General features: G+C 36.0%; 1 protein-coding gene across 3 annotated transcripts; it reads left to right on the top strand.

The window, feature by feature from the left end:
* Nucleotides 1-27,250: 27,250 nt before the first annotated feature.
* On the top strand, nt 27,251-60,259 carry AGL9 (agamous-like MADS-box protein AGL9 homolog). Of its 3 annotated transcripts, none has more exons than XM_088868550.1 (9): nt 27,378-27,435; nt 38,111-38,209; nt 49,171-49,249; nt 57,025-57,086; nt 57,214-57,313; nt 58,377-58,418; nt 58,503-58,544; nt 59,376-59,497; nt 59,794-60,259. In XM_088868550.1, the coding sequence occupies exons 3-9, from the start codon at nt 49,172-49,174 to the stop codon at nt 59,885-59,887; spliced, it is 540 nt and encodes a 179-aa protein (XP_088724676.1). In that variant the 5' UTR covers nt 27,378-27,435; nt 38,111-38,209; nt 49,171; the 3' UTR covers nt 59,888-60,259. The 3 variants fall into 3 exon arrangements, with proteins under 3 accessions (NP_001292763.1, XP_088724676.1, XP_088724677.1); XM_088868551.1 differs by lacking the exon at nt 38,111-38,209 and adding an exon at nt 28,165-28,240; NM_001305834.1 differs by lacking the exon at nt 38,111-38,209 and having other exon boundaries at nt 27,251-27,435; nt 59,794-59,887.
* The last annotated feature ends 10,690 nt before the right edge of the window (nt 60,260-70,949 follow it).

The raw sequence follows: 70,949 nt of genomic DNA, 5'->3' as shown, positions 1-70,949 counted from the left end.
AAATAGAGCATTTTGAGATAGATTTCTAAGGTATGTCTTAATTCTAAAATTTAAGGCGTCAACCTTATCTATAAACTTTTTCCTTTTAGTTATATTCTTTCCTTTCTCCTTCTTATCATGGTGTTACTAATTTTGTTTCCTCTTTTAGGTGCAACGCACATGCAATTTTAGGTGTAAATTTCGAAAAAATTTATACATCACCATTTTGATGTACAAATGGGGAAGTCATCCTTCATATGATAATTGATTGGCTTTTGGAATGTGATCTTTGTCGTGACTCGTCCTAATAGTGTCGAATTGCATAGGACAATTTTGTCATGTCATATATTTTTAGGGTTGGTTGGTGGATAGGGTTAGTGCGTGTGTACCTTTTAATTTCTAGCCTGTTTTGAATGACCAAAATGGTCCGTGTTCCTTGTATTTTAGTGTTCCTTGTATTTTAGTCTTTCTTGTAGTACGGTGATTTTTCTTTTTAGTAATTTATCTATGAAATAAATTATTGTTGTAAATATTAGACATAATTTTTATTAATCATCATCAAAACCTTATTTTAATTATTTGCTGTTGGTGAAACAAATCATGTTATGCGATTTTTTTCTATCAAGGGCAATGTTCGTAAAATTGAATCGGAACGGTTAACCGAACGTAGGGCTATTAGCGATTAGAATCAGAACCGGACTAACCCTTGCGATTAACCGGTCTAACCGGTCAAGTAGAAATTTTTTTTTAAATGGATCAAAAACCCCCAAAAAAATAAAAATAAAAATAAAAACATAAATAGATAAATAAATAAAGGTAGAAAAACTTAGATTAAATGTATAATATCTTATTGCATACATTTATTTTACAAAAAAAAAATTGAAACAATTTTTTATAAATTAATATTTGAATACTATGGTCTTGTACATGATCTCAAGCAAGCCATATCAATCTTTTTGTTTCCCATAATGAAGTCTGATAATAAGCTTACAACACCCTACCATAAATTTATTACCCGGTATAAATATGCACTCTAGATATTCAGGTATTGTAACTCGGCAGAAACATTACATTAGTCTATGGTTATTGCTAAAAAATATAAGCACACATATATGTTTAGGCACTCCAGTTTCAAGTTTTACACCACTTTAAGATACTGCTAATCACAATTAGAAACAATAGTAAAGAAATTGATCCACCAATTTTTACATGTCCATCTAGAATTTCATTTGTAAAAGACAAGATGCCACAAGGTAGAGAGGCCGATACTTATAGGTTTTGTCATATAAATCAAAACAACATATTTCTATCAAAATAAATAGTTTTATCAAAAAATATTATTTTATTAAGAAAAATAAAAAAATGCTTCCCATATTTATCAAAAATAAAAATTTTATAAAGTAAAATAATTTTTTTGAAAATCGATTTCTCAAAAGTTCCTAAAATTAAGCAATATTTCAAGCAAGAAACGACCCTCAATATTTGGATAATCGAACAAAGCAACATACAAACACTATAAAGGCTTCGATCACCCTTTCAAACACACCAAAAATAATAAAAACAATTCAGTATTTTTTATGTAATTGAAAAAATCGTGGAAAGTTCAGATCTATGAAATTGAGCAAGAAAATAGTTCATATAAAAAATTTACTCAATAATAAATAAGCATACCTAATTTATGTGATAGATGAAGCCTTGATGATAAAAATACACAAATCGATTTGATTAAAAAAATGAACAAACAATCGATCCAAAATTTGTGTTTTTAGATCAAACACAGGTTCTTTGAGCAGCAAATTTTTGGGCCAAAATCAATCCCCAATATTTTGTTTTTTGAACAAATTGAAAGACGTATATGATAGATTATTCAATTAGGATTAAAAACCCTCAAATTTCAGCAAAAACCATTGGTTATTGAAGATGGTATTGATAAAATGACGGAAATTTCAAAAGGCATGAAAATCGTCATTTCAATCCACAAAATTTCTTGATTTTTCAATCTTGGATTCGAATTTTCTTGTTTTACAAACAATAAATAATGTTTTACAGCCATAAAGCATGAAAAATGCTAAAAAATGGTAGAAAAAGAATAAAAAAAGCTGGAAAAAATCAACTTGTGAATTTTTGCATCAAATAACAACTTCAATTGAAAATAACGGGTGTTATTTTAACTATACCGTTATTTGTTTATAAAACCCATTATATCAACTAATCGATCCAATTAGTTGAAAACTGACCGGTTTGATTAAAACACGGCCGGTTCAACCCTAATTGCCCGGTTTTGGGCCTAAAAATTTATGGGGTTCTACTCTAGGCTAGGAGATCACCAAAATTGCCCCTAATCGGACTCAAAACCCTAACGGTTCCGAGCTAACCGGCCGGTTTTTCTAATAATGATGAAGGGTCATACCCAAGACCATAAGTCTCCAGTATCTTTTCTCATTACTGTCAACCATATCTTTTTGGGCCTTCTCCTTACTCTTTTAGAGCCTTCCACTTGAACTAAATTGCACCTCTTAACCAGTATAATTTTGGGTCAATGCTTCACATGAACCGCCCCTCTAAATCTATTTTCCCTCATCTTATCGCCTATTGAAGCCACACTTAAGTCCCCTCAAATGTATTTATTCTCATATCAGTTACACTCATCCTATGAGTATGTTGTTTCTTGATCACTCAATATTTTATCCCATAAAGCAAAGCTGGTCTCACAACTGCCCTATAGAACTTCCCCTTTAGCTTCAATAGTATGCGGCAATCAAATAAAATTTTAGATGCACACGTCCACTTTGCCCAATCAGTATTAATCCTATGTGCGACATATTTGTTGTTCTTTTAAACTAACAAAAACCTTTAGCTTTTTGGTGGTTAAGACTCGCATTCCTTGTAATAAACTTCTTGCACAAATTCTCTCTAAGAGGAAAGCTTTCAGCAAATAATTTGGAATATCCTTTTGACTCTGTTAGCCCTTGAGGATTTAGGTATGGTTTCATGGTTGATATTTTTTAGACCCTGCATAAACCCAAAGGATTTAGGTTTGGTTTTAGAGTTATAAGAGAAAATTTTAAAATAAATATAATGGATCTTGCTTTTTTCGAAGTGTTGAATGCTTCCAACTGAAAGAGAATTATGGGATCAGTCCAAGCAAGCATATTTCTGGGATACAACCAGTACAACTATAAAGTGTGTAAAATGTCATTAGAACTTTGAGTTCCACTATCGAAGATCTTTTAAAATCACAACTTTCTTTGAATTTTGTAGTCATACTAGTAAGGGTTTCAATCAACTTTGATTTAACACTAATTTCAAATAAAATAAATTTATGGTTATGAAAAAGTTAGAGGTTGGAAACGAAATGTATAGAATGAGACCATCTATGTTTTATACAAGGAGTTCACAAGCATCATTTGTAATTAAATTTGAAATTGGGTGGTGAGGATGTGTAATTGTTTGGTACAAAAGTCCAAAATAAAATATCTTGAATGTTGTGACACTTTCATCTATTAGATTTCACATCCAATGGCTAAAAATAATTGTGACCTTCTTGTAACAAAAATAAATGGTTTCATAATATTTAGTCCCAATTAGAAATTAAACAAATTTACAATTATAAAGAAAAGAGGTTGGGAATCTAATCTTTTCTACATAAATCTTGAGAGAAAACCGAGAGAGCAGTCAAAATCATGAACCCACCTTGATTATGAATGCTCTATACTTTATATGGAAAGTTTAATAAATAATGGAAATATACAATGAGACAATTTATTTTTGGTACAAAGAGGTCACAATCATAGTTGAGCATTAAATTTAAAATTGGGTAATTGAGGATGTGTTATTGTTCAAGCAAAATGTCTAAAGTAAAATTTTTCGAATATTGTGATACATTTTATATATTGGATTTCACATCCAATGACTAAAAACGATTGTGACCATCTCGTACAAAAAATAAATAGTCTCATAGTATATAATCTCATAAATAATAACAAAATGGTTGACACCTATTAAGCAACTAAAAAATTAATATGGAGTAACAAACTCCTCGAAGACGCGGTTAGCATGCGGCCAACCCGTATATTGTAGAAATGCGGCTTGGCAATAAATACAATTTTCAAATATAATTTAATCGTAATTTTAAAATAATATAAAAATTTTAACATTGAGACCATGAATATAAAAAAAAAAAAAATTAAAAACTAAAAATAATAATTATATTAAAAAAATATTTAACCTGTTAGTTACAATTGTTTTTAAGATGGACCACCTATTTACATCCATCGTTAAAATGGATACTTTATACCCTTATACCGCATATTATAGAAATGCGGTCCAGCTCCCATAAAACAACTTTCCTTCGCATTATAAGAACGAAGAAGAAAAAGTCACATCTCATGCGGCACTCAACAATAAGGAAGAAAGGCGTCATGCCAAAATCTGCTACCAACCAAAATGATGGACACGTGGGAGGGCCAAAAGGATGGTGGACCTAATGAGCAGCGGTTGAAAGACCTCGCCACTCGAAAAAAATGACCACGACGGTGCTATGAGTGATGGACCTCCATGGTGATGGAAGGAAATTTTATGTACTAGCTAGGTAAAATAATGGTTATTTTTGGGCTCTTAAGTTTGATAATTTTACCATGATGTCTATTTTTTCAATTTCATCTACTCAATGTTTGAAACGTCAAAGAACTTATTTTTTTGAATTTTTTGATATTTGTGAGGCAATATAATGTTCAATGTATCGCACTGTCCCATTTATAGGGTGGTCCAATAACCACAACATCAAACCGCACAATATTTTTTTACCCAATGTTGCCCACACGGCGGTCCAATGTTATAACTATTGGACAGCTTTTTTCCATAGTTTTTTGTATTTAAGTGGTCTAAGCTTTCGAACATTGGACCACTTATGAAGTACTTTGCTCGAAATCTCGTAGCATTAAAATATAAAAAACTATGAAAAAGGGTAGTTCGATGTTTGTAATATGGGGCTGGCCTATAAAGATGGATGGGCTAAAAAACGTAAGGTGATCTAGTGTCGCAGTTATTGAATCCTCCTACAAAGAGGGTGGTTCGATATTTTAGACCTCCAGGTTGCCCCACAAATGCCAGAAAAAAATAAAAAACTGAAAGAATAAGTATTTCAATTTTTATATGGGAGCAAAATTAGAAAAAAAAAAATCATGGGAGTAGGACCTAATAGTGAGATTACCGAACTTATGGGCCAAATGGTAAATCCAATAATTTTATTCAGCTCACAATGGACAATAGTGTTGGATATAGTGATTATCCAAAATCACCCACATAAGACATGTGGGATTGAGATAGATATTGATAAGTTTTTTAAAAAATTATAGAAATCCAAAAAGATTAAGACTTGAAGATATATATGTTCGTTCTTGAGATATATGTAACACATCTAAGAAGTTTTTCATTTGGTGTGGAATCCTAACATTATATATATGGGATGAAGTGCATAAAATTTGTGTGCCCTATTTGGATCATCATATGGGAAAAGTGAGAGAGAGGCAGGGGCCTCCTGTGCATGAGAGGTAAGGTCTACCCTTCAGAGAGAAGAGAGCTTCCTATAGAGAGAAACTCTACATTATGCCTCCTCTAGTTTAAGAGGCTGGTTTCTTGTGGAGAAGTGGTTCTCATGAATATTTTGGATAAGTTCACTTTTAGTGAGAGAAAGATTTTGACCCTCTCAAGGGTCTCTTCTTGGACAACCGTTTAGCTGTGGAATAGAGATGGGTCACTTTCTAGATATTGATTTAGCTGTGGAATAGAGATGAGCAATCGGCGGGTCACTTTTTAGACATTGATTTAGCTGTGGAATAGAGATGAGCGATCAGTGAGTAGTGCTGATCGAGAGAGCAGGTCTAAAAGGATTTATAGGTTTTGTCGAAGGTTAGAGAGATAGCTCTATGTCCCAAAATCTGTAATATAACTTTCATCGGTATAGTGAATTTCAATTTGTCGTACCCGTGGATATAGCCTTCTTGGAATGAACCACGTAAATCTCTATGTTCTTATGATGTGTATGTTCCATGCTCTCTCTTATTTTATATCTCACTGAATAAGTACATGGTGAGATCCAACTTTTGAAATTCTTATTTCCGTATTTAAGAGTGTTCTTAAATCCTAACAAATAGTCACTCGGGTTGAACCTAATGTTTACTCGTGTCGAACTTAGATGTAGAAACAAGAGCCCTTAATGATAGGATCCCATTCATATTGGGTACTTAATCAGGTAAACAACAAAACAATGAGCATGAGAAATAAAACATAAAAAATACGTGTCTTAAGAGTACAAAGTTTCACGTGGTTCGCCCAAGGGGCTACATCCACGATCATTGATAAATTGAAATCCACTTTGACGAGAGTTTCATTAAGTATTTGGGAAACAAAAGGTATCTTATTAACCAAACATAACACCTAGTTGAGCAACCTTTAAAACCATTGCTCCTACTAACATCGCATGTTTGTTTTTCCTCTCTTTACTTTTGAAAACTACTTTTGAAAACTATTACCGAATATATCAGATAGTGATGTGAGGGAGAAACTAATTTTCTCTTTATAAAAAGAATACCACCTAAAATCTACATAAAAACCACTGCCCTATAAAAAATAAGTGTTTCTTTTTCACTACTCCTTTTCCTTTGTACAGGAGGACCTTGTTCTCTTTTTGTTTTTTTTTTAGCAAAGGAGGCCCTTGCCCTCTCTAGAGGGAATTCTATATGGGACCAAACATCTTTTATTTCATATATATATATATATATATATATATATATATATATATATATATATATATATATATATATATATATATATATATATATATATATATATATATATATATATATATATATATAGTTAGGAATGCATATCAAATAATAATAAACTTCCTATAAATGTCATATATATTCAAATACTTAGCGATATATTTAAGAGTCCTAATCTTACTGGATTATTATTTTCATTACTCAATATTAATCCTGCTTGTACTAGGATCTCTATTGGATGGCAACCATCTCTGAATAAACCTCTTGTCACCATCTCTAAATAAACTCCCTTATAAGAAATAAATTTTTTAATTGAATTCAGATAAAGAAAATGACAAAACTAGGAAAATAAAATAATTAAATAAAAATAAGTGAAGTGTGAGTTGCAATCAGGAACATTTGTCACACCTGCCTTCATGTTTTGCCATGCACGTATGTGCATCAAATAGGAAGATATCCCAAACATGCCGAAAAGTCCAAAGGGAAGTTTGAAATTTATCAAATTTTAATAATTTAACACTTTTGATTTAATTTCAATATCATAAAAGTACATCTTCTTGAGTTAGAATAGTAGGAAACGGGTAATATATTTAAAAAAAAAAAAAAAAAGTTATATAAGGTTGTAACTTTAAACTGTAGAAAAGGGCACGCTTCAAAAATCCATAAAAAAAAAAAAAAAAAGGTTATTTTGACTATGAAATACCCTTTAATCGATCACCTTAACCTCGAGATGTACGAATGTAGGGGGAAAAAAAAGAAAGATTTACTGAAAATGGTACATCTCGTCATATATAATCTAGACCATCCATTCTTAATATTTTCATGTGGTTATAATATGCTCAATCTATACCATTTTTTGAGTTTTAAATTTTCTGAGTTAGTTTTTCAGGTCATCTTTGAAATTTCTGACATTTCTGAAATCAAAATTATATCCTTCGATGAACTTTGGAGGTGCGCATTAAATGGATTGTATAACCACACTATATTAAATACTCCATATCTTATGGGAATTTTGACAAATTTTCCAAACCAATCACTTTGAAATACAAATTACACACATATACAACAATCACCCAAGAAAGGTCTTGCATGATAGGTTTGAACCGCGCGCTTGCAAACCATCCTCAACCACCGAAATTAAGAGAAAAAGCATTTGATAGTTTGAGAATTTAATTTTATTTGATTTTAGGTTGATTATCATGGGAAATCTTTGAAAGAAAAAGTACACTATACAACTATTTATGATTGGTATAAGAAGGTAACAATCACGTAGATGGTTGAAATGGATCGGGTTAATATAACCTTGGCTCCCCAGTTTCTCTTTTGATGATCTTTATATATTAGAAAGCAATAGTGTTATAATAAAATCTAATTTTATAGGGGTGGGAAATGGACCGGCTTAACGCATCGACCCAATTAGATCTAGGACCACCCAGAAAATGGACCCAATGAGTCCATCTAGGTCCAATTAACCTTAACCAAATTCAAGTTCATTCCTGCTTTGATCCTATCTGGTCAGGTCGGTTATAAATTATCTATAATGAATTTTTACGTTCAGGTCGGTTATAAATTATCTATAATGAATTTTTACGTTTGGTCATATACAACATTGATCTAGAATAACACTGGTTAGGGGTGGTGATTTTGTTCAAGTGGAAGACTCTTCAAGGGTAAGGAGAAGGCCCCAAAGGATATAAATGGAAGTAGTGAGAAAAGTTATATCAGGTCTAATATAATGTATGACTTTTGACAAAAGAGAATGACGTAGCACGATTTATATAACCAACTCCAAATAGTTGGGATAAGTGTTGGATGATGATGATAATAGTATAAACTATAGGAAAAGTATAGAATGATACTATTTATTTTTGATACAAGGTGATCACAATAATCATATGACCATTGGATGTGAAATTGAGTGGCTGCAATTATTTCATTGATCAAGTTCAAACTTAAAAAAAAAAATTATCGAACTTTGTAACACATCCAAACTATCAAATTTCACATCAAATGGTTGTAAGGAATTGCGACCACTTTGCATCAAAAATAAATGGTCTCATTGTATACAATCGCTAAAATATATTTTTATTTGTTTTCTTATATTCTTAAACCTAGAGTTAGACAAGTTCAATCAAGGTTGGGATTGACATGGAATCCGACCCGTTTACAGCCCTACGTTTCTAGTAAACCTTGAATTTCAATCTCTACCCTATCAAAATTTGGTGCTCGATGGGTAGGTTCTTGCCAAGTGCATTTGCGCAGGTCTTCAAAGTGACGTAGGACCTTAAGCTGCAATCGTGGTTTTATTTGAGGATTTGATATTGAGAGATGTGGGAGATTGTGGAAAATTTTGATAAGAGAAGTACACATAGAGGCTATCTAGTATAAGCACATCACAAACAATCATGTCGGTCAAATTTCAATTTGAGTGGTTGTAAGATTCTCATTGACTAGATTCAAAATTCAACAAAAAAAACTCTTGAACTTTGTGACACACCCCAAACCATCTAATTTAACATCTAACGAAGATAAGTAATTGTAGCCTCCTTGCAACAAAAATAATTGATCTCATAGTGTACAATCCCATTTTGATATTGTGAAAAGTACTTGGTGTCCAAAGTACATTACTTAAATGTCACTTTATATCACCACGAAGTGAACTTGGTCTTCACATTTTCAAGAAGTTGCTAACCTTAGTTATAATTGGGAAAAACAAAATGACAAAATGGGGTGGTTGAAAATGTGTAATTATTTGGGCACAAAATCTGTTGTGATGCTCTTTCATCTATTTGATTTCTAGTTAAAAGTAATTGCGACCTCCTTGCATCCAAAAAAATGGTCTCATAGTATACAATACCAAAACTAATTATATCTTTTGCATGGTTCATTATAAGATACAATTTAAATGTTTCTGAATGATTTAATTTTATCTTTTCAATGATTTGTAATTTGTTATTACATATTGTTGGTTTCCTATAGGTTTAATTAGAATTAGGGGTATGATCTAAGCAAAACTAATCTTTTTTTTTTAAGATATAAAAATAAGTAAAAATTTTAAAATGTACTAAAAAATGATGGCCAACTTTATTTAGTCAGACCAACTGATAAAAAAACAGTCGATTAGACAACCAAAACTAATCATATATTAAGTTTGACTACTTTTTCTTATCGGACCTGATTTGCTTGGAGAGGAAGGGTACAACCAATTGGACTGGCGTGATAGCACTAGCTGAAGGATGAAGACCTCATAATCTTGTATGTCTATTTTCATTTTCCTATTGATGCTTCTTTTGTGATGGAACACTGAATCCGTCCAATAGGTGATGGTAAGTAAAGCAACATAATGCGTATATGAGAAATAATTTGGAAGAGAGCGAGGCCATTTTATTCTTTGCATTTGACAATTTGTAACTTGGAATTTGTCTCCTCGGATTCTTTTGCCCTCCATCGTCCTTTGGCCCCGTTGTCCAATCATATCAAATGCGGGGGGATAAATGGAAAGTGGCGAGCAAAGGCTTCAAAAAGTGGACGAAGGACAACATTCAAAAAGGGCTATCTCAAAAGTAAAAAACCCAAGAAAAAAAAAAAAAAAAGAGTAGAGGCAACCTTCCTTATTTCCAGTGCTAAATTAGTATGATACTGTTAAAAACAAAAATGAATAATGTTTTACTCGCAGCGGCTCGTATAGAGCAGTTGTGATTTCTCGTGTTTTTTGAGTGAGAAATCGATCGTACCGGACATGCTACGTTCATTGCGATACCACAATAGACATAGGATGTCCGGTGTGGTCAATTTATCCATGCCGTCGGAAAAATTCAGAAGGCGCCGAGCCTATGGGCAAAAACATTGTTCATTTTCACTTATAGGCATTGCGGAGTGGCCTTTTTTTTCCTATATATATATATATATATATATATATATATATATATATATATATATATATATATATGTGTGTGTGTGTGCATGCTCTCTAAAATCAAATAAGGGTCTTGGCATTACTTTCCATTTGCTGAGATTGAAGAAAGACCTAGATCCCGTACACCATCGGTGGAGGAGATCTGGTGTGAGGTGTGCAAAGTCTATTAGAAGTAATGTTTTGGCACATATACTTGTTTTATGTTCCTAAATTTCAATTGAGGTAGTTTTTTATTATGTAATAAAGAATTTTGAAAGCGAAAGCAAGTGAAAATGCATCTATCATATTTCCTTTCATTTATTTGTTGTAGCATTTGGAGACATAAGTAAATGTTTTAGCTAGTATAATAAAAGAAAATTATAAAACTGTATAGACCGTACTAGTTCACATCGTTCACTTTTAAATTTTTCTTTCGAAAATTTAGAGCTCCCTAAGAATTTTTAGTGAGAAAAAACTCCTAAAAAGAGAAAATCCCCCCAAAAAAAAAAAATACTCCCTCATGCATTGACCCCAAGCAAGCTTGGCCAACCTAACCTACATAGACGAGGTTGCTCGTTTCCCAAAAGCGTCTTAGGCAAAACTGTTGTAGGGTATGCCTCCCCTAAGCTTGGAACTTTGGTATAGAGAGGGTCCGGCTATTTACCCTTTCATGGAGAAAATTTATCCCAGAGCTTAAAACCCCAGCATAGAGAGGGTGTGGCCATTCGCCCTCTTGAGAAAAAATAAACCCTTTCGTAATCTCATAATATTTCCACCGTAGTCGTCGTCGTGAGCATGGGTCTCGACGGGTATCCAACAAGCCAGTGGTCTAATAGGTTTTGGGCAACTCGCCCCCGTAGAGTTTGAATCCTTTCAAATCCGAGGTAAGGGTTCCCACCCTGTGATTATGGCTTCCATTAATAAAAGCTGTTTCTTTGGTTGCATGTTTCTGGTGTGAATTTTATTTTCTTGCCTATCCATATTTAGACTAAATTTCTCCTAGGCAAAAAGCCAACACACCCGCATACACACACAATCAGACACAAACAGGCACCATAACATAACCCCTTTTTTAAAATGCGTATGTATTTTTAATGCTGAAAAATATCCATTTTGATTTAAAAATTCATGATCCAAAATAAAAATATATAATACATTCTAAATTTCCTGATCTAAAAATTATTTAAAACATAAATAAACATATTTAGAAGATAATTGGGTTAGGAATATGCAAATTACTAAAGCACTCCAATCATGCTAGTTTCCATGTTCCTCAGACTATCATCTTAGACCAATCCAATAGAACCATGAAATAGGAGCTTATGATTCATCCATACAAGTTTGGCTAATACATAGCGAAAATAGAAGACTAGTGTGTGGGTTACATGTTCCTCCGAAGGACAATTCATATCCCAAATGAACATATGCACATTATCACAATTGTACAAGAGGTCCTTTCTTTTAGCATATGTACATGAACTACCCTCACTGGTCATTTAGCACATGTACATGCACTGCCCTCACTTGTCGTTTCCCATAAATTTTGCTATCATACGCATATGTCGTGTGGTGGTAATATTGAGGATTTAGCTCTTGCCCTGGCAAGTCACAAACCATACATAGGAGATCGGCTACGTCTTGGCTAAAACCACCCTGGACATCTCTTCGACCTACACAACGACCTTTTTGCCTAGGCTAAATGGTTGTGCCTTATACCATGCGCTTCTCTCCTAACCTTGTAGACCCTCTAGGGTTGTGCTTTATGCCCTTGACTAAAAGGTTTTGGACTCCATTCCAAAGCTTAAATCATTAAACTCACGTGAGTCAACAAGTATTATATGAAAGAAATACCTATATAATCTTTTGCCGGGGAAATACAATTTTTTTAAAAAAATAATAATAATAATAACCCCTTATAATTTTGGCAAAAAGATCATTCACAGATAGTCTTCTTACAAACAATAGAAATTCCAAAAATATAAATAACACATCAATAAAATAAATCTCAACTACTTGATGTCATTCATACAACCTAATAATGTACTCGAGAATATAAAATAAAAGAACAAACAATTAAAAGAAAAGATGTCGGAGATTACCTCAATCGGGCTTTTTACATCCCATATCGAGTCACCACATCTAATGGTGCCGGATCAGCGATCTAGCTTCAATCTCGAACCGGGAAAGCTAATTTCAATCAAACTAGGTAACCACCTTTAAATCTCTACAAACGCTAACTCCAAAATAATTAGGCTCTATGTTGGGGCATGCCCCCTAAGGTCTTTTTCGGAAAAAGAGTCTCCATGTTGGGGCGTGCCCCTTAGGGTCTTTTTAGGAGAGAAAGTAGAGAGAGAGAGGCATAACCCCAAGGGAAGAGAGATAAAGATGGGAGAGAGAGGTGTGTAGAGATGTGGGGGAGAGCACCCCTATTTATAGTGAATTTTAAGTCTAGGATTTCTTTAGGGTTTCCCATAATTTGTCTCTTTCTTAAGATTGAATATGGACCGTTGATCAAGGTGACTTGTGGGGTGAGAGATCTGAGCCATCCATTCTATAGATGGGCCATCAATATTATAGAAGGTGCATGAACTATTATCCCCATTTTCTTAAACTATTTTCCCATCAAAATATTTAAATAAATTAAATCCATCAAAGATATAGTGCATACCATAAATTGTATATTCCATCTCATATTTTTCATAAGAATATTTCAATAATATCAAGTCAAGATATTCTTTCAATAATCAAGATGAGATATGGTCAATATTTTCTAATCAATATTTGACCGTATGCTACAAGATATAGTTACCATAGTTAATAGACTTGAAGACAAAGCAACAAGAGAAGGTATCCAAGGGTGGGGCGTGCCACCCATGTATGGTATGTGGGGGCCCACCTAATACCCACATGGTGGGCCCATGTGCACTATGTGCCCCTATATATTTTTTTAATAAATATTTTAAAATTAAACAAAATGAATTTTAAAACATTATAACTTTGTAAATTAATAACTTCATTTTTTATAAGTTCAAAAATAAGAAATAAAATATCAAATGACTTATAAAAAATTGAAATAATAAATCTAAAATAATTTAATAATAAAATAAACACAATTAAATTAATAAGATGGAAAGTGGATCCATATGTTTAGGAATTCAATCAACAATCACGGGGTACTCCACCTTCAACTGTGGACTACAGACCACACTTGTTATCGAGCCGACCCAGTGTTTCCCATGACCCACAGTCTAAGTAGGGGCTCATTAGCGGGTCACCAAAGTCTGGTCGATAAGCCAAAGAGTCTCAATTCCCGTCTGTGGATTACAGGTCATCCCCTAGAGACAAGTCAAGGTCACTACGACCTAATGCGACCACAACTCTATGGCGTATAGGGGTGTCTCTCGCACATGCATATGCTTCACCCAAAGTTGGATATCTAGCTTTCACAAACGATCTATCTATATACATACCGTGTGATAGAACATGGATGAGGTTTTGACCCCCGTCTCTGTAAGCCTACCATCACACACAAGGGTCACACAATCCCTCGGCTCACTCATCTAGGCATAGCTCCGACCTCATCAAGGGCTAGCCCAAAAACCCTTCTCGGTTTATTTTTATGCCCAGGTACCTTGGGTTTCCAACCGACTGGTCTAGATCGTCAAGCACAGTCCGATATCCATAAATATCATTTGTTTAGTATGGTCTTCGAGGGACCATACTCCCATTGAGTTTATGTTCTACTATAATAAATATTTTTCATTACACACTCATAAGGCCTTTAAAGGCCACATAAACCCAACATTATAAAATATGCTCTCTAGTCCCACATAGATCACACTCCCGCTAGATTACAACATCATTATAATCATAATTTTTACATGTTCTTATAGCCTTTCAAAGCCAAAAAAAAAAACCAAGACACCTCTCACCTATTTACCGGTAGAACGGGAGGGGGGGAAACTAAGAGACAGCTATCAAAAAGGCCAATATTTCCAATCTAGGCCTCTTCCCGACATTATATATCACAACAGTTTAGCGTACATCTTGCGCTACTATTTTTATCCAAAAAGCAAATAAGGCTGCAACCGTGTCCCCCATTTAAAATCATCCAAATATGGTCAAGTGTTTGCTTCCTTTGTGAAAATATTGGTCAATGTATATTGGCATGACACTTAGATTTTGAAATACGAGAAACTCATATAATTTAAATCTGGTTACATGCGATACTTTGAAAAACATCATATGTTGTATTGGTTGTAAACCGTTTTAAAAAGGGAAATATTTTCTGATTTTTTCAAAAAATCTTCGATGTTTTGAAATTCGATAAGAACTCCTCATTTTTTCAAAAGATCTTCAAAAAATCATGTTTTTCTAATGGAACTGATATAAATCCATATTTTATCTTTTTTCAAAAAAATGTTTTAAAAAAACCTCTACCCTATAACTTTATTTTTTTATTAACTTAATATTATTGAATTTTAACAGTGGGAGTAAATTAAAAAATTTAATTTAACAAAACAATTCCATACAAAATTTCACCAATAAGTTCCTTTTAAAAAAGTATACGAATAAATCCAAGTAATATATTCTAAAAAAACATAAAAAACGATATCAAAACAATCATATGTATCAAAATAATAAGTACAGTTAGAAGAAGAGTAGCCAATAAAAAATCTTTTTTTTTTTAAACCTAAAGCGTCCTTATAAAGAGCAAAAGAAATATTCAATGATACTAAAGATTTAGGCATATAGGAGTGAGATTTGAATTTGTTTAAGCATTTTGTTGCTTTCTTTATACATAGAGACGTTTGGTTTCATATTTTTATTTTTTATTTTTTTAATTTCATTAGTGTATACAACATATTATTTTGGATGGACCACTATTTTGCATATTTGTTTATTTGTTTTCGAAACAATCATATGTATCAAAATAATAAGTATAATTAGAAGAAGAGTAACCTAATAAAAGATATTATTTTTTATTTAAACCTAGAGTATCCTTATAAGGAGCAAGAGAAAAATTCATTGAGACTAAAGATTTAGGCATTTAGGAATTCAGTGAGATTTGAATTTGCTTAAGCATTTTGTTGCTTTCTTTATACATAGAGAAGTCTGATTTCATATTTTTATTTTTATTTTTGAAGTTCATTAATATATACAATATAGTATTTCAGATGGACCACTATTTTACATATTTGGGTATTTGTTTTTAGTTTTAGTTAACTGCAATTCTATATTGAATTTTTTTTTTTTTTTTTCTTTGAACAATAATATATACATTAGTTTACAATTCTTATTATTTACTGATGTAGTTCTCATATTTAATATTATTGTTATTGTTTTATGCTCCTAATAAATATATGATATGTTTGTGTTACAACAGTAGAATAAGCATTGTGGATAGATTTCTTGGAAGTTTAGACAATAAATTGTCAAGTATTACTTTATGGGTGAGGTTTCTATGAGGTTACAACCTTAAACCATCCAATTAAGGCACATCTCTAAATTTTATCATTAATTTTGGTACACAAAATTCTTAGGATTATTTGAAAATCTATTTTCATATCTCATAGAATTTTAAACTCCAACAATAGTTAAAATCAAGTACATCTATAAACATATGAAAACCTTGAAAATGGACGTTCTAGATAAAGTATTACAAGATGTACTATTTCTGAGGCTAAAAATATATTTTTTATTTTTTACATCTCGATGTCAAGATGATCCATTAGAAAGTTTTTCAGCATTAAAACAACATTTTTCGATAGATTTCTGTGGTGCATTCTTATTTCTACCTTTTAAGGTTGCGACCTTATATAAATTTTTTCCTTACTAATGACACTAGGTAATGCTATAAAATTATGTTTCAATGGATTTAATGTATCTATAAAACAGTTGCAAATTATTATCCAATATAATGTCATATTTACATATCTGATTTTTTTACTCCATTTTTTTATTCAAATTCAAAATATTCATGATTTTATAACTTACCTTATTGATTAGTGATCTATATTTTTTATCCAATTTTTTCCACTAATTTTTTGAAACAAAACCAATTTATTATTAATATTTTAGTTTGTCGATATATTATTATTTCCCGACATCTATTATTTCCCGACATCTGGTCGACTAAGGCAACAGGATTTTAGAAAGGACCGGCCCTTTTCTAATGTTTTTATTTATCTTAATAGAAGCAACTTGTACCCTAAAAGGGCTGGTTGGTCCATGTGGCATCAGCCAAGACGTTGAATGTGTTTGCCTGCTAATGGTACAATGTGGACCCACCACAATGAATGTGAAAGTACGAAAATGCCCCCAAACTCTAAGAATTAGCGATACCTGATTTATGTTTTGGATTTTCTTCAAATATACCATTTATCTTTTGGACGTATTCACTTTCATTCTCATCCATTAGATATCACATTGGATGGCATGGGTTGACTTATAAAATTCTTTCTTTTTTTTTGAACTTTGTATCTATTTAATAACACTCTTACAACCACCCATTTTAAAATTTAAAAGACAAGAATAATTGTGACCTCAAAACTAAGTTGAAAATACATTTTTGGTGCTGCTAATATTAGCGATGATATAAAAATCTATTGTTACCCCTAATTATAAGATTTAAAACTTCAAAAATGATGACAATCAAGCAGATCTATAAACACTTGAAAATAGACGGTCAAGATAATGTGTTAGAAGATGAACTATTTTTAGGACTAAAAATCCCTCTTTTTTTTCATGTCTATGAATCTTAGAGTCGAGATGATCAATTTGAGAGGTTTTCAGCATAAGAACAAACGTCTCTAGTGGGTTTTTTAGGTGCACCTTACTCATCCAATATAAGGTTGACACCTTATATAAACATTTTCCTAATATAAATGACCAGAGAAGCCACAAGTTAGAATGGCCAAAATGATGTTTTTTTTTCTTTTGGTAGATTAGTGGGAAATACGGGCCCCTACCTGTTTTTAGAATAATTAGAGGTTTTCAAATGCGTTAGTGGCAATGGAAACCTCTAGTGGTGCTGCCACCACAACCTCAATATTCCCCACAAATTTCGGGCATGACCTCTTTCCAAAATTTCATCGAAAAGGGGGAACTCGGTCCGAAACTTTCCCAAGATTTCGGCCTGCAACAAAGTTTAAACATAATGGAACCAAGGTGAAGCGGGGTCACATAAAATGAAATAAGAATATTTTTGCAGGCGATGGTTCGCACTAGAGATTTGGAGCGGTCGAATCTCTATTGGACGGTTAAGATTGTATGGCTCGTACGTGAATTCTAGCTTCTATGCTTTTAACGTCGGATGAAGTTTCTATAAGCCCTAGGCTCTATGAAAACCAAATAAAGCCTCACTTTAAATCCTCGTGTAGAAAGCATTTTCAGTCATGGAAATCTCTATGATTGCTCTAAAATCAATTATTAACATTGACAATAAAATTTGAAACTCAAAAAGTTGTACAGATCTTGTGGATCTTTGAACACTTATTTTTATGACAAAATAGACAGTCTAAATAATTAGTTAAAATATACACTATTTTTTAGAGTTTGAAATCTTAATTTTTTTCACAACCATAATGTTCAAGTCGAGATGATCAATGTAAAGGGTTTCCAATACTTGAATTCCAATTATCGATGAGTCATTAGGTGAGGCTTTACTTATTTTCAAAGGGCTGCAACCCTGTCAACCCATTTTCCTTATCCTTAACGGAAGAGGGAAAGTTAAGAGAACAAAAAATAAATCAAGTGTCTAAAAAGGTCATTTAGGTGTAGGTAGTACTCAATGAACCAGAGTGGTTTTTGTCTCTCTAGTATTGAACTAGAGTCATATATTTAGGACCATATCCTTTGTCTATTCTTTTTTGGGAAAATTAGTGGGGATAATAAGCCCCTACCCGTTTTCTTTTTATCAATGAACAGAAGAAAAAAGTTATATCACATAGGAGAACATGTACAAGAAATCAACCAGGCATTTCAAGAGGGACATTGGCATTATCCCACGAAATAAAGGGAGTGACAAAATCAAGGGGACGGGCCCACCAAATTATGGCTTGTGTCATGAATGCTGCTTGCTTAGCAAGGCAATCAGCAGCCCAATTCGTCTCCCATAATACATGCAATATCTGCCACTGGTGATCTGCAAAGGAGGAGAGCTTTTCCCTACAGTTGGACATGAGGATGTGAAGCCTCCATGAGGGAGAGCTGTAGTAGGTGAGTGAGTCAACTAGTAACTTGGAGTCACTTTCAATTATAAGAGGGAAACAATCTATCTCATGCGTCAAGGAGATGCTTCGATCCAAGGCATGGAACTCAGCGACATTATTAGAACTAGTGCCAAGAGGGACAACAAAGGCCATTACGAAGTCACCTGTGTCATTTCTGATGATCCCCCCATATCCAGCAGTGCATGGGATGCAAAAGGACGAGCCATCGATGTTGAGTTTAAAATACCCTGTGGGTGGGAGAAACCATGCAATTGGGATTGGGGTGGACGGGGGGGGGGCATTTAAGCTTGAGGTCTGTGGAAATATGAAGCTTACAGGGGTGGAAAGCCCAACCCTTCCCTTCTCCTAACTTACTCACAAAGTGAATGATGCGCCTAGAGGATCTTCTCCCCTCATAAATACGTGCATTATGCTCGATCAACAAGTGTTAGACAGTGGTGGAGAAGATGGAAATCCAAATGTTCTTCATGCCATTGGATTTGAATTAGAACTTTAGCCACTTTGCCATCATCATGATTACAAATTGCTCGAGTGGTATGCATTTGCCAAATCTCCAAAGTATGGATCTCCAAAGGACCTACAAAAGCACACATTGCATAATTATATAATCAGTTGACTCTTCCTCTTGGAGGCAGAAGGGGCAGCCAAAGACCAAAGGGCGGCCCCTAGACGAGAGAAGGCTCGTGGTGGGTAATCGAGAGTGCATGGCAAGCCAAGTAAACCACTTTGCTCTAGGATGGAGGTGGTTTTCCAAAGAGCTCTGAAAGCTTATTATATTGACGCACTTTTTTTGATGTGGTCCCAAGCGCCACTCACAGAGAACTTGCCATTGGCTGAGTGCATCCATACCAATTGGTTCAGAGAGGGGTAAATAGGAAATATATATGAATAAATCTCCTCACATGCACATATGAGTAGAGTAGAGGTAGGAATCGAAAGAGTCCATTTTTGTGGTGTCCCCTCAATGAATCTGAGACCTTGGATTTTGTCATGTTCCCAAAGGTCTCATGAGCATTAGCACCATATAGCTCTCATAAAGATGACTTTGAAAGCCATGGGTTAGCCTAGAAGTCCACCAGCTTGCTATCACCAAATATCTATCTTACATTGCCTTACAGTCTACTCAAGCCCTTTAATATACCCCTCCAGGAGTAGCTCTAAGGGTGAGTAGTCCGGACCGACAAGTGGCGAAAGTACCTATGTTTGAAGAATTAGGAGAAGAGAGAGGAGGGATTGGAGATGATTCTCCATGCTATCTTCATCATGCCCTCCATATTAAAGTCATGAAGGCTACGAATCCCAATACCTCCTTCATTTGTTTTTTAACATATGGTATCCCAGTTCACCAAGTGCAAACCCCTATCCTCTGAAGTCCCTGCCCACAAAAAGTTGTGTTGCATAGTGCACATACGACTGGGGAGACAGAAGGAGATCAATCAGTAAATGGAAGAAGCATTGAGTATTGATCTTAAGAGTTGTAGTTGTCTTGCAAAGGATAAAGATAATGCCTGCCATGAGCCAATCCAAGCAATGGTCTTCCCAATAAGATTATGACAGTGTAAATGCTTCAAGGGGCCATGAAAGAGGGGAAGTCCTAGACATCTGGCCGAAAGGTCCCCTAAACCAAACTGAAGTTTTTGAAGCACTTGTGCTCTCAGATTGCTACTAACCCCAAAGAACATGACTTTGCTCTTTTGGTAATTAATTTTTTGACCTGTCACCCCACAAAAATCATCAATGATGTTCCTAATTGTCCTTGCCACTGAGGTCGAAGCCTCGTTGAAGATAAGGGTGTCATCGGCATAAAGGAGATGACTGACCCCATAGTTGCATCTGATGGAAAAGGAGGGGGAGTGATCTGTTAGCAGTAGTGGCATCGATCATTCTATTAAGATAGTCTGTGACAAGGAGGAAGAGATATGGGGATAGATGGTCACCTTGTCTAAGGCGCCTCTTACTCTTGAAATAGCCCACAAGGGATCCATTATGCAAAATAAAGAAAGATGGGGTAGTAAGGCAATGCTGAACCCAAGCTATAAAAATGTCTGAAAATCCCATTGCATGTAGTCTATTGGCTATGAACCGCCATGAGACCTTGTCAGAGGCACTGTTGAGGTCCAACTAAAGACACATCTTCGGTTTGGCTGAATTCTTATGGCACAATGAGATCAGTTCATTGGTCATGAGGACATTATCAATGATTAGCCTCCCTTTGAGAAATGCAGCCTGACAAGGATGGATTAGTGCATCAAGTATCCTCTTGATCCTATTCGCCATTATCTTGCTAATGATTTTGTACGAAACATTACAAAAGCCAATTGGTCAGAAATCCTCCATAATAGTGGGGCAGGAGACTTTGGGAATCAGGCATATGAAGGTAGAATTAACGGCCTTGAAAAATTTTCCTTCACCAAAGAATTCCTTAAGAGCACTTAAGAAATCACTCTTGATAGCATCTCAGCTGAACTTATAAAACTCCACCCCGAATCCATCTGGTCCCAGTGCACTTTCTGATTTCATATCCGATATGCACTTTTGAATTTCCTCCAGGGAAATATCATTTGTTAACACATCACATTCTTCCTTTATAATGTACTTGTCTGGAAGGAAATCTGCAGCCGTGGGACCTATTAGAGCGGCTTCTTGTGTCTCAGGTACTAAAAGCTCCTCAAAATATGCAATGATGTGGCTTTCAATGGCTTTAGGGTCTGAACTTTGGTTGCCGGTGGAATCTTTGAGGAAGAGGATTTTATCATGCCACCTTCTGATTATGGTAGACATATGGAAAATTTTGGTGCTAGAGTTCCCCTCTATATTTTCTATCTCCACATACTCTCCTCATGTGCTAGATATTGTTTCAATTGGGATGTAAGCTAAGCTTCTTTAAGGTAAGGGAAACGTCATCAAGATTTTCACTTAACATATCATGCAGGGTCGAGAGCCTATCTCTGGTATCTCTTATCTTGGTGTCAACTAGTCCAAATGTCCATTTATGCCATCTACTTCTATCCCCACACAATCTTTTGAGTTTGGATGCAAATATGTATATAGGGGTGCCCCCAAGCTTTAACTGCCAAGATTGTTGAATGAGGTCCATAAAGTCTGAGACTACCTGCCACATGGTGAAGTATCAGAAAGGTTTAGGGCCAGGTGATGGTATGGGGATAAGGGAGACAAGTAATGGGGAGTGGTCTGAGGTGCCTTTGGTAAGAGTTAAACCTTGACCTCAGGCATTGCCAACATTCACTATGTATACCAAAGCTCTGTCAAGTTGCTCTAGAATGCACCGGGACACCAAACTACGATTCGACCTTGAGAACCAACCTCTCGAGGAATTCAAGTCAACAAGGGCACAGTCCACTAGCATCTTTGCAAAACTCTCAGAGTCTGGATTAATTGCATTTCGACTACCAAGCTTCTCTGACCAGTCCAAAATAGAATTGAAATCCCCATACACAAGCCATGCCCTAACGATACTGAGCTTGATGTTCTGTAGGTGGTCCCACAAAACCTCTCTCTGCGACAGAATTCCTACCATACACTCTTGTTATGATGAACAACAATCCATTGCTAGGTCGAGACACCTCTGCAGTATGGGCTTGGTCATGGACATTAACGATATTAATAATATAGATATTCAGTTCCATAATAGCTTAATTCGTGATTTTTCATCTATCTTATTGAACACAAAAGAAGTATAAAAACCACACCTCTTAGACCATCTTCCTGCTAATGAAACTTACATTTTCGTTTCCAAAAGAAAGTACACTCTAACATCATGGCTTTTTATAAGATTTCGAACATCTGATGTTCAACCAGCTATATTGATTCCTCTAATATATTATGACATAATAGACATGATAAAAATTGAAGAAATAATTAAGAGGAAGAGGTTGTCCCTGGGGGGTGACCACCCCCTCCTGTTGCACAACAATGGATTTTCTCTTTGAGGTTCTTTGTGCCTTCAATGTCTTGTGTTTCTGCTCGTCCATATAGCTCTCATCTTTGATGTGGTCTTAAGAGGATAACTTGCACCTTCAGCGCCTTGTCTAGCATGGGCCTCCACAGGTGTACCAGCAACATTTGAGTTAGGTTGCTCGACATCGGCTTCTAATATAGTAGTAGTCCTATGGGTGGTGACAGCCGAGTCCCTAGCTACAAGCCTTCTCAAACGATGGATAATGGACACTAGTTCACCCGGAAACTCACGATCAACACCAGTCGACTGTGGGTCGACCCTTGCATTTCGTTGCCCCACAGTTTAGCTTCATCATCTGCAAGTTTAAGAACCTCATCTTTCTTACCCTGACCTCGTTTTATGTTTGTTGCCCCTCTACCAATAACAAGCCATTCGTCATCACTTCATGCTCAGCTGATCCCTGTAAGGTTGTTTCCTCATCCTCTGCCAATGAAAGATCATTAGTCGATTGAGGGTTATCCAATCTTGCAATTTCAATATGAGCAACAGAAAGTTGCACCTCACGATATTTTTCCATAAATGTGCAAGAGACCAGCAGCTTCCTTCTTGTCTAGGGTCAAAGACACATCACCATCAAGCATGCATGCCTTTGCTATTTGTTCTCTATTGTCTTCAAGCATGGAACATGCTTCTTATTACTTTCCAATAGTGGCGAAACTAAGCTCATACCAAGAGTAGCTTGAACCACGTTCCCACCTTCATGAGTGTTCCAAAGCAAGTGTAGGTGCGGCTATCGTCAGTATTGTCAGCATGGACGTCTTCTCTCTCCTCAGAGATATATCGAGAATTGTTTCCTTCTTCCGTATAATAGGAAAACTTGGGGTTGGCTTGGCCATTGGATGTAGAGATTGGTCGTGTAGGTAGTTCTTCTTCAATATTTCTTACCCTCATTGATGGTTGGCCTCTACTATCATCGTGTGATTTTGAAAATTGAACATCAATGTTGTCCACACCTCTTAACCGCGGTCAAGGTTGGATGTCATCGTCATCCATGGTTGACGTGGGGGGCTCTTGGGTGCCTCATCAGTTTGGGGTTGAGAGGGGTCACACTGGAATCGTTCATTCGTCACCCTGCAATCATGCTACTGCCCTTCTTAACCTGCCAAATCTCCTCACCCCTGGAAGATGGGGGGTTTCTTTCCTTGGTTGTATTGTTGGTTGTAATGGTATTGAAGATAGATCTTCTACAAAGCTCACTTTTATGTCTGAATGCTTTACATTTTGAGCACATAATAGGAATAAATTCGTAGACCACCTTTTTCCTTCTGATCCTTCCATTCAAGTTGACGAGAATTTCATCTGGACACTCCATGTCGTGCTCCATAGCCACACATACTCGGCCCTCAAGTCTTGACTATAGATGAGTGGGCTTGTCCATAAACATTGGTTTATCAATTAGGGAGGCAAGCTTGAACAAGATTTTTGGTTTCCAACACATAAGGAAAAGTTTTGGAATCGATTTCTGTAACACCAAGCATTTCTTGTTAATGAACCATGGCCCCCCAGTCATCGCAATCTCCATCTCCTTAGCCGATTGAAATCTGAACAGCAGGAAGTCGTCGTTTAGTGAGATGATCACCAACTCCGATTGGGTTCTCCACATTTTTGTGAGCATGGATTTCATGTACATCTATTCAGGTCTTCTCCCAAGGAAGTATCCAAGTAAACAGTTCTCCCACCGTGAGGCGCAAGAATTGTAGAGATCTGAATCCACCATGGTGCACCTTTTGCCATCCACCATAGTGGCTGGTTCATTGGTCATATCTTTGAAGTAGATATCCCCACTTTGGACATTGTGGTTGCCAAACAGGAAAAGGGATGAAAAGGTGCTCTGTTACCACACGTTGTTGGTGCTAGTTTTGTTCAAGCATGCCAAATATGGCCCATTCGGTGCTGAAGATGGGTCTTCCGGAGTCAGTGGTAGCACACGAGGAGGGGAACTCGGAAGGATTGAGATTCATATTAGGGACATGCCCATCCCCTATAGGTGAAGAAGGTCAGCCCTCTTGTTTTGATGCAAGTAGGTCAGTCCCATCTTTTGGGTTACAGGGGACCTGTTGTTGCAGCACGAGCATAGAGGATGACAAGACCTTAAGAATTGCAAAAGAAGAAGGCAACAAGGAAGAAGAAGGGTCAAGAGGTTTGGGTTCCATAGGGGCCACCATTGCAGTACTTGTACCCGTAAGAGGCGGAGGGAGAAGGCGGTAGGGACTCATTATTTCACGGTCTCCGCTCGTCCTACGGCAGTCAAAAGTGAGAGAGAGAGACATGCCTAATGTGCTATGTGTATGCTACACAATGATTTAAAAAATGATGTACAGCATGGAATCGTCGGGTCCAACTGGGTTTAGAAGAGATCCATCGACAATAAAATGACGTTTTGCTATAGTAAAAAAGTTGTTTTACTACAGTAAAAATTCCTCCGGACCAGTTCTTGGTAGGTGCACTATCTTTGCATGTGTTTTTTTGCTAGTTCAATATTCTTTAACGTAGTAAAATGGCAATCCGGACTGTGGATTCACAGATATAGACCGATTTTTACAATGCCCGATCCTCATCACCGATCCGTTTTTCAAATCATTGATGCTGCAGTTTAAATAAATTACCAAATAAAATCTCTATTTTTTGTAAAAAAATAGTGTCTAAAGATTGAATCGAGACCATACAAATTTTGAAATGCTAGATATAAGTATCACAAAAACTCAAATTTTATTTATTTTTTCTTTTGAAAATAATCACTTAGTAATTATTAGGGAAAATTAAGTAAATATCTGTTTTATTTTCTATTATTATTAAAATACTTAAAACTTTATGTTATTACTCATATATTCGTTTTTTGAAATTCATGACAATTTTTTTTTTAAAGATGAAAAATACTCATTTTCAGTTTTTGAAAAGTCAAAATTTTGGTTTTTAAAAAACTGAATTTCACTGTTTGTGGACTCGACCAAGTTAATTGGCATTGGCCTATGCATCGACTGTTTTATCTATATTATGTATGCCCAAACATTTAAATTTGGGGATGTCTTGGCTTTTTGGTCATCATGCATGCCTCTACACTTCACGTTAAGAGTCGTGTCCTACCACACGCAACCTAATTTTTTTCAATAAAAAATAAATATTTTTTAGTTTATTAAGAAACAAAAAAAAATGCCCATCATGGAATAGGTGGGATGTGATACCAAAACTTCTTGAAGAGGTCAGTATGATTTTACCGATATACTATTTGAATAATAATAATAATAGAACCAGGAATCGTATTATACCTAAGGAATACAAGATTTAGACCAGTTTTAGAGAGAAAAGTTTTAGTTTTTCAAAAACCAAACAATAAATAAATTTGGTTTTTAAAAAATAAAAATTTAAAATTTTTAATTTTTTGAAAATGGGTAGTTTCATCTTTTTTAAAAGAAATTGTTATGAAGTTCAAAAAACAGACATATGAGTATTAATAAAAAAATTTAAATATTTTCATAATAACATAAAATAAAACGGATATATATGTAATTTTTCCTAATTATTACGTGATTCCCAAAATTTTAGACCAAACCACTCTTCCTAAAAAGGTGTTTTGGGCGAGAGAGAATATACACAGCGTACTCCGCGGGAACATAGAATACGTGCTTAAAAGTTTTAAGACAGCACCAGAGCTCGCATAAAATGTCCTGAAGTGGATTTAGGAATACACCACCGTGGAAGCTGCGTAACTGGACACGTGGCAAACACTATATAGTTCCGCAAACAGCCGAATATTTTAAGGTTCCATCTATCCCCTCATTTTGCTTACCCGTTAATTAATTAAAGCGGCTGATTGCTTTGCTTTGATGATGGCAGGCTAAAAGCTGAGAAACTAGGGTTTCAACAAAAGGACAGGTCCCCTAGACACAGAATACTTTACGGACAGAGAGAGGGACACTGGTTCTTATAGTCCTGAGGAGAGAGTTCGTTTTAAAGGGAAACTGGTTTTTTTCGACAATAGAGAGAGACTGAGAGTGTGCCAAAGAGAACCTAGACCGTTGAAATAGAGAGAGAGAGACAATCAAAGAGAGAGATACCGCTTTTCGGGTTAGAGAGAGAGATGAACAGATTTCCAAAACGAGAAAGTGAGGTATTTAGAGAGAGAAAGTGATTTCTTTTTGAGAATCTAGAGAGAGAGAGAGTGATGTCAAAACCAGAATGTGAGATAGATAGAGAGAGTGACTGATTTCCAAGGCCTTAAGAGTGAGAGATTATTTCCAAAGAGACCAGACCAGGAAGAGAGAGAGTGGTAGAAGGAAACCAGTTTTCACTTTTCAAGACAAGAGAGAGACCAGTTTCTAGAGAGAGAGAGTGTGCGAATTTCTTTCAGGACCTCATATAAGATCTTAGAGAGGTAATAATGGGGAGAGGACGAGTGGAGCTGAAGCGTATTGAGAACAAGATTAACCGTCAAGTCACCTTCGCCAAAAGGAGAAATGGCCTGCTGAAGAAGGCCTATGAGCTCTCGGTTTTATGCGATGCAGAGGTCGCTCTCATCATCTTCTCTAACAGAGGAAAACAGTACGAGTTTTGCAGTAGCTCCAGGTAAAAACTGCTTCCCTTTCAGGTCTCATTTTTTAAAACATTTTTACGAATATTTTGAAAGCAAATTTTTTGGGAACTTTCTATGTGATATGACCATAATGCAGTGGATTTCCATCACAAAAATATATATTACTCGGATTTTCCCTTGATTGACATTAGTTTTACAAATTCTCAGTTGAAAATGGAGTTGTCACCTTCGCGTTTGGTACAAATTTGAGTGCTGTTCGATTTTAATGTGAAGATCCTCTCGATCTTGTAGTACATGAGCCCTTTTCGTTATGTACTATAATTGATTTTGATTATTCATATGAGTAGATTCGATTTCAGTTTGAAATGGAAGATATCATGACAAATCTCTTTGTAAGAAATTTAATTTCAGGTGATTTACACAGTGGAAGTTTATTCTATTTGTTTATTTCCTTCAAATTGACTGTGATAATTTAAAAATCATAGGTCTGGTTGGATCTACGTTCAAAAACTATATTATTTTATAGGAAAAAACCACAGGGAGTACAGTTAAGTATCAGAACATGGTCCCTAAAAGTTCCTGCACCTCTCTATTTCCTTAACTCGAATTTTACTTATTTTTGTCTTCGGAATACAAGGTTAATGGCTATTTCTGGATTAGCCAAATCCACAATCATGAGACATAGGAATTCAGTCCCTCATACGTCTCTTATTTTGCAAAATGCAAACAAATGGTTACAGATTCAAAATATGTGTTTCCAGATCATTGGTAGCTCATCCTTCCACCTTAGCTCAGTGATTCAACGAAGAAAAATGAGAATAGTCGATTCTATTGAAGGTATGCCATGAAAGGTTTATGTGACTGTGAACAAATTCTCCTAGAGCTTTATGAAAGTCTATACTTCTCCTTCCCCTCAAATGCCTGACTTATTCCATTGTTATGTCAAAATCATGTTTTCTAATCTTTTCGAGTCCCACTCTTTTAATCGTTTTATCTCACTAGCATTTGAATCTATCATGAATCTTTTAGATCTTTAGATAAATGATAATTATGTGAATCTGTGAGTCGGCTTACAGGGAGGAATAAGTTTGTTTTTAATTTTTTTTTTTAATTTGGGGTCTTTTCCTACGGTTTTTAAAGTTTGTTAAGTGTATATAACCTCCCTTTCAGCAATGTTATGTTCTAAAGTGAAGCTCCTGCAAACAAAATGTTTAGTTGCTCCCATGAAGACCATGAGAAGCTTAGTTGTTACTGTGTAAAGTATACTATATCCTTTAGCAGTCTGCCATAGGATTCTATTCGATGGTTCATTTTGATATTCAGTTAATAATTAGAAGGTAAATTTTGAGGTTGTTTCAATGAATTTCAGATTGAAAAATGCCATATCTTCTTATTGAACAAGCTATTTAATTTGCATGAAAGCGTTTCATGGTTTGTGAAGATTTACCATTAAACTCTTGATTGGGGTTACTTATTTCTTCTTCGTAGTGCTTATGTTTGAGTCCAGACAGCTTGCTTGCTCCGATATGTAACATAATATCATGGCGAACTATATTGGAGCTACCGCTGACTATTGGTGCCAATTATATATATATATATATATATGTGTGGTTGGATTTGTTTATGAAATTTCTTTCATATGAGGCGGTCTTAAAATGCAAAAGGAAATCCTTCCTCCCATTTCTGAATTTCTTAAGATATCAGCTAATCTATCATTAAAAATAAGATGGTTTAGCGCTCGTCCTAAAAAGAAACTCTTTTCTTATTTTTTAGTTCAGAATTGGACTTTTCTCCAGTAACGTGACTGGTAAAAGATTTAGATCTTTCCATATGTTAACTTTTGTTTGTATTTCAAAACATATGTGAAGTAGATCTTTATATACTTCATGTAAATTTAGAGAAAACTAAGATAATATCTGGGTGGTAAATTATTGTGATCCTTTAAACAATTTTATGCACAATAGTCCTTTTCACTGTGGTAGCCTTTTTCACCGTGGTAGACCTTTTCAATATGGCAGCCGCTTTTACTGCGGTAGACCTTTTCACTGCAGTGGCCACCGCAATAGACCTTTTCACTATGTTAGCCTTTTTCACTTGCGAGAAAGTTCTCCACAAGCTTTTTTAAGCTATAAGCTTGATTTCTTATGCTCATGTGGCCTAGCCTCTTATATGTATTATTTTGCTTTTGGCTGGATTTTATTCTTTTTATTTTGACATTGGACGTAGCATGTATTGGCATGAATACATATTTTTATATATGTAATTAGATTATGTAACATATATTTTTCCTCACTTATCTTGCTATTGTATGATGAGGTGTTCTTATCATAATCAAGGTTTCAAAAAATGCTAGGTGGCCCCTAATATGGCTGGCGTGGCACCCACCGCCCAAAGCCTTAGATGCCTTGTAGTACAAATTCTTTAGATACATGCATATATGTTTGCCCAAACGCACATATATGTATATATTAATGTCAATTTTACAATTTATTGCATTTGTATGCATTGTAACATACTTTTTATATACAAACATGTCGCATGTTAAGAATAACTTAAAAAATATCACAAATTTTTTTAAAAAGTTAAAATTCTGATACTCTGTGTATTAGAATTAGTCTCCAGCTCTCCGTATTCCATGATAACATGGACTCCAACTCTCCAGGTCTTAAACAAAGTTACAAAAGTCTAAACCCAAACAACCAATAGTCCAAAAGATTAAAAAGTCCAACATCAAAATATCTTAAGTCCAAACCAAGATGGTGCAATAAAAATAAAATATAAAACTACAAAAGAAGAGATAGGAGATCTGTGTTTCTCCAATTGTCATCAGTAAGAATTAGAATCAATATCATCATTTCTCACATATGCTTCTGAATCGATGCCATCATCATTGGAACTACCACCCTCTTAAACATATTGTTCTTCCACAATTTCTTTTGTATTGGGCTCCTCCTCGTCTATCTCCCTTGCCATCTGTGGGTGTGAAGTATCAGCAACAGTTGTTGTTCGAGTGGCCCTCCTAGGATTAGAAGCTAGACCAGCCTCCTTGACCATCTCCCAGGTCAAACCCTCCCCGAGGAAGACCTCCTCAGTGCCAGGGTCTTCTACTAGCCAATCAAAAGCATTCTCCCTGTCTTTCGAAGTGATGTGATCCTTCTTTTTGGTTAAAATTCTCCTTGATCCTAAACCATGTTATTGAGCTTCCTTTGCTAAAGCCTATTTCTTCTCTTTATACTAATAAAAAAAAATACATTAGTCGTGCACTACTAGTCTACTACTACTACTACTACTAATTGACCCAACTGTTAGTAATATACTAATGTATTATATCACATGTTAATATGTTTATATCTATTATCTTCTATGAATCTATATTAGAAAAATGAACTTGTAAACAAGAAAAAAATAAAAAATACTATCTCAAATGAACTCTAATTGCACTTACAACCAGAAGAGCTATGTCAAACTCAAGATTTGAATAGCCATGTTCTAGAGGTGTGGTGAGCGCAACTCTGATGTTGTCTCTACTATTGGGCTGCATTTAACATTATCATAAAGAATTTTACCAAATTTAAAATACAATATTAGTTATTAGGGACTTGAAAGAAAATTTCCGAATGAAAGTACAAAATGTACTATTATTACCTTGTTCTGCTTTGCTCCTCTATCATAGTGTCATTTCTTTCCCTAACGAATTCAAAACACATTTGTACAAAATGATCTCTTCAGTTTATATCTTATCTTGGACATTCGGCTCGGGAACTAATCTCTCAAAGCACTCATAAAACCTTTTATAATTGTATCTTTTGCCTCAATACCACCATCAGTATAAAAAAACCTTGGGCTTCAAGTAGTTCCCTGCTGTATATAGTGGTCTATAGAGCTGTCTATCCTACTTGTTATCTATAATCAACCAAATTGAGCCATATTTAGCCTCATCATTGCCTTGATTCTATGCAATCTCCTTTTTAGCTCCTACAAGTGCATCATATATAAAGTACATAGAGGGCTTATCAGCATCAACCAAGCTCAAGAACTTTACCAAGGGTAGAAATACTCATATTGCATGCTTTGCGCACAGAAAAAATATTTAGAAAGAATAATATATTGTGCCTTCTTTCCCTTAGCATCTCTAGACACCTCCACTTTCTCCAATCCTCTGAAGCAAACATAGTCCTCAGTGGGATCCTCCTTTTATACATTCTCTTAAGACTAAGATAGGCAATGGTAAATCTAGTGACCCCGAGCCTCACTGGGTCCCTCTTCCTAGTAAACTTTCATATCATGCTAAAGGTAATGGTGTGATTATATATGAAAATTGGGGTCAGGTGAGGCCTCGGGCCAGTTGGGCTATGCATCTAAGGGAGATTTGCGAGCCTCATCCTTGACCAACACGTATGCAACCAACAGGGGTCTTGACAGTAGCATTTTTCACTACGGTAAACAAGTTCTCCCCAAGCTTTTGCAAGCTATAAGCTTGCTTTGTTGTGCTCATGTGGCCTAGCCCTTATAGATATAATTTTATTTTTGGCTAGTTTTTACTCCATATACTTTAATAATATTTTGGTACATCCTTTTCCTAGCTTCCTATGAGGGTGACGTGGGGCTTTTTCTTTTGAAATGGGATGTGACATGTATTGCATGAGCACGGGTCTTCACATTTGTATTTATTATATCAACTATTGCGTTAACTTGCCACTTTTCTGACGAGGTGTTCTCATCATAGTCATTCTTTATATACCCCATCGTCACCCTTTATTAACTCTCTGACAATCTTGTATCTCTCTCTCTTCCCCCCCCCCTCCTTTCAATAGCCTATCTTTATGGGAGATCACATGCAGCTCCAAATTTTGTGATCTGATGAGGCCATGACTTGAGATGGGCATACAGTTTATACATGTACAAATTTTATTTTTCTAGTTCTTTTCTAGTGTAATCTATTAATAAATACAAGTAAATTTATTCATGTATTTCAGTATTTCCTATCAAGTCTTTGTGGTATTATTATTGACTGGAAGAAGTATCAGTTTTTTAAGCTGCACTGAGAGAAGTATTTATTGTTATTTTGAATTATTGTTTCCAATCGATATATATTGAAACTACTACCAATTGAAAGACATCAGTATTCGGTGTTGAGGTTTTGTACAAGTCATTTAATCATGCAACTTAGAGGTTCAAGAAGAACTTTTTTTATTTGGCTGCATCGTAGGAGTGTACTCGCCAAGACCGATTGCACCTTAAAGTTCTTTTGAATCAAGGGTATTTAACACTTCGAAGAATGCAAGTTCTCTTATATCTCCAAATTTTTAACTTTTGTCTCCCTAAAGATCTTTATCAAATTTAATTGAGGTCTATTAACCACTTTTCCAAATTTAAATGGAAGTCAAGAAACTAACCAAGACCATATCATGTTCTGCTGGGGAGTTGGGGAGCCTCAATGCGCATTCTTGCTATTATGTCTTCCTCAATATTCAACAGCATATTTGTGCATTCCTCAGCAAGAAAATTTTGATGCTTATGGTATCTGTTCTATATTTATCGTTCTACTTAAACCAAGATAATAGATTAATGAAACTTTTGTGGTTGGAAGATCAGTTTGATAGTACCATAGTTGAATTCAAAAGCCTCACTACTTTATTATGTACATTGAGTGGATATTTCCTACGGGTATTCCTGGATATTCTACGATTTTTACATCAACATTTGTACATCAGTCTTGAACTCTGGATGCATTTTACCCATTGCACAAAAATTTGGCAACCCACTTAAAAGCATACATATGTGGTTCATGTGAAGGGACTATAACCATGGGCATGACAAATTGAAATTCACTATATTAAATTTTGGGATAGATAGTAACCTCTCTAACCATCAATAAGACCCTATCGAGTGACCATTTTTAAACCAACTATCCTAATTGAATCTTGTGTCGATCACCCGTCTCTATTCCACAGCTAAATTACTATTGAGGAAGTGAACTTTAGAGCAACGAGGACTTTCTCTCACTAAAAGGGATATTAGACTCTTTTGATAAGTATGCAAAGCCCAAAGTTTCTATGTTTATTAGGATACCCATTTTGTACGATGTTAATCTGTTTCTTTCTAGGAAACCAAATTATATAGGAAGTACATTTATTTCCTAATGGTGTAAGGGTTCCTAATTTTGGGTATTTAAGACTCCCATTATTTTAGGGAAGTTTCACCTAAATATATGGGAAGATGAAATCTTTATATTCTGAGAAGGGAATCGGAATGAGAGGGCACTAAGCGAGTCACTATTTGGTTCCTCTCTATATAAAATAACTTGTAGAGAGAGAAAGTGAATATGTATGCCAGGAAACACCAAGAGAGTAGGGTGGGTTTTCTAGAGAGAAAACCCCCCGTTTAGTGCTTGCGTGAGAGATCTTGAAAACTATGGTAATTAAGATGCTTGTATAGTGTTTTTTTTATTAGTAGAAGAGAGGTTGATGTCCCATGGATGTTGAAAATTACTGAATGACATAAATCTTTCTATTTTGCTCCTTTAATTTTATGTACTAATTTTCCCCCCTTATTTTTGCCCAAAACTTGGTTTTTATCCTCTACAATTGCTTTAAGAGCCTTGTTGAGCACAAGATTGGTGGTGGATTGCATAACTTTAACAATGACTATCGGAAGTTCAATTAAATATGAAATCCCAAAATTTGATGCTTTGAATTTCTCAATCTAGAAGTTGAAAATGCACACAGTTAGTGAAAAATAGTTGTGTTGTTGCTTTAAATGGCAAAGGAAATATACTTGCAAAGATGGATGAAGAAGAATTTGATGAAAAGGATGAGTCGACCAAGGCATATATTCTTTTGTCTTATATAAATTTGTTTTATTCAATGTATCCTCAGAAACTATAATGAAAGATTTATGGAACATGCTAAAAAATACTTATGAAGGTAAGTCTCTTCCTAATAAAATTTTTCTTCATTGACAACTTTATAATCTTAAAATGAGTGACGTTTCTTCCTTGTAATGGCACTTAAATGAGTTCAATGCGCTGATTAGCAAGTTGATTTCACTAACTATGAAAATCAATGAAGAAGATAAAGCAGCCATATTACTTTATTCTATGCTGAAAGCATGGGTATGCTGACCATGAATCTTAATAGTGCCATGTCACTTGAATTTGATTGCATCAACACTTCTTATAGAGAAGTCTAGACAAAATTTTGGTCAAGATTCCTCTGTGAATGCATTTGTAGCATGGGTAGATTAACAAGAAACTTTTGAAATGGGTCAATCAAGATCCAAGTTGAGAGGGCGTAAGAAAGTCAAGTGTTGGGGCTATAGAAAATTAATATATATGAAGAAAGATTGTAAAGAACTGAAACAAAATTTCGAAGCCCATAAATATCGTTCTAATGGGAATCCTGGTACAAGTGAATCTCAAAAAATCTAGTAGAAGAAATTGAGATTTTTGGAGATAGAGAACTTTCATTTGTGGATAAGGAGAAAGTTTGCTCTATTCGCTATTTGATTCAGGTGCATCCTTTCACATGAGTCGACATAGGGATTGGTTCTGTAACTACCAATCATGTAATGGAGATATTGTTTACATGGGAAATAATGACTCATTTAAAATAGTGGGAATTAGGGATATGAGAATCAAGATATTCAATAGAGTAGCATGCACAATCCTGGGTATCAAACATGTTCCAAGTCTTAGAAAAATCTCCTATCCTTAGGAAAATTTGATGTGCAATATTTCAAGATGGTAGTAATTGTTTGAAATTTTTCAAGGGAGTCCCAATAGTTGCAAGAAGACAATTAACAAACAATCTGTACAGACTTATTGGAGAAACAATTTTGGAAAGGTTGATATTACAGAGGTGGACTTCACCATGACATGGCATATATGTTTGAGCCACATGAACGAGTGGGAACTCAAGGTAGTTCTTGAGAAAAACCTCCTCCCTAGTTTAAAATTTTTTACTTTAGATTTATGTGAGTCATGCTTATTTGAAAAGTAGAATAGATTATACTTTGCTTTATCTATCAATAGAAGTAAATATTTTTTGGAATTGATTCACTTGGACACATAGGAATCATCTGTTGTCCTTATGGGGGGTGCTACTGATTTTGTCATTTTATTAATGATTTTTCTAGAAAACTATCGATTTATATGCTAAAAAGGAAATCAGATGCCTTCAGTTGTTTCAAAAATTTCAAGGCTTAGTAGAAAATAATAAAGGAAGGATAGCATCAAGTGTCTAAAAACAGGGAGAATTTTGTTAAGGTGAATTTAATAATTTTTGTAGTGAGCATGATATTGGTAGGCAGTTCATAACCTCAACAAAATAGAGTTATTGAGAGGATGGATCATATCATTATAGAGTGCGCTAGGTATATGTTGATTTTTGCTAGGTTAAAGCAGTGTTTCTGGATAAAAGCAGTTCATATAGCTTGTTTCCTAATTAAATAGATCTCTCAATGTTATTTATTGACTACAAGCGGCCAAGAGATGTTTGAATAGGTAAACCAGTTGATTATTCTTTCCTTTATGTTTTTGGATAGTGATGCATATCCTTTAATTCCAAATGAGAAGAGAACTAAGTTGGACACAAAATCTAAAAATTGTATTTTTCTTAGCTATATAGGTGGTACAAAGGGGTGCAAATTGTGGGATCCTATTGAGCACAATATTATTGTTAGCCAAGATGTTAGTTTCTATATAGAAAAAGAAAGATAACCCAAACGCAAAAACTGTTGAGGTAGAATGCTCCCATGAAAACTAGCAAGATGGTAGTTAGGACCAAAATTCTAAAATAGTCTAGGAGCTTGAAGGATGTTTAGGTGGTATTAAATTGTGAAGATCTAAAAGGCCTAAAAAGCTCTTGTGAGGCTTAACTACTATGTCTCTTCTTACGCTTGCCTAATAGAAGATGATGAGTTAGTTTCTTATTATGAGGCATGTGAAGTCGATGAAACCGGTCAATGGAGAGCATCCATGGAAGAGGAGATGGAGGCCTTACAGAAAAATAACGCATGGGATCTCATCGAATTACTAGAGAGACGAAAAGCAATTGGTTGTAGATCGATAAGAAGAAAAGTCCTGATTACATTGTATTGTTGTTGATGTTGGGGTTATTTAGCCATTTAAAGGCCTTTTAGAGCATGTGCCAAAATTATTATAGTGATATTGTGGTTCTAGTGGGAGTGTGGTCCACATTGGATTATGAAGCAATACAAATGCCAAGACTCACCTGAGCTTTGACCGGCTATGGCTCAAGGTGATATCTAAATCCAGTATCCCCAAGCATTTGAGCATAACCGATAAGGTTTCGATATGGGGTTACCCCTTAATGATGTTAGAGTTGTGCTTAGGATGGTATGGTAGGGACCTAGTGTGACCCCTGTGTGTGATGGTTAGCCGGAGAGGACAAGGTCCAAAATCCTTATCATTACCATCATACAGTATATATATTAGCTAGTCGTCCAGGAAGCAACCTTTTCAATAAGGGTGTGTGTTGTGTACATGTGTTGAAGAGATGACTCCATGCAACAATAGACTATGTTGGAATGACCCATGGAGCAAGTGCTGGAATGAGGCATGGACTTGTCCTCAAAAAAAGGCATGTAATGCATGGACTAAGATTGTCTTTTTTATTTATTGGTTGGTTTTGATAGTCCAATGATGAATTCCCGCGAATGGTTGCCGGTCATATGAACTATTGGGTCAATTTAAGAAGATGCAATGAGATAGGACTTCTAAAAGGTTGGAGTCCTCAGTACTAACTCTTTGGATCCAATTCTCATCAAGACTTCTTAAATATGTGTAACTATATTTTAGTTATATTTTAGATAATTAAAGTGCATTTTTAGACCTCTCTAGATATTTTATTTTATTAAAAAATAATTTTTAAATAGGAAAAATCAATTTTCTTGACTTATTTTAATCTGAGAGAAAAATAAAATATTAAAGGTTTTATAAAATTTATTTTCATATTTTAAATTTTTATTTAGGTTGTGAAGGGGCCATTGGGACCTTGTGCCCACCACATGCAAGCCCATTTGTGGGTCAGTGGGGCTCACATGGCTCTCCATGTGTGGGACACCCCACTTCCTTCTTCTTTCCTTTTTGTTTGGCTTGTGTGCTAAGCCACTTTCTTGATTGGAAAAAAAAAGTAAAGTGTTTGTAAAGAATTTGATTGATTTCAAGTAGGAAAATGTAGAAATTAATTGAAATTGATTTGCCAAAAGATAGCCTTTTCTCTAAATAATATTTGATGGGAATAGAGTTATGGAAACTGAGGGATAATAGTTCTATATCATTCATTTTAATCATGCTGGCTGATCTAAGGATTGAATGGATGAGTTCTCTTAACCTCACAGGTCTCAATGATTAAAGGTCAATATTGAGTTTCATAATGATGACAATACCCTAACCCTAAAAACGCTAGCCTTTATATTATAAATACTCTCAATGGGGGGTCCTTTTCTCGACACCTTTAACTAGCCTCTCCCTCTCTGAACCATAGGGCAGGCACACCCCCCTCTATCTTATTGTCTTTCTCTCTCATCTTAGTTAGGATTCCAATTTGATTAGAGTTAGAACCCTAGGGGCTCACCAAGCCACAAGGGTGGCATGCCCTAGCCCATATGCATTGAGTCTTGCTTATGCGATTGAGCCTTGATTAAGCTCTACCCCATGTCATTCTCACAAGTGGTTTTGCCTAGGTGTCTTGAATTATGAGACGAGTTTAGATCGAGATCCCATGTGTCATTGGTGGAAGATACCCGATGTGAGGTGTGCAAAGTCCTACGGCAAAGAATACGGTATTTTTTTATTTCACGTCTTCTTGAATTTATTCCAAGTAATACGTAATTTCATATTCATGTTATGAATGAGATTTTGTTTTGATGGCAAGCAAGTGAGAGTCTTTGGCATGCTTTGTGTTTGTCTTAGTTTATATATTGTATTAAGACACTTATATATGATCTGGGTGGTAAAATAAAGAAAAAGGATGAAAAATTTAATCGGTATTTGTTTGCCCGGGCCACATTGTCCTACCTTCAGTTGAAAGTGACAGTGGCCGATTGGTTTTGAAAGGCTATGCTCAATAGTTAGGTATTAATTTTGATGAAATTTTCTTTCCTATTGTACGCATGACTACTATTAGAGTTATTTTGGCTATAGTTGTTGTTCTTGATTAAGAGTTCTAACAATTAGATGTGAAAGCTTCTTTCTTGCATCGCCATTTAAAAGAAGACATTTTTATTACCCAACTGGAAGTTTTTATTGAGGAAGGTAAAGAGAATTTGGTTTGTAAGCTCAAGAAATCATTGTATTTGGTTGAAACATGCACCGAGTTATTGGTACAAAGGGTTTGATTCTTTTATTTTGAGGTTGAATTTTCATAGGATTACAAAACTTAGAGCTTAGTTGACTAGAGAATTTTAGATAAAAGATTTGAGAGCCGTTAATCAATATCTAATGAGTATACTAGAGACAAGAAGAACAAGAAAATCTTGGTAACTCAAAAGGATTATATGGAGAAGATTTTGTGGCCCTTCAATATAGAAATTGCTAAACCATTTAGGGCCTCATTTCCTGTACATATGAACTAAAGTAGAGAAGATATAGATATCTCAAGTATCATATTCATTAGCAGTAAGGAACCTCTATTTGCTATGGTTAGCACTAGACTTAACATAGCACAAGCAGTGGCAGTTATGAGCCTTACATGACAAATCCTAGCCATGATCACTAGGCTGTTGTGAAGTGGATCCTTCATTATTTGAAGGAAACATATAATGCTGACGTTACTTACAATGGAAGGATTTGAAAGCTGCCAGTTATGTTGATGTGGATTTGTAGGTGACTTGGACAAAAGCAGGTCTGCTATCGGATAGGCTTTTTCTTTGGGAGGCAGTGTCGTAGTTAAGTATCAAGGTGACCATCTATGGTAGCTTTGTCTTCTATAGAGGTTTAGTAGATGTCACTTACTCATACATTTAAAGAAGTAATTTAACTAAATAGATTACTTGATGAGTTCCATGTTGTGTAAGAAAGATTATTGCTTCATTGTGATAACGAAAGTACCTTGTTTTTAGCAAGGACTCTACCCTTCCAAGATAGGAATAAGCATATCGATGTTCAATATCACGTTGCTTGCGATGTAGTAGGACAATTTTATTGCAGAAAAATCATAATATTGAGAACCAGCATATATTTGAACTAACCCCATTGAGAAGGGGAAGTTCACTCTTGTTTTTTTTTTTTTTTATATCCATACGTCTTGACTTCAAGATGATTAATTAGATGGTTTTCCAACTTCAAAGTAGCATTTTTTTCAATGTGCACCTTAATTCTAAAATTTAAGGTATATATATATATATATATATACATACTACCCAAGTGCTCTCATATACGTATAGTAGATATATAAGGCTGCTCGCTGAACAACACTCCGAACTGCTTCCAAGTCAATCCCCAACTCACACTCTGGCTCCGGTTCCAGCTCCCCCACCCAGCACCTATGGAACTAATTTTCTTCCACCATTCATGCCCACATTGGGACCTTCATGAAGTGGAGCCTCCTCCCTCTTGCCCTTAAGACAAAGCCTTGGGCCAATGTCCCAACCCTCTAGGTCATTTCCCATAACATGTTACATGTATATGTTAAGATAGTCATACTAACTCCCTTATATAGACCTCCATGGAATCATGTTTTGTGTTGAACTTAGACTCGCACATCTAATAGAATATTTGTTTTGTGAGGGTGGTTAAATCCCAAGTATCCATCCCTTGGCCTACTATCATGGATCAAGGGTGAATATTCATCATTATTCCTAGTAGATTTTTTCTCATCACTCTTCCAATCCTACTTGGAATCCTATAGATCCCATTTTAGAATGTCATAATTGACTTATAACGAACTTACAACAAATTTGTAACAACCTTTCCAGATCTTATAGAATTCTTTCCAAGACATAGTCCTAATCAATTTTGACTTTTCTAAATCCTAGTCACCATTGAGGATCATTTTTGAAAAAAATCTGAACTAGCACTCAATCTAGAAGGCACAACATCACTTAAGGACAAAATTGTCCACACACCCTTGTCTCATTGGTGATTGGGATGTGTGCCACATGGAACCACTGGCCAATGGAGTCTACTTGGACCTTTTTTTGCCCTTCCATGTGGCACAGGTAAAAAAAAAAAAAAACAGAAAGAGACCTATGACCCACATGTCTCCTATACATGGTGCTCATGATTGTTCTATAGTAGCTAGCCAAGGCATAGAGGACCCAACAGAACTTTTACCCGCATGGCTAATGATTGATCTATCCTAACTAGCCATGGCATAGAGCAGAAAATTAAGTTCTTCATGGTGGACATGCATTTCAAATTGAGCTCATTAAAGGCACCAAAAGGACAAAACAAAAACTGCTATAGAAAAACAGATACTGGTTTTCACTACCACATGGAGAATGGTCAGCTCACAACCATCGACTTGTTCTTAAGCAAATTATTAGATAAAGATCATGGTTTATGACAAGCTAATTGTCCCACATGTTGAAGTCTTAAAGTTCTAACAAAGTTAGAAACAATGGCACCTCATAAAGTAGGTGCTTTAGATGAAAATTGTGGTTTACAAAAATCTTATTGCCCTATATGCTGAAGTCTTCACCTTGTATCTCCAAAGTACCAAACATGAAACCCTTAATGAGGAAGTAAAACAACTTTCTGGTTATCACTCTTATGAGGCTTCTTGCTCTGTTTGATATTTTCTGTGTTAAGAGATATAGGAAGCCTTGTCATAGGTTTGAAATAAAATAATGAAGTGAAGATGGGCTTGATGTAAAGGAGGGAATTTAATCTACTTCTTAAAGGGACATATCATACATGCCAAAGGAGAAGGTATGTATGGTTGTATCATAGTAGGCTGGGTTAGTTTGTGATTGGGGACCTTAGAATAAGAATCTGTTGGAGGAAGGAGGCTACCAAGTACCAACTGTTACTAAAGTTGCTGCTGCAGTCGACGATGTCCATCACACATGATCAAAAGTTGCTTGATTTTTCAAACCCGCTTTTGTAAATTTACACACACTAGTTCTATACTCATCCATATTGTTTCCTAATATCTAACAAAAATTATGCGTAGCAAACTAGCCAAGTAACATTCTGTTGTTTTCTTATTTTTTGGAGGGAAAATAACTTTCTGTTGTCCTCAACCACAACATTGGAAAAATGGGAAAATCATGTCTGAGAAGAAGACACATGTAACTATTTGCCATCCCCACTCAAAGCATGGTGGAACGTCGTGTTATGGCCATTGACGCCCTAATCACCATGCCAAGAATCCCAGACCCAAAATATATGTCCTTCATGGAAAACAAAGGGGAACATTTCTTAAAATAATTGAAGCATACTTAATTAAAACTAAAGGTTCTGTTACAAATAATGAATCGAAGAATTCCTTTTGAGTGGGACTGATGCTTCCAAAAGAAAAAGACTTGAAGCACTGTTGCTCAAAAGTTTTCATTTGTTTGATGTTGTTATATCCCCATACTTCTCACATTTGGTGGCAAGAATTTTTTAATAAAGCCAGTTTGACTATCTTTACGATTTTGGAATATATAGCAGAGAGTAAAGTCATAGAATTTGCTTTCCATCATGACCATCTCAGGGTAATTGCATTCATAGATGTTCTGAAGAATCTTCAAGATAAACTAAGCCACGTCTCCATCATATGCGTGTTCATGTGGTACCCTTCTAATAAGAAAGGATATGAATTTTACAATCTAGTCTGTAGACAATATGTGGTATCCATTTGTCTCATTATAGAATGATCTATAACACCAATTAAAATGTGGTAACATTTGTCTATTGATTCTATTCAATTGTCCCCCTTTCTTCCAACTTCGTTCCTATCAACACTAAGCAATATATACTCAGAAGCAATATTATTAGAGAGTAACTTGTTAGTATGAGAGCCATTAGAATACTCATGATTCATATGTTTTCATACTCCTGCTTTATTACTTCAATATGAAAAGCTGCCTATTCTGAGTGTCATTAAGTAATTTTGTATACTTGCGCATACATTTAGTAATAGCTTTCTTTTTTAGACAGTTTTTATATGCCAATTGCTCATAAAAGTGTTTATTTTCAATGTATTTGGTGCATATTATTAAGTTCAGCGACTGAAAGTTTACCTTATTTTATACTTCAAATTTATTTTTCATTTGAAAAGTATTGAATCGTTGTCCACTAAATAGTTGCTTTGGAGACCATCACATCTTTCTGCAGTGGTAGACATGAAGATTAACTTCGTGGAAGTAGAAGGATCGTGCACACCTAGAAGCCAATTTCCGATGCTCAATTTTGCTACATTCATTAAATTGAACATGCAAGCAGAGATATAAAAGAATTCCAACCAATCAATAATAAAAAAAATAAAGAGAGATTTACACACACATGCAACTATGTATATAAGATATGTATGTATATGTATAACAAAATAGGAAAAGGAGAGAAGGATTGATCCCCTCAGTAGTTCTTTTTTCCAAAGTAAGCTAGCTAGGACCTGGCACCATAGAGTCCATACCTTAACTATTTCTAGATACTTCCAATGTATGGTATTGTATTTCACTTGATACACAAACATGCACGCACACACTGAGAGACAGAGAGCGAGCGAGAATGTTGTTGTGATTAAATATGTAAAATTTAGTTTGAATTGACATATCTATACGCTTCATTTATCCCAAAATAATATCCAAATGTCAAAGAAAACTTTTCCACCACTTGATTCTTTAGAAGTTGAGAAAAAAGTTTCAAACATGGCACATATAAATGTAAATCATGTAAGGAAAGGGAAAGTGGGGTTGCTGCTTGGTTATTTTACAATAGTTGGGAAATGGTTGCAAAAGAAAAAAAGCTGTTATTTTGGTCTTGTTGAGTGGACAGACTTGGCTGTTTTGCATTATCTTCAAAATGCATGGAAGTTGCTGTTGGAAGGATCCCGTCCCATGTGGAAGGAACCTCAAATGGCATTGCCTAATTGAGGGGGGCAGTTTTGGAAACAAAAATCATTGAAGCCCTTTAAAAAGCCTACTTGAGGGGGCTATGGTTCTTTATGTGGCTCCTCTTCTTTGTGTTGGAAGAGAGAGCGATCCTCTTCTTGAGATCCTCTTCTTTGTGTCGGAAGAAGAAAGAGAGAAGAGAAGAGTAGAGAAGAGAGAGAGAGAGAGTTCTTGTGGGGCTGTTCCAAAGCCGCTTAGCTATAGAAAAACCTAAAAAGGAGATATCCCATGACCGAGAAGGATCCTCTTGGAAAAAAGAGAGCCCAAGGGAAAAAAAACTTAGAGAGATACAACCTCTATAAGAACTTAGAGAGACTTGTAGCCTAAGAGAGAGCTTGCCTCTTAAAAAAAGGTTTGGATTGATCATCTCTTTTTTCTATGAATGTAGCCTAAAAAGGTGAACTACATCAATCTCCAATCCAATGCTTTATTTATTTATTTGCTTATTAGCATGTTTTTCCCACTCATATACATACACACACAAAGTATTAGGTGCTTTGTCCTATAAAAGTAAGGGTTCTATTGTGTGCATCTAAGTATTTGCGAGAGGGCTCGAATGGGTGCGCCAACAAAGTGCTATCAGAGCTAGTCTTTCCCTTGACTCCAGCACACCTTTGGTCATCCCTAACACCATTTATTGATGTAGGGAGCCCTAGCAATCATAGGACAAGCAAAAAAGAAACCTCCAAGTAGGTGAAAAGGAACAGTAAGGGACATACCTCAGTCAGAGACTGTTGGTGAGTAGCTATTGTGTAGAAAGGTCTTGACTGCAATAATTATTTTGACTGCAGGTCACCACCTTTACTAGCAGTAAAGTGTAGCAGTCGCTGACTAACCTTAACTGAAGGTAACACACCTTTGTTGCTGGTGACGCTTAAACCCCATTGACACCTTGACCACCGATGAGGACTTGATAGTTGGTGGGACCTTGATCGTCAATGAAAGCTTGACAGTCGGTGGGACTTTGACCACCGGTGACAACTTGATAGCCTAAGCGCTCGTGGCTGTTGTTGACATCTTGACCATTGGTTACAGACCCTAACAATCGGTGACCCTTCCTGACCATCAATGAGGGCATGGCATAAGTATCAGCCAGAGGAAGAAAGGGAGAAGAGAAGGGCTGTGAAAAATTTGTATGTGGATCAAAGATGGATTGTAATATTGGGAGTAGGATGATTTCACTCAACAGAATTGGATCATTTTGAAGCCAAAGATGGAAGATTATCTACATTGTTGGGATTGTACATGGCCACTAAAGGGGTAGAACACATGTTCGAAACCATGACCAATGATAGGTGGAAGAAGCTATATTGAAAGGCGCTCAAAACTATACGACAATAGCTGGATGAAGTTGTGTTCCACTATGTGTCGAGTGGGACCTTTTCCAAGTTAATGTAGGACAAGCTACATGACTACTACAAGAGAAAGACAGCCAAGAGTAGGCGTTCTTGATTTAGAAGTTAGTGAACTTTAAATTCAAGCACGGGGTTTCCATTGCAAAGCTCTTGAATAAGGTGTAAGGTATTGTTAACAAACTCGCAATGATGAAGATGTCCCTTGATGTTGAGCAGCAAGATTTGTTGTTGCTTAGTTCACTACTTAACAACTGGAAGACTATGATCTCCTAAGAAACTTAATGCCTGAGGGGCAAGTGACCATGAGTTAAGGCACTAGCAACCTATTGAATGAGAAGACGAGAAGAAGATCCTTTGACATATATACCTTGTAAGCTCTTGTCACAAACCGAGGAAGGTCCATGAATTGAGACCAAAATCGATCTAACCAATCCAAGGATAAAGGTAGATCGAAGTTGAGAAAGGGAGTCACTTACATTAATTAGAGTAGTAATGGGCACATAAAGAAAGAGTGTCGGAAGATTAAGAGGGAGCAAAATGAGGACAATGCCAAGAACAATATGGAGAAATCACTGCAATAACAATAGATATTGGAGTGGTCGGGAACAACGATGATGGGTGTATCAGTATTGCATCAAGTTTGTACAACTCTGATTAGTTTGCAGATACCATAGCATCATTCCATGTTACCAACATAGATACTATTTTGCTTCTTACAGAGCAAGAGACTTTGGCTTTGTAAAGATGAGGAATAATAGTTCTTCAAAGATTGTGGATAAGGGATGTACACATCAAGACTAATATTAAGATGAAGCTAGCTCTGAAAAATGTCAAACATACTAGATATCCATCTAAACCTCGTCTCAAGAGGGTCCTTAGATGATGGAGCATATCATTGAGTGTTCAACAAGGGACACTAGAAGTTGACAAAGTAATATCTTGTCATAGCAAAGGCAAGAAGTGTTGTTCACTCGATAGAACACAGGTGCATGTCTCCAATGGTGAAGTTAATGCCACCCTAGACGAAAGCTTACTAGGCCTGTGGTACAAGTGTCTCAACCATATAAGTGAAAAAGAAATGTAGATTCTAGAAAAGAAGCAAATCCTACCAAGTATTAAGAATACATCCCTAACCCCATATTATCATTGTTTGCTAAGCAAACAATATAGAGTCTCGTTTACTTGTAAGAGCTCTAAAGGTATGAAAGTCCTGGATCTGGTGTATTCATATGTGTTGATTTCATGGATGTGAAGTCACTTAGTGATGCCTCGTACTTTATCACGCTTATTAATGATGCTCCAAGAAAGGTGTGGGTGTACTTGATAAAATCAAAAGGATCGTTGAAGTGTCTTCAATCAAACAATAGGGAAGAGTACACCTTGAATGCTTTCAGAAGCTACTTCCTAAGCATGGTATAAGGCACGAGAAAACATATCCATAAACCCCCCCAACCCATTATTATGTTGTTGCAGAAGGGATAAATTGTACCATTATAGACAAAGTTAGAAGCATGCTACCTACCACCAAGTTACCAAAGCTATATTGGGCTACAACAGTCCTCAAAATATGCCACTTTATAAATAGATTGCCATCATTTCCTTTAGATGAGAAAATCTCAGAGAGAGTTTGGACCATGACATCTCTTATTCACTCTTTAGGGTATTCCGGTGCAAGGCATTAATGCACATACCCAAGGAATAAAGATCCAAGTTGGATGAGAAATCACTCTTATGCATCTTTTTAAGGTACTCAAATGAAGAGTTTAGCTACAAGCTATGGGACCTTGAGAACATGTTCAAGAGTATGGATGTGGTTCTTCAAGAAGGCTTAAAATTGAAGCCATGAGTCTTTAATGATTCAGAAGGACTGGTTATAGTTCCTCCACCCTGATGTCTAATGAAGATGGGAGAGAAGTGCAACAAGAGGATGGGTCCCAAGAATATGACATGCCAATTATGGATAATGTGGAGGGGGGGGAACAACGTGTTCAAGAAGTGCAACCTATAGTTGAATAGAGAAGGTCCTCTAGGGGACATAAACCCTCTAACGGGTACCTTGCATCAATGTATGTCTTGTATATCGAAGGGGGTGAATTAGAAAGCCACCAAGAAGCTCAATCCAATTAACACAAAGAGGAGTAATTTACAAGCTTAATAATCACATGGTTTACAAGCTACAAAAGAGTCTATACAACTGAAAAGCCTTAGATTAGTGGTATAAGAAGTTCTATTCCATCATGGAGAATCACAGGTACTAGAGAACAGCCTTAGACCATTGTGTGTTCATCAAGTCCTTCATGAGAAATTTGATTTCTTTTATTGTATGTTGATGACCATTGTGTTCGTCAAGATTGACAGGTTGAGTGACAAGTGTAATGCCTTTGCCATGAAGGACTTAAGACCTTCCACCTGTGCAAGAATGGTAGCTTCCAATCAAGGATGATGCAAATTGATGTGTATAAATATTTGATTCGGGATTTCCTAGAGAAGAAGTTGCTACAGTTAAAGAAGATCCATATTGACATTATGAAGACCTTGGCTAGAGATGGGCAGGAGCTGTGCAAAAACATGACTAATATGGGTGTTATCTGAGCATCGGGTAGATCTAAAAAGGAGAACCTCCCTCATTGGACAGGAGGGGGAGATTGTTGGGAGCATCCCATCCCATGTGGGAGGGGCCTCGATTGGCATTGTCTAATTGAGGAGGGCAGTTTTGAAAACAAAAATCAATGACTTGCTAGGCAAGTCATTGAAGCCCTTTAAAAGCCCTATGTGAGGGGACTACGGTTTCTTTATGTGGTCCTCTTCTTTGTATTGGTAAAAAGAGAGAGTTTCTCATCTTGAGATCCTCTTCTTTGTGTGGAAGGAAGAGAAAGAGAAGTGGAGAGCAAGAGAGAGCTCTTGTAGGGTTGATCCAAAGTGGAGTAAAAGAAGACAAAGAGAAGTGGAGAGAAGGGAGAGCTTTGTAGGGTTGATCCGGAGTGGAACAAAGCCTAAGAAGCCTCATGCATAAAAAAGAGCCCAAAGGAAGGAAAACCTACAAAGATGAAGCCTCTGGAAGAAGTCTAGAGAGACTTATAGCCTAAGAGAGAGCTTGCCTCTCGGAAGGAGTTTGTAACTCATTTATTTTTAGCAGATTGAACATCTCTTTCACTTGAGAACGTTACCGTAAAAGGCGAACCATGTAAATCTTGGATCCATTGCATTATTTATTTTTTATTTGTATATTTTTCCCACTCATATGCACACACACAAAACTTTCGGTATTTTGTCCTATAAATGTAAGGGTTCAATTGTACACACCGGCATATTTATGAGAGGGCTGAAATGGGTGACCCCAACAGTTGAAAGTGAAAAGGGATAATTTTTCATTGACCTTTAAGGAAAATACTCATCCAAAAAAAAAAGCTTCAAAGAAACACATGTTTTTTAAGGACCCAGTTTTCATGCAGCCAAGCCCACATATGTAGAAATGCAGGCCTCCTAATAAATCTATTTTTGAGATAGATTTTAAGACTTAATTTTTAAGGACATGTAATCTCTAACGTGGAGATCATTAATATAAAAAATAAATAAATTTCAAAAACTATAAATAATAGTTCTAGTAAGAAAACATTTGGATCATTAGTTTCCATTGTTTTTATATGGAACACCTACTTGCATCCATCTTTAAGATGGATGCGTTACAGTTTTTGGACCACATATGTAGAAATGCGGTCTAGCCCGCATGAAACAATTTTCTTTTTTTTAATAATCTTATTCGATGGTCATTGACCTAAGAGGCAAATGATAGATATTTAAGAGCACTCAATAAACGTCTGTCATACTTATGCAATTCTCCTCTCGCTTTCTATATGAATCTCTGAAACCACTGGAAGAAAACAAAATCATGATCTTTGTATTACTTGAATTTTGAATCGTTTAATTCATGTTTCAGCACCATGTTGATGCCGCATGAAAATAGTTAGTCCTTGAAAACTTATCTTCTTGGAAAGACGAAGTTTATATGTCCGATAGGTGTTCGGCAATCCACATGGCAGGTGTTCCTCGACAGCTGTGTCCACAGTGAATAGAATTTGATGCTTGAAGTCACTAGCTACCAACACACGCACATTATACACCCTCACACATGCCAGCTTGAATTTGAAGCTCTTATGGAATCTATTGCACTAATAGGTTCCACCTTCGCACATTAGTGTGCATACACACTCACATGCATGTACACGAGCATGTACGCGGGAGGTGTATCTATGTGAGCTAGGACGTGTGTGATAAATGAGAGGTTTATGATAAACGTTTGTGATCTTGCTGACTCAAGGACGAATTTGTGCTGTTTTTCCTTTTGCCCAGCATGCTCAAGACACTTGAGAGGTACCAAAAGTGTAATTATGGTACACAAGAAACAACTGTTTCAACAAAGGAGACACAGGTAGCTTAAAATTGTTCCTATTCGTCCAATGAGGTGACAATTGTATGATTTTGAATCATTAATTATTATTTTACTGGATGTTTAATCATTCTTGTAAAGGCTAGGATAGCTGTAATTATCGATGAAAATATTAATGCGCACTTAGATTATTTATTAAAATGGCATATTTGAACTTTTAACCCTGTCATATCATTTACAATTCACTAAATTAGGAAAAAAAATTTAAAGTTAAGAATATGATATTTGTTTCAAATGATTAGGTTCATTGGGTTCTGTTTTTCTATTTATGCATTTCATAGCTATTGGAACGTCCCATTCATAGAGACCAAACCATTGACACCATTGCTCATTATTCAAATCACACTTAACAAAGCCATTTATATGATTCTTTCATCTTTATTCAGTTCTTGCTAATGCCATCCTGACATCATATCTAATAATTTAATTTTTTATTTATGTTTCACTATTCATGAGTTACATTACTATTCCCAAGTGTTGTTCACGAATTATTGTTATTTGGGTATTGCTAGAATTGTTAATATTGTTTAGAGGTGGTGTGGAGTTTTGAGAATTATTTAGAATTTTATTAATTAATAGGGATAGTTTGATGTTTTATTATAATTTAAGATTTAGAAAAGTAATTATCTAAGACTTTGTAAAGACGTTAAAAGAGTAGTGTTGTATTTTTTATTGTAGAGAGACTTCTCTCCATTGAAGCCTCTCTAGCTTCAATTTTAGTGAATCTATGAGTTCAAGCCCCATTTTTTATTGGATTCTTTTCATCTATATTTTGTGTTGTACCAATTAGTATCAAAGCATATCAATGTTCGCCACGCACGATGGCATTCACTTTCTTTTGAAACACGAGGATGGCCACACAAGAGTTACGGGGAAGAGACTGTGTGAGAGGATGTCACAGTCAAGGTGCCAGAGTTAGACCCACTATGGTGGAGTTGGAGGGTATTCTTCAAAGATTCGATCCACTGGCTGCCAAGGTGCACCAAATAAGAGACATTACCTTAGAATTGTTCTAACAAAGGGGTGAACATAGGGATGATAAGGTGTGTCCCTAGGGTTTCAGAATTCAGACACAGACCAGATTTGAAATTGAAAGATGATTCAGACTTGGACAGCTAGGGATCACTTCGGTCACGAGAAAGAAACCATATCCATTTGAAGATTAGTAGGTTCAGGTGCTTGAAGGCTCTTAACAAAGTATTAAGGTTGATGTGCTTAATTTTACAAGGAGATTACAATAGAATAACTTCCTTGATTGGCTTGCAAGTGTGTAACAATTTCTTCAATGGAACGATATGGCGGAGCATAAAAAGTAAGATTTGTTGGTACTACACTAAAAGGCCATGCTTAGCTGTCGCAGCAGCAAAGATGGGTTGATCGTGTTGGGTTTTGTGGCCTTTAAAAGCCTGGAGAGCTTATAAATATAATATTTTATAATGGAGTATGCACTTCATTGCGAGTGTGTGTTAACTGACCAAGAGTTGGCCGGTTTATGACCTTGGTCATGTGCAAAACCTTATCTCTGGGCATGTGGCAAAATCGAAAAGGGTTTGCAATATGCCATCCCTTGTTGAGATCCGAGAGATGCCCAAATATGATATTTTTAGGCCAGGAGAATTGGGTGGTCTCATGTGTGCAGTTGTAGGCCTGTGAGAGTAAGGGCTAAAGCCTTAACAACATTCCATACAGCATGTACACATGACAACTGCATTGCCCTATAGAGGGATATGTGTACATTGGTATAGAGATAGTCATCTTTGCACTGTAGTGACAAGTACTAGACTTACTTTTAAATGGGGGAACTGAAAATCCACATTCCATGATCAATATCCCATTATTTATTTTCCAACTTTTATAAGTCAGTCGGCTTTTACAAGCCAATCATGAGCCCCTGAAATAAGATTGTGGGTCATGGGCCTTTGTTATGTTGGATACGAAGACAGTAGTGGAGTATAGTTTCTAGGGTGAGTTGAGTGCTCTTATTGTTGCTAATTATGATCTATTGGTACCAGTCTACTCTTAATATATTTTATTTTGGTATTAGAATATTTTTATGATTTTTAAATATTTCTTTACATTTTTTAAATATTATTTTTGCTGTAAAATAAATTAAATGAATATTTCTGAAAAAAAATTCAGAACTTAAGATACATATATGGGACGAAGGATCAAGCCCCACATGTGTGTATCTTTATGTGGGGCCCATGTGCCCCTTAGGGGCCACTCCCAAAATTTCTTTTAAGCAAAAAGTGGCACACCACCTTTTTAGGGAAAAAACTAGCTTTGGTTTGTTATCTTAGTGGGAGTTTTGAAAATATAGATTATCTTAGGTTATGGGAGATGTAGATAATGATAAGATTGGTTATATTTTAAATTTAAAAAAGAGTTGGACTTAGGTCAAAATTTAAAAAAAGATAAAGTTCCTATCTTTCTATCCAAAATCATGATAGCTAATTAGTGGGATGGATGGCTTTGATTAAATCTCTCTCACCCCACAGATTTCATAATTGTCCTAAAGGTCTAGCTGGATATTGGATAAGGCATATCTAGATTGGAATCTTATTCAAGACATGAAATAGATCTCTCTCTCGCCACTCTCTTTCCTCCTATTTTTATATCACGCCATTCTCTCTACTATGTTTGTATCATGTCATTGACTTTGTTTGCTATTTTTGTCTCACATCCTCCACTCTCTCTCCTATCATTTATGCCTTCCTCTTTTCTCTTAGAGAAAGTCGTGATACTCTCTCTCCCTCTCTCCTTAGTTGAGTAGGTTCTAAAAGAAAGAAACAGAGGATCTTTAAAATAAAAAAGAAAAGTTTGTTGTATTTTGGAGAAAAGAAGAGAATTGACCAACTTAGAAAGAGATCAACTTACAAGTTCAACCCTAGTTTGTTCACATAAGGTTTCTATAAATCCTAATTGTTGTTTTAGTTCTTGAAAAGCTCTAGAAAAAAACATCTCTATCTAAGAATTTCTACCAAGACCTGTGAGGATAAGTCCATACATCTTCTAGAAAGTCTTCCCAGTAACTTCAATTAATTTTCAGTATTTTTTCTTAATTTCTGTAAATATCCAAGAAATTTTGTACTAAAAAAATTATAGTGGAAATTTGTTTTAAGCTCATAGATAGTTTTTATTTTTCTTGACAGTAAAAATAAAGATCATAGGTTGTATCTCAGGTATTATTTTTATTTATATCAATATTTAGTGGCTTTTGTAAATGGAATTCAAGTATATTAAATAAAAGTAAAAGAAAATTTTGAATTTAATACCTTGTGTTCCACATAGCCAATTTTTTAGATCGCACGTGAAAAAGAAAAAAAAAAGAAAGCAAGAGATCTGCAGTTGAGAGAAGATGAAAAGATATTTGAAGGGAAAATTCTTGTCCATAGATTATGTTCAATATCTTTACCAAAAAGATGGCATGGTTCATGATTGTTTAGAAGCCTTCTATTAGTTATTGAGCTAGAGTGATATTCCAGAGTCCAATGACCAGATGATTTCAACGTATACTTGTGGGCTGCATGTTGCGATACAAGATGAGCAATCTATACATCATATTTTTACTTTGGATCAGGTGTATCCGAATCGCTTTGAAAGCCGAGGCTAAGTTGCACAAATCTGAGTCCAATCGCTTTGTAGATAAGCAATAAACTGCTACAAAATAGGAGGAGGTAGTGGGGGCAAAAGTTGTAATCAGTCTCTTGGTGAGGAAGGAGGTCGGTTAAGCCCTAAACCTGCCAAAATAGGCCTAGTACAGCATAACAGTCCCAAAACAGCATTAAATAGGCAATTTGATTCAAGTGTGGCAAGCCTCGACATTGGTCTTATGACAGCCCAAAGCGCCAAGCTTATATGCACTTGCAAGGGGAAACCGGGACAGTAACGAGGAAAATGTGCACTCTAACATTGGTCTTATGACAGCCCAAAGCGCCAAGCTTATATGCACTTGCAAGGGGAAACCGTGGACAGTAACGAGGAAAATGTGCACTCTAATGAAAGGAGTGCGGCAAATATCAAGGGAGGTTAAGAGGACACATAGGCAAATGATGGCAAGCTCCTAGTGATTCGACCTAAGCTACCTATATTCAAGGTTGTTGACGTGCCATGGCTGCACTCTAGCATCTTTCGCACAAGATGAATTATGTGTTCATAGTCGTTATAGCAGGAGCTCAGCGAACATGGTTTTTCAAGAGATAGTGAATTAATTGAAGTTAAAGAAAGAGAAGCGTCACCAACCCTACAAGCTATTGTGATTCAAACAAGTTAATGAAGTTCCTATGGTTTCTTGTTGCTTGCTTTCTTTTTTTATTGGTAAATAGTGTAATGATTCTGTATTGTGTGATGCATTTCCAATGGATGCCTGTCACTTACTGTTGGCAGTACAATCCTTCCATAATATATAATAGCCAGAAATTACATAGGATGGTGTGAATGTGGAATTACATACTCTGAGAAATGAAGATAAATATAGGATTACCATGGAAAAAAAAAAAAACAAAGCAGTTATGCTTGCATCATTTTTTGCCTAAAATTGGTGAAAAGGGTTTATGTTTGCCTTAATAATGAAGGATAATAATGGTGTTGAGGTGGGCAATATGGTAGTTAAGCCACTTATAGATGAAATCAAGAATTTGATGCCTGAAGGATTACCCAGTGGGTTATCTCCCATGAGAGATATCCAATACTATATTGACTTAGTTCTTGGAGCTAGATTATTAAATCTACCACACTATCGCATGAGTTCTCGCGAGCATGATGAGCTACATAGGCAAGTTTCGAATGTATTGCTAAGGGGTTGATTATTGAGAGTCTAGTGTTGTCTCAGCATTGTTGACTCCCAAGAAAATGGCACTTGGTGAATGTGTGTGGAGAGAGATCATAAACAATATCACGGTCAAGGCATAGATTCCTATACCCGCTTATATTATAAAATGGACATATTATTAGGATCTAAGGTGCTTTCCAAGATCGACTTATCTTCGTATCAGAATTAGATCGAGATATGACAATATCATCATATCAGAATTATATCGAGAGATGACAGGAAAACAATATTCATATGAATAGTTAATGATGTCTTTTGGCTTGTCTAAAACACCTGATAATTTTATGGGGGTTACGGATTAGGTGCTCAAACTATTCATAAGGAAATTTGTTGTTGTTTATTTTGATGATATTTTGATTTACAAAAATGCATTTGAGAAACATATGGTTCATTGAAGAGGATTCTGGAAACATTACAGGCTGAAAAGTTGTTCATCAATTTTAAGAAGCGTTATTTCCTGACAGATAGTCTTATTTTCACTAAGAATATTAGAGTGGATGCGATTAAGATTCAAGCAATCATTGATGGGCCGACACCGACTTGAATTGGCAATGTGTAGCTACATTTTATCGGTGATTATTAGAAACTTCAACTACTTGCTAGCTCCCATTACAGATTGTATGCTAAAAGGCAACTTTTTTTGGACAGATGCAGCTAATGATAGCTTCCTATTGATTAAAGAAATGATTGCACTGGCACCTGTCTTGGCTTCACTAAATTTGGACAAAGTTTTCAAGTGGATTGTGATGCATCATGTGTTAGGTTTAGGGCTGTTTCAAGCCAAGTTGCTTTCTTCAAGGAGAAGCGGAGTGATTCTATGTCACGGTATTCAACATATGGTTTGGAGTTATATGCGATCGTGCAAGAACTTAGGTAATGGAGGCACTAATTGATTCAGCGGGAGTTTATATTGTATTCTGATCATAAGGCCTTGAGGTTCCTAAAGAGTCATAATGTTTGAATAGAAAGCATGCCAAATGAGTTTCATACTTGCAAGAATTCACTTTTGTGCTCAAACATAAGGCTGGAAGTCAAAATCAAGTAGCAGATGCATTGCGCTTGAGATCCATTATTTTGAGTACTCTGTCGACATTAGTTGTGGGCCATGAAAACAATATGCTAATGACCCATATTTCGCTGAAAGTTTTTATCAAGTACAACAGGGAGACCCAAAACCAACTAAACATTACGTTTTGCGTGATGGTTTCTTTTCAGCGGAAATCACCTCTGGATACTAGATGGCTTCTTGAGGTTGAAGATACTCTTTGAATTGCATAGTGGTGGTCTGGGAACTCACTTTGGCAGGGACCACACTTTAGCCTTGATGAAGGACAAGTATTTTAGGCCACAACAGAGGAGATATGTTGCGAGGTTTGTGGATAAATGTTGTATATGCCAGCTCGTGAAAGGGACGACTTAAAATACTGGGTACCATGACAGTCATGGGAAGATGTATCAATTTTATGGTGGGATTGCCACAAACAACTGGGGAAGCGGGCTCTATCTTCGTAGTAGTTCATCGTTACTCGAAGATGGTGCATTTTATAGCTTGCCAAAATTTGATGTTGTGCAGGCAGCCAAACTATATTTTAGAGAAGTTGTTAGGTTTAAAGATGTTCCCAAACTATGACTTCTGATCGAGATACACGCATTATGAGCCACTTATGGAGGACCTTGTGGCAAAAGATGGGGACAAAGTAGCACTTCAGCAGGGGGTATCATCCTCAACCAAATGGTCAAACAAAGGTAGTTAACAGGAATTTAGTTAATCTTTTGTGTTGTTTGACAGGAGGACGACCACAACAGTGGGATTTATTCTTGTCTCAAGCTGAGTTCGTCTATAGTTGTGCAGGAAATAGAACCCCAGGGCAACCACCTGTTGAAGTAGTTCATGGCAGGAATCCGAAGCAGGTATTGGATTTGGTGAATTTACCGGTTATGGTGCGAGTTAAAAATGATAAAAAGGCTTTGTTGTGGAACACATTCGAGATATTCAGTCAGAGATGATAGAAAGGCTTAAGAGGAACATAGCACATTACAAAGATGGTGTTGATCAACACAGGCACCGAAAATGGCTTAATGAGGGTGATTTTAGTTATGGCCTACCTACAAAAGGAGAGATTTCCTTTGGGGCAGTAACATAAGTTGAAGTTTAGGTGCATGGGGCCGCGTCATGTTTTGAATAGATTGGAAGAGAATGTGTATAGAGCGGGGCTTTCGATAGGTTATGATATTTTGTTAATATTTATCTATATGATTTTGCTCTTCTGAATTTTTCAATGGCCACCGGTCCAAAAAGAAAGTAAATGATGGACATCATTTTTACTTACTAAGGTAAAAGGTTGCATTACATTGTTAACAGGTGTCATCACTTGTGCTTATACAATGATGCTATTTTTGACCTGTAAACAACCAACCTCTGTAGCTGTCACAATATAGCAATTCACCATGAGGAAGTTATTAGGACAATTTACCCAAAAAGAAAACGAGGCTATTTGGCTTCTAAACAATTTGAATTTGTTAGCTGCTTACTATGGCACTGTAAATAACTTGGTTTATTTTCTTTAGGGTAGTCCTGATGTCGGATTCAAACATGGGATGTAGTCTTGCAATAGTCAACACCTGAACCAATTTAGCTTTATTTTATAAAAATCATGCTTTATAACGTCCACGATGTGTTTTTAGCATCTTCTGCTGACATGTTTGCAAAGTGTAATTTGGATCATGTGCCTTTGAGAATAGTAATTTGATTCTTATTACCAATATAAATATATGTATCAGAGATACACCCAAGGGCAAGGCGATATGATTTCCATATGCACATGTTAAAGATTATTATCTGAGTCCAATTTTAGCATAAGATGTATATCATGTACTCATGTTGCACTTCTCATAAGGAAGCAAATTTTGATCATTGAATCAACAGAGTAGCCAACAAGAGTATTTGAGGCTCAAGGCACATTTCGAGGCCCTGCAACGTTCTCAAAGGTAAATCTCTGCATAATGTTATTGATCAAATATAATGGATCTCTGCACACACTGTCTAAAAATGCAATACTTTTCACCAAGTCTAAAAGACTTGAAGTTGATGATTGCATGAATTTTGAAATTGCAGAAATCTTCTTGGTGAGGACTTGGGTCCTCTTAGTGGAAAGGAGTTGGAGCAACTCGAGCAACAACTAGATATGTCATTGAAGCAGATCAGATCAATAAAGGTACATTGAAGAAAAGTCATATTAATTTTAGCCTATTCATATGATGGAGTTCCATCTTGTCTCCATGATAAACAATCTGAATTCCTTTTCTCCAATCTTTTGTTTCGATCCCTAATTATTTTTCTCTAGCTGTAGGCAAGAATAGAGAACAAGAAACGATTCTCTATTATGTTAGGAGAAGTTCAAAATTACATCGAGCAGTAATAGCTTCAAACAATTCAGATGCAGCAATTTTTCCTTAATATTCAAAAAATAATATGGATGAAACTAAAATTTCTAAAAAGCCCTTGCTTTAATGGATTTTGAAGAGGCAACAAATAATCTCATAATATCTTCTTTTACCTAGCCCCACCAATATTAGCTTTTCTTGTTGTTTTCGAGCAGCCAACCCCCTCCCCCCACCATCTCCCACCCGCCAATTACTTAGCATGCTCGTTAGCCTCAAGTTCATGTGGATTGTCTTGATTGATCAATAAGCTTGTCTAGTGAGGATCTCTGATAGGAAGAACAACCCCCCAAATTGTGTGCATGCGTGTGCGCATTTGTTCTTTCAAGGGAGGCCTATGGGTTGGAGGTTTTGTGTGTAATCTTTCAAAGAAAGCGTAGCGTGTTGAAGAATTCTGGACCTGGTCTGAATGGATAGGGATTTGACAATTACAGAACTACATCCTGAGTACGATGCCCCCAACCCCCCATTAAACCATGGCAAATAGAAGGTGCAAGGTTGGATTTTCAACAAAACAACCAATGTGATCAACAAAACTAACCGCCTTCAGTTGAAAGGCTTAAAAGAAGAATACAAGGCCCCAATGTGCAGCCCATAATGACACCCTCATAACAGTTGTACCTTATACATGAAAACGTAGAACAAATAAAAGTAACAACCATGAATTCTATGTTCATAATTTTTACAAACAAGTGTTCATATAATAAAGAAGCCAATCAAGAAAAACCAGCTGTAGAATCTCCCTGATTTAAAAAAAAATTATATTTTGACGTGGGGCATAAATTACTGCTGCATCTTACAGTTCTCACTTAATGCCAACTTTTGGTGCCCTTGCAGACGCAGTACATGATCGATCAGCTTGCCGACCTCCAAAGAAAGGTACATTTCATAAATTAACAAAATTAAATATAATTACCAATTTTGCACTATCCCTTTCAAAATTTAATGCCTGAAGATTTGCAGGAACAAGCATTATCGGAATCTAACAATGCTTTGAAAAGAAAGGTACGAAATTCTATTGTTGCAAAGACCACCGACGACCATTTAATGTTGCAATATTTATTTTAGAATATCAATCTTTTTGCTATTTCATTTTCTCTCATGTCTGGTTAAGTCAATAAATAAGAAGTTCAGGATCGTACAATGTGTTTCTCACAACCAGTGTTTGACTACTCAAAGGAGTTGCACTCATCTCGCTAAATTACTTCCCGAGAACCCCATCAAACTCGGGGGTTATTTCAGTAGTACACAATTAGTTACATTTCATTTATGATGGCTTTAATCTCTGATTACATCATTTTATATTTTTTTCTACTTTTTATGGTTTTATTTTCTACTTTTTATGATTTTATTTTTCAAATTTTTTCTATTTTTTAAGTTCTCTTTTTTTTTTCAAAAAATATGCTCTTTAAGAAGTTTTCTATTTAATTTATTGGAAACTTTTTTTCTCATCTTTTATGTGCTTTATCTGTTGTTTTAACATTTTTTATTTTTTCCTTTTTTTAATTTTTTTAATCTTTTTCTTTTTTTTGGGGGGGCTTTTTAAGTCACTAGGCTGCATCATATAGACTCAGGTGACTCGACTTGAATGCTTCCTGAGTAATTCGGCCTGACCAGGGGCCGAGTTCCACAGCCGAGCTTAATCCAACAGTGCTCACAATTAGTTTGTGGTGTCACTTTCCACTTAGTTTTTGTAAAATAAGGAAAAAGAAAATGTTTTCTTTGACAAGTTCTGAAAAAATTGGAAAGTTATTAGTTGTAATAAGTAACCAAAAAAATGAAAAAAATGTGGTATTTTTATTAGCAAGATAATTAGATTATTCATATAATGTACAGCTAGAAGCAGCAGGAGGGTGGGACTCTACTGGCCACCAGATGGAGTACAATCGACAGCCGGCTCAAGCCCAGGCCGACAACTTCTTTCATCCTTTGGAATGTGACCCCACGCTACAAATAGGGTACTTAAAGGCTCTTCCCTCCTCCGTTTTCTTTCATTTGGTTCTGGTCTCATGGATCTTTTCTCATTCTTCTTCACTCTTCCTTTGGGTTGGGAATCTCGACTTTTGCTTATGAGTATGTTAAATCCTAGCTACCTACCCCAAGATAGAAAGAAACAACAGAAATCAGCTTTTCAAGATGATTCACCTTTCTCTGTAGTTTTTTTCTCTCTTTCTTTTCTTTTATTTATTGTTATTATTATTTTTTCTGGAATTAAAGGATTAAAATTTTCTCTGGGTTTTGGTGGGTGAATCAGTTACCCATCTGGGTATCCAAATCCAATTACAGTTGCAGCCCCTGGGCCAAGTGTGACTAACTTCATGCCTTGGATGGCTGGCATAGAGGGTTGATAATGAAGGGTTCAATAGTTGAAGAGGACTGTATATAGCTCAAAAGCACCAAGAAAATTTATTGGTGCACTAATGTCAGCTACAGCTTGGAGGTCTATCCCATTGTGTTATGGAGCTATGCATAATGCAAAGTCCCCTATGTTATAGTTTTGATCCCCATGTTTACCAAGCTAGAAAACAATATTATTCCTCAAAATATGTTTGATTACTTATGTCTAGGAAAAAATTGAGTTGTCTATATGTGTGCAGTATCAAATAAAGTTATACATGGTGTTGCCAATTTCCTCTGAAGGAAATGATGTGACTGCTTTTCCTTGGTATTTTCTTTCTGTATATATAATGAATGTAATGCAAGTGCTAATTTGAACGTTATATGCTCATGTGGAAGTATAACGGGCATTTACTCCATTGGTACAATTTATTTAGCAGTGTTCTTGGGACCCCAAATTTTCATGCGTAACATCGTCTGTCTAACCAACTTCCAAAAGCAAAAATAAAAAAAATTAAAGAAGATAATCATGTACACGTTAAGATAACATCCTAATATTGAAAAAAAAAGACCATTTTTTGGACTAACTCAAATTCCATTTCCGTCTAGAAATATTCATTTTGGTTATTTCCTATCCAAAAAATCTTCTTGAGTAATTAGATGCACTCATTGGCCAAACAAAAATATGTATTGCTAAAATTTTCTGAGCGAACCTAGAGGGACCTTGCTTGATCAAGCACAACCTTCTTAGTAAAGAAATGATTTGATTAAGGTTGGAGCAAGGGGTAACCCTTACAACAGGGACCCGTAGGTCATATTGAAAAAATTGGAACTTCTAAAGAGTAATGTTTGGAAAATTATCATATATATCCTTTTGATTTTTCAATAATACAAATTTGCCAAATTCTTCACTTATTTATGCTCATACCTTCTTTTTTTTTCTTTTTTCTTTTTTCTTTTTGCTTTTTTCTTTTTTATGGGGTTATTTCTTGATTGCACTCTTTGGTGCTATGTATCTATTACACCCACAGTAGTACTACCTAAGGCACCAAAGACCTTCCTGGGGTCCAAGAAGCCCTGCCATAGATTCGTGACGGTGCTCGAGTATATGTTACTACTACTATAGACCTAAATAGGTCAGCGGCAGTGCTTGGATCTAGCGGTACCGCTATGGATCCGTATCGGTAGCAATTCCGTAGTGCTTCACAATGCAACCCATCTAATAGATATGTACTAAGGGCAATTAAGGAATAACAACAAACGGAAGAAAAATAGGTATGACTGGAATTTCGTAAATTTGTAATATTGAAAAGTTATATGGATATGTTTGATAATTTCCCAATATAATAAGACTATTTACTTTGATACAAGGATGTTGCAATTATTATGGACCATTAGATGAGAAATCTGGAGTTTGGGGTGTGTCATTAGCTGAGACAATATCCAAAATAAAATTTCTTGAATGTTGTGACACACTTCAATCCATAAGATTTCACATCCAACGGTTAAGACTGGTTATGACCTCTTTGTATTAAAATTGAATATGTTATAGTATAGGATAAGGTTTGTATAGGTAGCCCACCTTATGCTATACAAGTAAAGCGCACCTCTAAATTTTGCCCAAAGAAGTTCTAGTGTCGAAAATATTGTGATGGCTTGAAAATCCTCGTTCAATTTAGGATATGACCATTAATAGGACATAATGGTGGATCAGGATTCATGTAGCTGACTCCTATTAACTTTCAAAAAGCTTTGATGATGATGATGATTTTTTCATGTTATTTTGAAATGGTAGAGGATATGTTAGTATCTTTGATTTTGTAAAAATATTTGTGTGCTTTCAAATAACACTATGTTTCCTGTGGTTTCCTTAAGTTTTTAATTTGTAGAGAGAAAGGTATAAGTTTTTAATTCCACCTTAGAGGAGATCATGTTGATTTAGTGGTATTAAAGTGTAAGCATTCGAATACCCTATGTTCTTAGAACAAAGGTGAGAGTGATAGTGCATGTGCAAAGCACACAAAGCGTGCAATACGTATGGCACATGCACACTCACGCATGTGCAAGGGGGCACAAGGGCATTTAATGACGTGGTCCTTGATGAAGCACTCTGTACTTCACCTACTTGCATTGGCGTATGTAGAGACATCCAACCGCCATTAGCCGTTGAAACATGGAAGCCTATAAAAACACACTATTTACACCATCTTCTATATGAATTCGAAAGAGCTTTGACACCCATCTCTCTCTATTTGCTTTTCTCACACACTCCCTCTCTCTTTTTCTCACTCTCTCTCTCTCTCTCAAATCTAACTCTCTCTCTAAGAAAATAAGACTCCGATGCTCTATAGCAGACATCTAGTTAAGGTGCATAATGTCTTGAAGCATTAAAAAAGAGAATATATGTTTTTTTGTATGCCAAAGATGAATCGCCCGCTTATGCACACCTTTCACAGTATTGAAGGAAGGCAAATATCGTACTGTCAAAGCTCTCCTGCCCCAAAACAGCAAGAAATTAGTCCTATTTTCGCCCCTTTATGCCCAACCTAACATTTTTAACGCGCGATGTTTCTACCAAAAAAAACAAATGGTGAGTTAATGTCTTCGATGGGGCGAGGTCTTGGTGATTCCACATGATCTTGGTACATTCCAAATTGAAATTTTTATTAAAAAAACCGGCAACCCATTCTTTATGCTGTTGTATTAGAGAGTGTGTTTTTGATGCCTCGGGGGACTCATGCATCCCTAGGCATCGAAAGTCCATTCTTTGAGACGGAATTCAAAAAGGTGATCCAACTAAAACCTCAAACCAATGGTGTAAAATAAATTTGAAAGCTATTATTTTAAAATTTAAGATTTTTTTATCATATTCATTATCCTCATAGTCTACATTACGGATTTACGAAAGTTAGATTCAAAATCCAACTCTAACATGGATTATAGAGGGAGGACTCGCGTGAATGGACACGCCTCAACAAAATAGATGCCATACTGAATAAAAAACTAGGACCCAGGTAGCATGCGGGCCAAGCCTGCACAGGTAGAAATACGGGCCCTTTAATAAATTTATTTTTGAGGTGGATTTGGACTTAATTTTCATGGATATATAATCTCTAATATGGAGATGATGAATATGACAAAATAAATAAATTTTAGGGAAAATGACCTCTGTGCCCTTTCCTGAAATTTTCATCCCTATTAGCCCTTTGGGTTCACCAAAATCCCTTACACCCTCAAGTTTAAAACTTTGAGACCATTAGCCCCTTAATTATGTTTTTCTTTGTTTTTTTACAAATTTGATCTCTTTGTTTTACAAAATGGCAAACCCATATATTAGTCATCCATATTTCTGTTTTGTGACTTGATATACAAATTGTATTGATAATAATAATAATAATTATAATTATAATTAATTAATAATTATCATAACAACTATAATATATTAATTGTTAAATAATTTATCTGTTATATGTATTTTGATAAAAAAATTTAATAAATTAATAAATAAATAATGATAATTCATTAACAATCGTAACAAAGATCTTGATTAATCATTTTTCAAGTTCAAAAGATATTGATACAATTGTAAAATAGGTCATAATATTTTAAAAAAAATCATATTTTTTTCGTGTCTAAATTTATAGAGTGGCATCCACGAAAGTAAGATTGGTTTTAGGCAATAGAAGAGAAAAGGAATGTAACATTTTGTAAAACTAAAACATCAAATTTGTAAAAAAAAAAACAAAAACACAATTAGGGGGCTAACGGTCTCAAAATTTTAGACTCGAGGGGGTACAAGAGACTTTGGTGAACCAAAGGGGTTAACAGGGATGGAAGTTTTGGGGAGTGGGATAGGTCATTTTCCCTAAATTTAAAAAACTAGAAATAGTAATCCTATGAAGAAAAATTTGGACCGTTAGTTTCAATTGTTTTTAGGTGAACCACATATTTGCATTAATCTTTAAGATATGTGCTTTATACTTCTGGACTGTATATGTAGAAATGCAGTCCAGCCCGCATGAAACAATTTTCCTAAAAAATAAACTCTTTTTAATTCTCCAACGGCTCGACTTTTTTTTGTCCCTTTTTCTTCAAGCGTCATTACTTCGGAACTTCGCATGGCAAATTCCCAATCAAAGAGTGACAAAGTCTTAACGTGGAGCACCTGGTGAATTCAAAGCAATGGAGGTCAAGAGATTAAGTACCACAATATGTCATCAAGACCACAATGCACTATAGTTTTGCTATAAAAGCCCCAATTGTTCCAACCCTCATCCCTTAAATAAGCACCTAGAAATGCTTAAATTTTCTCAATTTTTAAATAATTATTGGGCTTACTGAGAAACTTATCAAAGAGATCGTTGCTATGCTGCCATGGGAGCCACTAGATATTTTCTCCCTTGTGCAAAAGAGCCAATAGTTTTTCTTTTTCCCTTCTTCTTTTTTTTTTTTTTTTTTTTTAATCTGTTAAGTCTTCGTGATTCACCTAATAATCACCATATGATCATTTTCCACTCATCCTTTAAGACTTAGATGGTCTCCACTCAATATTGGGATGTTATTTTTCCAACCAAAACCAGAGTGTGATTCTAAATGAAAGTAACATTTTTGGGGTCCTAAAAATACTCTTAAATTGGGTTTTACTTAAGGAAGTAAATAGATAGTATGCACCTGTCTTTTGACTTTATGAAATTAAATTTAAGACATCAACCATTAAACATTTTACCCAAGGGTGATTTGATAAACTTCTCAACCTCATGGAAATGTGTAAATTGATGGGATATTTGAAATCTAATCAAAAGAATGATGACTCATTTCAAATTAGATCAAATGAATGATGATCATTTACCTTTCCCACAAGGTGGTCACATAAATATTTGCGATAGATATTAAGACTTTTTTGTGATTGGTACTCTAAACTTAAAAATTCATTGGGCATGGCTTCAAATTTCATCTAATGCACGAGCTCCCGTTCTCAAGAAACAAGCATGGCTCTGAGTTTTGGCTAGGAGCTCTCTCTCTCCAGTAACATGTATCCCGTTGTAACCTATTCCTGAAAGTATTAAGCTGAAAAGAAAAAAACAGTTGCCCTCTCATCTCAAACTTCCAATGTCATTGTGCTTTTGAGGCATCATTGCATAAACTTTCGTCTCTAGATCCATCCAAAAATGGCGTTACCAACACATTCTCAGGAACCTCATTCATAACTCCTTTTCCACCCACCAAGATCTGCTTTTCTTCGAATTGGATTTACTTTTATATATGTCCAGTGAAGAACCCCTCCTTAGAAGGTATTTTTTCTCCCTATTCTATTGATTGCATTTACATGTCAAAAGGGGAGGCTGCAAGACCTCTTTTACGGCACTAGTCTCACGGTCGAGCTAGTCTTAAACAAGGTTGCAAACATTATGCCAGAACAGTTGCCAAAGGTACTCCCACCTAGACGCGCTGTAGACCACCGTATCAATCTGGAGCCGGAGCTCGCCCCTCTCGCCGACGGCTCACTCGTAGCTACCCTATAAGATAAGAGTTTGACCTGGGTTGTCAGTTGCCCACATCAACTTGCATCGCGAATATGTTCTAGTTTCTCCTATTCAGAATTTGTTGGTTCTTTAGGTTGAAAATTAACAGTTTTCTTTTAGGAGAGAAGAGAGAAAGAACCACAAGAGAAGAGAGCCAGAGATATTTCTAACCAGAGAAATGAGAGTGAGAGTGAGAGTGAGTGAGAGAGCCATGAGACAAGAGAGCAAAAGATTTTTGCTTGCAAGAGAAATAAAAGAGCCATTATAAAAAAAATAGAGAGAGACAAGATAAATGGATAGAGAGTCAAAGAGACGGATGCTCTAGCTCCTTGGGTTGAGAGATACATAATAAATAGTTGTCTGATATTTCAAATACCGAACAACAAACTCACCCAAATTCAAAAAATAAGGGGGCAATTTAGAAGAAATTGCCACAGAGAGGGTACTCATAATTTCGAGCAAATGAATGCCCATTTGGTAATTGACACTCCCCAATTGTGTCTGTATGTAATTTGCTCATCAATATCATCATACTTAGGACCGACATTTTTTGTGACTTACCTCGTGTGAAAGGTAATTGATCTATGATAGTATACAATTTCATATCTTTTTAATTGACTAAGTTCTAGCATTTATTTATTGTAATAAAGCCTTTTGTTAGACGATTTTATTATTTGTTAGATTGTTTTTGTAAATCCCTACAATCAAGAGATCTCATTTGGCATGTATAATTATATATTTTTGGGTTCATGAATGTATATTGATTTTCCAAGACCTAACATGGTATCAGAGCAGCCACCGCCTATTCCTCTTCCTCCGCCTTCGTTGAAGCCATAGCCTTCCTCTTCCTTTGTGCTCTCATTTCCTCTTGTGCGCTACTTGCTGCTCTTGATAAAGAACCTCTTTCTCTCTCCTCGCTTCATTTCTCTCTCTGGGAGCCTGCATAACTTGCCGTTGCTGAAGAAGAAAGGGCCTCTTTTGCTCTCCTCCTCCTCTGCCTCTAACTAGGCTCTTTCTGCTCACCATGGTATCAAGGTGAAGCTTGGCTCCATTAGTTGCAGATGAATGTGGATTATGGGAGTCATTGTTCCTCTTGTGATTTTGGTCCTAATCGCTATGGTCATCTACACTTGTATATGATGTGATGATGGGTTTCTCTCTCCAAAGCTGAAAATGAGTTTCTCTCTCAAAAGCTGAAATTGGGTTTCTCTAAAACTGTAAATAGGTGCGTCTCTCTCTCTCTCTCCTGCAAATGGGTTTCTCCCTCCTCCTTTGCTAATCCTTCCCTCTGATAATGCTATCAATTCCCACATTTGCTTCTCTAAGCTCACGAATCTGCTGTATAGTTATCCTCTCTTGGCTCATTGCTAACTCAAATGCAGCGGCCATCTTAGTCGTGGTAATACTCTTGATGACTTTTTTTATTGATTCAGATTTCTGCTAGTTGGGGATAGGTTTTTTACACCAAAGTTAGTAGGCACAAAAGTCCGTTCTAGAGAGAGAAACACTTTCGTAGAGAGGGATGGAGCACTTACAGACAACACAGAAAGATTGATATTTTCTGCTACTCTGTTTGGCTCTCTCTTATGTCCCTTTAATACTATCTGAAATTTTTTCGTCCAAAAAAAAACAAACATAAATTTCCTGGTACTTGTATTCCATTGACGCGGTTCTGTCAAATTTTCTTATTCGTTGCCATTGCCATGGACAACTAAATACCTCCTCTTTCTGAAGACTCCACCAATGTCATCCCAAATGGGAACATTATGACCAATAGTAATACCTTTTCTTCCTCTGTTATTGATTTCACTAGCCCTTTTCATTTGACCAACAATGACAATCCTGGTAATATTCTTGTCTCTTATATCCTTGAAGGTGAAAATTATTCACAATGGAATCGAGCTATGACTACTGCCTTGAGTGCCAAAAATAAGCTCTCCTTTGTAGATGGCTCTTGCATCATACCTCACATCTCTTCTTCTAATCATGTTCTATGGAAAAGATATAAAGACATGGTTTGATCTTGGATCCAAAATTCTGTCAATAAAGAGATTGTTGATAGCATTTCCTATGAAACCACTGCTCAAGGCATGTGGGATGATCTGAAAGATCGTTTTTCTCAAAGCAATGCACGTCGTCTCTTTAAGTTACGACGGGATCTCGTACTTGTTTCTCAAGGTTCTTCTACTATTTCAGCTTATTACACGAAGCTTAAATCTCTTTTATAAGAACTTGCTTCTTATACTCGTCTTCCACCTTGTTCTTGTGGGCCTTCTAAGGCCTTGCATAACTATCTACAGCAAGACAGATTAATTCAATTTCTCATGGGACTATATGAGTCTTATCACCCAATTCGAAGCCAGATCCTTCTCATGGACCCTCTTCTTAATGTCAATCAAGCTTATTATCTTCTTCTTCATGAAAAAAAGCAGCGGCATATGGCTACAGAAATAACTCCTTCAAAAGATGTTGCTGCCTTTGTAGTCAACACCGCTACAAATCGCCAACCCAAGCGTCCTTTCAATACAGACAAACCAAAAGGTCCTCACAAACAACGGCCAAAATGTGATCATTGTGGCTGGGTAGGCCACATCATTAACACTTGTTACGTTCTTCATGGTTAACCACCGAGCCATCGATTGCGCCAACCGGGCAAAGGGACATCTTCTAAGCCCACAATAAATGCGAAAAACATTGTTGCTACAAATTCAAGTCAAAGTAGCCCACAATTTACATAAGATCAATATCATTGCTAGCTCTCTATGCTTACTTAAGGTAATGTACAACCAATGGTCAACTTTGCAGGTAATTCCACATCCGCTCCATCTTCCATTCCTCTCCATACTTGGATTGTAGACTCAAGTGCTTATGATCACATGATTTTTGATACATCTTTGTTTCATTCCTTTACACCTGTTTCTCGCATAGCATCTGTCAAGCTTCCAAATGGCTCTTTCGCTTTCATAACTCATATTAGTTATGTCCTTTTAACACCTACACTTTGCTTACCTCAAGTATTGTCTGTCCCTTCTTTTGGATTCAATTTACTTTCCATCAGCAAACTTACTGCATCATATCCTTGTTTAGTAACATTTTCTCATGACATGTGCATTTTTCAAGACCAGTACCAGAAGACGACGATTGGCAGCTAAGCAGCTTGGTGGCTTCTACTATTTTGAAGCCCCTCCACTAACTCGTACTGCCCTCTTGTCCATTTTAGTTGGTTTTGATTTATGACAAAGACATTTAGGACATGTTTCTTCTACCTGTTTGATTTTGTTAGCTAAGACTATTGATAAGATCTCTGTTTTTACTCCTAGTCATTGTGATGTTTGTCCTTATTACCTTTCATTTCGAGTTCTATTTCATCTACTGGACCTTTTGATGTGATTCATTGTGATATTTGTGGAGGTTATTCCACTCCTTCCCATTGTGGAGCTTGTTATTTTTTAACTCTTGTTAATGATTTTTCTCGTTCTACATAGGTTTTTCTTATGCAAAACAAAATTGAGATACCATCATTATTAAAATATTTTTTTGCATATGTAAAGACTCATTTTCAATGCACTATTAAGCACATAAGGACAGATAATGGCTCCAAATTCTTTTCTCGTTTTCTTCAATATTTTTTTAAAGAACATCGGGTCACCCATCAACATACTTGTGTTTACACACCGCAACAAAACGGTGTTGCCGAATGCAAACATCGCCACATACTTGAAATGGCACGTGCTTTGCGTTTTCAAAGTAATATTCCTCTTAACTTTTAGGGAGATTATGTTCTCACTACCACATATTTAATAAACCAATTACCAACACCTTTATTATCAAATAAATCCCCGTTTGAAGTATTATTTAACAAACAATCTTCTTATTCCTATCTGCGAGTTTTTGGTTGCCTTTGTTACGCTTCTACCATTGCTTCAAATCAGGATAAGTTTGACTTTCGTGCACCTAAATGTGTTTTCCTTGGTTATCCCCATACTCAAAAGGGCTATCGTCTTCTTGACCTTTCCACCAATATTGTTTTCATTTCTCGTGATGTAGTATTTCATGAAAACATTTTCCCTTATAAAAAAACTCCCTTCCAACGATTCCTCTGTCATTTTACCAGTACCGATACATGATGCCTCCCCACTCATTGATTCACATGATGCCTCAAACACTACTGATCCCCTCACTTCCCTACCCAATTCCCCTACTTCTCCTCATCAAGACCAATCTCATGACCTACCCACTTTTGTCTCAGCACCAATTTTAATACCACCGTTCGTCGTTCTCAACGCGCTTCTCAACCACGATCCTATTTGCAAGATTTTCACTACTCTCACTCTAAGCTTGGAGTTGCTTCCACATCTTCTTCTGGCACTGCTTCCACCAAAGGTACACATTATTCTCTGTCTCATTTCATTTCTTATCAAAACTTGTCTCCCTCTCATCAATATTTGGTTTAGCCGTCTCTTCTATTCAGGAGCCTACTTCCTATTCTTAGGCTATGCAAAACCCCAAGTGGCACGAAGCAATGCAATGTCAGCTTCAGGCACTTGAGAAGCATCATACCTAGACCCTTACGACGTTACCTCTTGAGCAAACTGTCATTGGAAGTAAGTGGGTATATAAAGTCAAGTACCGATCAGAAGGTACCATTGAAAGTTACAAAGCCCGCCTTGTTGCCAAGGGTTACACCCAACGTGAAAGATTGGACTACCATGAGACCTTTGCATCAGTTGCAAAGTTGGTCATTGTTCATTGTTTTTTAGCAATTGCTTCAGTTCGTAACTAGACTTTGCACCAATTAGATGTGCAAAATGCATTTCTTCACAGTGACTTGGATAAAGAGGTATACATGAGTCTTCTTCCGGGATTTTCTCGACAGGGGGAGACAAGGATTTGCCGATTACACAAATCAATATATGGCCTCAAGCAGGCCCCACGTAAATGGTTTTCCTCAACCCTTCTTGATGCTAGCTTTGCCCAATCTAATGAGGATTATTCTTTGTTTACTGGAAATCATCGTGATAGTTTTTTGATAATTTGGGTTTATGTCGATGATATCATTATTACAGGCACCAATTTACATGTCATAGAGTATCTCAAATCCTTCTTACATCGCCGCTTCCAACTAAAAGATCTTGGCCCTCTCTAATATTTCCTTGGTCTTGAAGTGGTTCGATCTAAATAGGGTTTATGCATCTCACAACGTAAATATGCCCTTGAGATCATTGAAGAAATGGGTCTCCTTGGTGCCCGACTTGGTCACCTTCCCATGGAGTAAAATCTAAAACTACGACATGATCATGGCATACTCCTTTCTGCCAACACCATGTACCGTCAACTTGTGGGTCGTCTCATTTATCTAACTCTCACTATACCAGATATCATTTATGTTGTTCATATCCTTAGTCAGTATATGAGTCAACCGCGGCGGTTGCATTATGAAGCAGCCCTACGCCTTGTTCGATACTTAAAACTTGTATTAGGACAAAGTTTATTTTTTCCCTCAAATAATCCTCTTCAGCTTTGAGTTTTCTGTGACTCTGATTGGGCAAGT

Source organism: Amborella trichopoda, chromosome 6 (assembly GCF_054954075.1).
Source record: "Amborella trichopoda isolate Santa Cruz 75 chromosome 6, AtrichopodaSantaCruz75HAP2 v2.0, whole genome shotgun sequence".
Lineage (NCBI taxonomy): Eukaryota > Viridiplantae > Streptophyta > Magnoliopsida > Amborellales > Amborellaceae > Amborella > Amborella trichopoda.
The sequence above is the reverse complement of the archived record's forward strand: the minus strand, read 5'-3'. Positions and strand labels throughout refer to the sequence as shown.

What these genes read in the sequence shown, in the direction of transcription:
- AGL9 (NM_001305834.1), top strand. Translation starts at nt 27,251, where the DNA reads ATGGGGAGAGGACGAGTGGAGCTGAAGCGTATTGAGAACAAGATTAAC. An exon ending in TTGCCGACCTCCAAAGAAAG is followed by an intron (nt 58,419 to 58,502) that starts GTACATTTCATA and finishes GAAGATTTGCAG; the next exon opens with GAACAAGCATTATCGGAATC. An exon ending in GACCCCACGCTACAAATAGG is followed by an intron (nt 59,498 to 59,793) that starts GTACTTAAAGGC and finishes TGGGTGAATCAG; the next exon opens with TTACCCATCTGGGTATCCAA.